Below are 72,089 nucleotides of genomic sequence, written 5' to 3'. Positions count from 1 at the left end.
CATGTGGTAACACAAAATGTGGGAAACATCTCTGTAATTAACTAATAATTAAAATGAAATAACTGTTTAACAGATGATGTCGAAATGATGATACTGTGGTCAAAAAGATTAAGAGCTCTGAGGTGGGAGAGGCCAAAAATCACAATGTTAAGTAAAGGGATTTAGATATTTGATGCGTTTAAAACTAGCGGTTTCTGCTAAGTCAATTTTATGCTCCATAACAGCTTATCTAAATCCATACTCCACTCATGGAAAGTGCCTGGTAACATCATCTCATTCATGCTTCTGGTAGCACTTCTCCCTAATGTATCTATGTCATCCCAGCCTCCTCCATCCTATCAGACAAACCTGGCATCCTGCTGGGATCCTTCATACATGCTCCAGATAAGTCAAAGAGCCTCAAGTACAGGGAAAGAAGAGAACAGAGTGGATGCAGAGAGGAAAAACAATAGAAGAACAGTGACCTCAGATTATGATTGCAAATTGGTGTTCAACATTCAGTACGAAATCTGTCTGCATTGAAACTATACACGATTTACTAACCCATAACGTTATTTATAGAGCAAATGTGTAAAAATGTCTTTAATTCTCTTTTTGAAGAGATCAAATACAACTCAGTCATCTTAATATGAACATACACAGACAAAAAACTCACACACCTCTAATATCAACACTGAAGCGCTCCAAACAGTTGAATTATTTACTCAGTTCATGACTAAATTCATGAATCCACTGCTTCTGTAGAGCTTTACTCCAAATGTTTTTGAATCCACACAGATCTCTGGACTTCCACTGGAATAGTGCCATTTAGAACTTTGACCTTTAAAACCGAACGCAAGTAAAGAATAAGGTATCTGTGTACGTTCTACTTAATATAACTCACTGCCTCCTCCAGCAACCAGTGTTTTCAACCTGATTTCCAGGGCATCTCTCCCCGCGTTTCTTTCAGAAAGCTTGCTTCCTCTCCCACACATATAGCCCCTGAGGTAATAACTCCATTTCATCCTAGTTCATTGTTCTGTAGCCTCAAATAATAGGCTTGCAGAGACAAGATGATACATTTTTAGCAGTTTTAGTGCTGTGCTGTACATGTCCAGTGAAGTAGGTTTAAACTGTTTTTGTTTTATATCTCCTCTCAGCCTTGACCCACAGCACTCAGAGCACTTAACTTCCCATGATTCTCAGGTCCAAAAACAACATGAACACAGTGCGCTTTTATACAGTTGAATAAAGACACATTTGATTGCATAATTCAGTGAATATAACGGGCGGCATAGAGGAATTATTTGTGAAAGGAACAGACAGAAGATCAGAAATGCCTTACGGACAAAGTTCTTTAAAGTGGCTTACTGGAAACAGCAGTGCAGGAAACCTAATAGGAAGCTGAAATATCTAGAATCAGCTTTCCATCTTTTAATTTTCCAACCACTGAAATATTAATTCTTAGCTGTCATGGTTTAGATTACAACACCTCCACCTAGTGGCACATCAGTTGTAATGGCAAAGAGAGTTTGCCATAATAATTACATAACATAGTGTAAAATGATCAAGACATTAGAGTTAAATTATTACACATGCATGTAATGGAGGATGCAAATATTTACATAATTTTATACTTAGCATATCTTGACTTTTCCTCCCATCGTATTACAGAAAAGACCACATGATGGCGCTGTCAGCATTTGTTCAAAGTTTGTATGGTCTAAACTCACAGAGCTCACACCTAAAACATACAATCCAATCAGAGAACAGTGCCAAGCGAAAGCTACAGTACATCTGGTGAACTGTTTATACAAAAATGCATTTCAGTTTCCAAACTGATGCAGAAATTAATTGTTCCACCTACAGTATAAATGTGGGTATGGAATAAAATGTTTTACACCTAAAAATTTTTATATTTTAAACAACAACTTTCATGTACATGCTGTACATATATAAATTATAAGTACAAATAATTCAATTCAATTAAAAATAAAATAATAAAACATATTATGAATATTAATCAAGCAATTTTAGGGGTAAACAAAAAGAAAAATTACTGAATGCACATTTAATACTATTATTTAATAGTACAAAGTTATCTGAAAGCATTGCTGTCAGGTAAAATTAAAGGTGCACACTTACATTTTTTTTTTATTTTATTACAGTGTTTTACACCTTAAATTTTTCATATTTTAAACAACAACTTTCATGTACATGCTGTACATATATAAATTATAAGTACAAATAATTAAATTAAATTAAATTAAATTAAATTAAATTAAATTAATTTTTTTAATTTCATTACAGTGTTTTATACCTTACATTTTTTAGATTTTAAACAGTAGCTTTTAAACACATGCTGTACAAATAATATAAATTATAAATACATGCTGTACAAATAATTAAAATAAAATAATTAAACTAAATGAACAAATAAAATTGAATATTAATCAAGCAGTTTTAGGGGTAAACAAAAAGAGAAATTACTGAATGCACAGTTAATGCTATTATTTCTAATATTTATATTTGATTATTTATTTTTTGATCCATTCTTTTCTTTCTCAGCTCAAAATTATCTGAAACTCCAAAAAAAAAAAAAAAAAAAAAAAAAAAAAAACTGATGAATTAATCATAACAATTTTTTTGGACAATTGGCATGGATAAATTAGAGGTGCACACTTATATTTTTTTAATTTTCATTAAAATGTTTTATACCTTAAATTTTTTATATATATTTTTTTACAGTAGCTTTTAAGTACACGCTGTACAAATAATATAAATTATAAGTAGATAAGTACAAATAATTAGAATAAAATAAAATATAAAATCCAAAAATAAAATAAAATAAAATAAAATACAAATATTAATCAAGCAATTTTAGGGGTAAACAAAAAGAAAAATGACTGAATGCACATTTAATACTATTATTTATATTTATATTTTATTATTTTATTTATTTTTTTGATCCGCTCTTTTCTTTTTCAGCTCAAAGTTATCTGAAACTCAAAAAACAACTGATGAATTAATCAAAACAAATTTATGGAAATTTAGCATGGCTCAATGCATTGCTGTCAGATAAAATTAAAGGTGAACACTTATATTTTTTTATTTTCATTCAAATGCTTTACACCTTAATTTTTTTTTTTTTAACAATAGCTTTTAAGTACATGTTGTACAAATAATATAAACTATTAGCAGATAAGCACAAATAATTAAAATAAAATATAATGAAAAATAAAATTCCAAAAATAACTGATATATTAATCAAAATAAATTTTATGGAAATTTGGCATGGCTCAATGCATTGCTGTCAGTTCTCGCAAACCATGACATCATCAGGCTGTTCTGTAATGCGGAGACAAATCAATGACTGATCGAGAGAGAAAGAGACAGAGAGGGACAGTGTATGAGGTCATTGTCCTTTCTATCTGATGCAAAGCAGTTTTCCTCTCTGGCTTTTATCAGTGAACTTTCCAAACACTATCACTCAAAACGCACACGGTACATTTAAATTCTGTGGTCACGGGTATGAAGTGTTTTAAAGTGATTTGTCCCATTGCGACAGAGGATGTGTTAGTGCTTAATGGTGGAACACAAATGATGAGAGACCAACATGATTCCAATAGGCTGATTAAAGAAGTCCTGTCATTCTTTGCGGGTAAGAGGGCGATGTTGCCAGCGTGAGTGTAGATCTTGGCACGGCCCAAACATGAACTGCATGACAGATGATGCTTGCCAGTCAGACATTAACTCATTTGATCGACCTGATTTACTGGAAGATCCGAACAAGTAAGCCCTTCCAACTTTTGATTTCTAGTGGAAATTTGGCTTAGGGATGGTAGAAGGTTTCTGGATGCTGTGCCTGTCTGTTGCTTGAGAAGAGCAGGAATCATTTCTGGCATTGCAATCCTTTTCATCATTAACAAATGTGGGGCAATGATGATGTTTGAAGAAACAGATGTTCAGGTTGCTCCGTCACGCTCAGAATCAAACAGTCCCCTAAGTGAGATAAGCTTCATCCTGAGTGACTTTGGAATAATTTGACGTATTTTATGATGCATAGTACGTATCTGAATTTGACCTTGCTTATGAAACTGTTTCACTTATGTTCATTGTTGTGGGGCGCACTGAGGAACTGTAAAATTTAGACCACCATGTGGTTGGTTGGTTGAACTTTATCTTTTTTGTTGAAAAGCTCTGAACCCAGGCGCAATGGTCAGTCTCATAGTCTCACAACATTTAAGCTCTCTGTGTTGAAATAACACAATACTGTGTAGGGAAGTAACTGGAAAATAAAGGGTGACTGAACAAAATGAGAATTGGTAGCACAATGTCTCTTGCTGCAATATGTAGTAGAAAACCCATGAAAGATTTACATTATTTAAAAAATTGACATCGTTTTATACATACTTTGGATTATTCGGGGTGCCATTATTTTCGATGACCTGAAATGGTTGCACTCGATGGGTTACTGGCGGTACCTGTTACTATTTTTACCACAACACAACTCAAAAATTAAATACTGATACGATGAACACAGCTACTGGAAGAGCATACAGGTGGTGATAGACATAAATGTACACTAATAAATATTTTTAAAATATTATATATTTTTTTATTTTTTCAACTTGTTGGGTCTTTTTATTGGTTTATTTTTAATATTTTTAACCCAGGTGCTGGGTAGTTTTTCTGTAACTCAGCTGCTGGGTAATTTAACGCTGGGTTATTTTTTTCTACCCAACCGCTGGGTTGAGCCTGTCTCTGACAAAATAACCCAGCCGCTGAGTTACAGTCAATCAGGTGCAGGCTTTTTGAGTCCTCTACAGGAGAGAGCAGTTCTCAGTGCCGACGATTTAGTGCACTTCTTCAATGAAATAAAGGTTTGTATACATTTTATTTCATTTATAAAGCCTTTACTGTGTTGTAAATTGTATTATTTTACGCAATGCAACATAAGGACGAGATGTCAGTCAGCTGCATCAGCAGCGGTTGTTTCGCTGGATAGAAACGCCTTTTGCCTTGCATAAAATAAATGGATTTTATTAGTTATTGTACTGAGTTTAATTTAGCTTGATATTAAAATATGTTCTCTAATCTCAGTACTGTTAGATTATGGGCAGGTTTAAAGAGTCTGTCACTGCATTTTTCAGCTACGAGTGAAACGCGAGGCCGCAGCCTGAAGTTTGCAGTTACCCCACCGAACAGCAGCCCTTTACCAGCTCAGATTTTGGCAACACACCAGCATGAGAATTAGTGCTATTTCAGTAAAAAGTGATTACAGAGAACGGTTGGATACACTAAAATAAAAAGGTACTTTTAAACGTTACATTTTTTATGTCTTAAATTATTGTTAAATGAGTTTAAATGTATATAATATTGTAAAGTATGCTGTATTCACCCAAATAAATTCAATTTGTCTTGTATCTTGTCCATGTGTTCTTGCTTAATAATAAATGTTCTTGTTTTGATTATTGCTGTTGCCTCTAGTAATTTTGTGTGTTTGTATAAGTTCCAGTCCATTTTAAGCCAGCAATACAATAATTTTTAAACAATAGTTGACTTAAGAATAAAATAACCCAGCATGTTTGGTAAAAACATTTAACCCAACCATCTGGGTCAAAATAACCCAGCATGTGTTCTGGCTAATATTTACCAAGTGCTGGGTTGCCAAATAACCAAAGTTGGGTTGTTTTTAACCCAGCATTTTAGGCTTAAAATGGCTTAAACAACAGTGCAGGCTTAAACCAAATGCCGCAATATCAATTTTTCCCCACAAGGAGTCTAAACTCACCTGGATATTGAGTGAAATCCACGCTAAGAAACTCCTTCAGTGGCATGTTTACGTTCTGCCAGGATGGCATCTAGCGTTTCTTGTCTCTGCCGTTTGTAAGCTCTTTCAGTAGCTGTGGTCTACTAAAATCCTCAAAGGCATCAGGACTAAAGTGGAGAGAACAAAGACACAAGTCTTTAGGAAGTTTTATTCATCAACAGGCATCTTCCCATTATTTTCTTTCCTCTTCTTATGGCTAGGAAAGCAGTGAAGACTTACATCGCTTCTCTTACTGCCCTTTGACTGAAAATGACAATCAAAAGCCAAACAATGTGGCATTGTATCAGTATTTTATTTTCTGAGTTGTGTTGTGGTAAAAATAGCAGCAGGTAGCGCCAGTAGCTCACTGAGTGCAACCACAGTCTAAAAACTGATAAGCTGACTTAAAAAAAATTTGAACCCGTTGCCTAAAACTTATTAAGTAAATAATAATTATAATACAATAAGTTAACTTGACAGTTCACTTAACTTATTTTTTTAATTATTATTTACATAATAACTTTAATTTTAACGGGTTTCCTCAATTTTTTTAAGTTAAGTCAACTAATCACTTTTTACAGTGCATTTGACAATTAAAATAATAGCGCCCCCCATTTTTTTTGTATGTTGTAGAAATTCTGCCTTATTTAACTTCTGTTGAAATGTTTAATAAAGTATCAAGACAAGCAGCAATTATGTGGCCAAGCACTGGAATGGCAGCATGCACATACCATTAAGCAAGACCCAAAGAATATACAGAGGACATAAGGCATATTTGCTATGTTTAAACCAACAACCTTCCTACCACCCCAGACTTTCAGCCACACAAAATTGAGTTAAAAAAGACTTTAAAAATGAGGATTTGATGACCGATAGGACCAATAGGTGGCGTTGTCACCAAACTCTATAGATACAGTCTCAGATGAGTTTGATTATGACACACACAAAGTTTAATTTCAATACGCCAAAGCATTGCTATGATACCGTAAGTTCTTATAGTCAAGTATATGTGTGCACAAGAGTTTTGAAAATCAAAAATCCATACGGTCAGTTACGTGCAGCGTAAATCCTGAAGTAGATGTTCGGTGCAAAAATGTGCTGAGAACTGAATCAACTCTGTAGGAGGAGCAGCAAAAAAACAGCTTTCATCACACTTCAAGATGGCAGACAGCAGACATTTCTGTGCATTATAATGATCAGATGAAGTGTTTAAGGTGGCACACGGCTCTCAGATGTGCGTGTGTGAGTGTGTAAGTGTGTGTGTGTGTGTGAGGGGTTAAGGAGGCGGCTGGGATCCGGAGGCTTGGAGCAGCTGCACTCGTGACTGAAATGAAAACAGGACTGAACGAGGCTGTCAGGCCTCTGATGTACGACTTGTAATGGGATGTTTCCAAACCTCCTTTCTCCATATGGCTGCCGACACAATCAGAAACACCCACCGCCTACAGAGCCGGGGACTCTCAGAGCACTACATCTGGTACACAGACACTCACACTTACACACATGCCAAACAAACACACTGATTCACTGTCTCCTATTGTGATGACCCGTATAAAATGTCCACCTTTAGTCAAAAGTCAGATGTTTGTGGAGGAGAATTGCAACACAAACATTATCTGAATTCAAGTTCAGGTGACTCCGTGAGTCTTCAGGCCTCACCCTCCTCACGCTAAACTCACCATCCTCCCATCTGTATCAAACATGTCAGTCCCGCGGCCATGTTCTGACATTTCATTCTTCCCACACTCACTGTTCACGGCTTAACTCAATCAAGTTCTCCTACATCTGTTTGTCTGTCAGCTCTCCAACCTTTTGTAAAATCTCAGCCTGTCTGTTTTTGTTTGCTACATCCTGTGCGGCGACTCGGAAGCGCTACTCTAAGTAAATGTCAGTTTGAATTTATCAGAAGCCGAACTGTTATAAACACTTCCTGACTTTCAGAGACCTCGACGCTCTCCTGAGTCGCGCTCACAGGAAACCACAGGAGGAGACATCGCTGCGTCTCACGAGCTTGTCCAGGCTGGCCCGTTAGCTCACATTGTTTTGGCTGTGGAAAAGGCTTTTTGCACTAACGGTAACCTCCATCCACACCTGAAAGATTCGCAGCAGGAAGTATCACCCATTCGCTCTCTGACTTCTTCTCAAGAGGTGGACACACTCGGCTGTCCATAACCACATCCTTTCAGGTGAACAGCCCACACATTGAGACCCAAGAGCCCTTGATAAATGGAAAATAAACTCTCCAGGCTGTTAGGTCAAGTGAGTGACATTCATAACTTGCTTTGAGTTACTGCGATAGGCTGAGATGAACTTATATGTGGAAAAGTAACAGAATGTAAAGCCAAATCTATTTTCCAAATCCACTGATTTAATTCAAGACTACATCTCTGCTATAACACAACTGTCCAAATATCATTATGTTTGAAAAAACTCATTAAAAGAATGAATTCTTAAAAGGAATATTTAAGTAGATTCATAATCTTTTATTTATTTATTTTGTAATACAAAGTAATATTTTAACAAAACAGGAAATTATGTCATGGAGAGGCTATCATGACTATTTTATGGTCAATAACTCTCTTAAAATAAAAGATACGTTCAACTTTTTTTATGTCACAACAGATTTAGTTCAGGTTGTAAAATGTCATGTGGTGCCACCAGTGTTAGGTGTAACTAGTTAGTTACTAATACTAAGTAATTAGTTTCTGTAATTTAATGACTTTTTCCTTGAAAAAGTAAAGTAAGGAAATACTCTTATTTATTTCTGTAATTTAATTACAGTTACTTCTTATGTAATTGAACTTAATACTGTGTATAGACTGAAGAACACTTATATACAATTCAATAGTGGATTTAACATCAAACTTTTAAGCCTAACCTTAAAATGCATGCTTTTCATGTACCCTTAATTACTTAGCTGAGTTAATGAGAATATTGGTAACACTTTAGTGTCTCACTATTAACTAGTTGGTTATTAGCATGAATATTACAGGGATATTGGCAGTTTATTATTACTTAAAAAGCACATATTAATGTCTTATTCTGCAAGACCTTATTCTAAACCCTTAATCTTACAAAATTCATAAACTTAACAATTACTTTACTAAGTATTAATAAGCAGTAATTAGGAGTATACTAAGGCAAAAGTCATAGTTATTAGTTAGTTAGAACTGGACCCTAATCTAAAGTGTGACCAGAATAATATATGTAGTTTTCTACTATTATTTGAAAGAATTAAAAGATTTGTCTATTCTTGTGTTGTTGACTTATTAAGGTTTAGGATTTAGATATGTAATTAGTAACTAGTAATTAATTACTTTTTTAGAGTAACTTACCAAACACTGGGTGCCACCTCACAAAAAAGCAAGTATATTTGTGAATTAATAATTCATGATATTTGTAAAAAAAAAAAAAAAAAACATTTTACTTTGAAAAACATATTCAGCAATGCTTTTTGAAAATAACAATTAGGATGTGAACACACACATGTATTCAAACTATAAGCAAGATATGTTATTACTTTTTACTTGGTTACACCCAAGGGGGGCTCTGTGGTTTCAGGGTTTCGAGGGGTGCACATGTGTATTTAAAGCCTACAAATCTTGCATAAACTGACAAACTGTAAAATATAACAAGCTGAGAGAGTCTGAATTAGTAAGAATGTGAAAAAGTTCTAAAAAATATAGTCTATATTGTTGAAAATGTACAAGTATAGACCACTGATTAGGCGCTGTTTTACTTTCTTTATTTTCAGTTTTGTTGTTTTATTTTCTACATTATTTCTGTTTCAATGGTTAAAATAAATTGTATTAATCTAAAAGCCTGTATAATTAATTGAAATCATGGAACTTATACAAGTTAATAGAATTTTGTCCTATGAAATACTCTTTACATTCTCCCAAATACTGGTTTAATTAAATTTTAATAATCAAAAAAAAAAAAAAAAAAAAAAAACAATAATAGGACCCTATGAAATATTAATTTAATTTAATTTAATTCAATTTAATTGAATCCAGAAATTTAATTTTTACTGGTAATCATTTAATTTATTTGGCAAACACAGTGCTGCACAACAAAGGTTTGTGGCTAAAATTAAAACTTGGTAGTAGTAGTAGTAGTAAGATGTACATTCCATGTTCAATAATATTAATAATAAAGTTAAACTTTTATTTTGATGAGTTGCTGTAAAGAGTTTTGTTTGTGTGGGACATGACGTTTTTTTTTTCTCTCACATGAAATGGTCAAATGCTCATCAAGTGACTCTCAGAGCAGTTCTGAGCAGTGGTGTACCTGAAAGCCATACTTAAAGGGGTCATCGGATGCCCATTTTCCACAAGTTGATATGATTCTTTAGGGTCTTAATGAAAGGTCTCTAATATACTTTGATTAAAATTCTCAATGGTTTTGTAAAACAACACCCTGTTTTACTTTGTCAAAATGAGCTCTGCAAAAATCATCTCATTCTAAGGGGTTGTTCCTTTAAATGCAAATGAGCTCTGCTCGCCCCGCCCCCTCTTCTCTTTGTGGAGTGACGATCTTGTTTACTTTAGCCGCATTTAGCCACGTTTAGCCGCTAAACTTCCTAACTACCACGTTATAAGAAAAGGCGATCACAAAGATTTATAAAAAATGCTTATACTCAATTCTGCTGTAAGTGAAGCTGGATTATGAATGAATCGCGCGAACATAGACGGATATATGTGGATCGGGAGGCGCATTCCATTCACAAACAAATGTAATCTACTGCATCTTCAGCGGCTCAGATGTCGGGAGTAAATGACGACCACTATGTTCATTATTAAATCCAGCAACACAACACCTCAATCGCTTAATCGCAGATATTCTTGTCTAACTTACATCCCTGCTTCAGCATCGAAACAAGGAAAGTTACTGGACTGTGACAGCTGGTCTGAGGTAAGAGCTCATATCAATCAACTATTGTGGGAGCGGCCTCTGTCCGTGTGACGGCACACCAACAGGCATCTGAGAACAGCTCGATTTGAAAAAGGGGATATTATTTTTACAGATTAATTAAAAACCACTGCATGGATTTTTATCATTATAGGGTAGATTTGTACATACACTGTCAACACACATTAATGTTCAAACAACATGAAAAAGTGAACTTAGCATCCGATGACCCCTTTAAGTGTACTGACATACTTTTGATTTATTCGTTCAAAATTTGGCTAATTCAATGACATTAAGCCTTATTTTAAACAGTAAATTCCATTTTTTAAAGACTATACTATTTTTGTCTTTTTCTTTTATTCCCATAAATGAAAACTATTTCAAAAGTTTTAGTTAACAACAACACTGAACCTCAGCAAAAGCATATCCAACGCCCTGGTGGGTGGTCAACACTCTAACACTGCGACAGCGAGTTCTGCTCGGGAGAGATTTTCTTAAAAATGTGAAACCCTAATGGTTAAGGTAGCATTTTTTCTGCATGTAGCGCTGTCAAAGTGCACTTCATCATCTTCAAACAGGCTCAGAGGCCATTTCAAGTTTTAGCGAGTTAAATTACACCCTCTGATCAAAACTGTGCTGCCGTGAATAGAGCAGACGGCTGTAGCCAGATAGGGCGGCTCTGAAAATCAGAACCAGTTTCCTCACAATTATGGAGCAGTTCAGTATCCCAGTCAGACTGCGGACTGCCAGGCAGGTGGGTTTTTATTGGCTTTTGTCTGAAAAGGCTTCAAATGACTTCACTGGTGGGTCAGGGCCAGCCTCCATCAGTGCTAATGCAGAATAGGTAATTACTGAGGGAAATACCATGAACTGCCTTCAAAACCACCCAGTCAGGGCCAAGTGTTACATCATTAGAGCACCAACACACACACACACATGCATTCCTCCTCTCTCATGCTCATGTGAAGGTAAAACCAGAGCATAGCAGAGCAGATGACCGTCACCTAAGTTTATGGTCCAGGCCTGGTGGTATTTTAGAGAAAAAAACCTCCCCAGCCTGCCTATAGCGACACCACAGTCATATATCACACAGGTCTGGCTTTAACACACTGCCGTTTCCATACACTCTTTAACTTACGCTCCTTCATAACCAGTGCAATTAAATGCTGTCCCACTCCGGCACTCTGAGTCCTTGGTCTTAGCCACAGTTAATCGACTGGCACGACTTCAAAACAGAATCCTTGAGAGTCGAGCCTTGGCCATTCACATCAAGAGACCTACCATTATATTGTTAACATATTATTTCAGTCTAAATAATGGGTTCCCACTGCTGTCGGCTAAAAATCATTACTGCCGCGGAGGAGGAGGTGCATTCGAGACAAGCCTCTGACGTACCTAACAGGCAAAGTACTCATTAGGTTCTAAGACTGAAGGAGAACTTAAATGATGTTGCCTAAGCCCAACTATAGAAACACCATATGGACCGTCCGTGTAACATGTACTGACTTACACTGAATGTGTAACAGACTCTATACACTGAAAGTCAGTCTCATACTAATAAAAGTATTACCTCATAGAAGCTCATGGATAATGTCCTAAATGCCAAAGCCATCTGGACAGTATTCATGACCTACAGTATGTTTTTATCCTATGTTTTACCATTGGTGGACAGTAATGAAGAGTGTTTTCATTTTGGGAATCTACACTACATTTTCAATTAATAACATCTTTCTTTTTGTTTCGCTACACTGCATAAAAGTTTAGCATGTTTTCAGTTAAGAACTCAAAACCAGTGATGTCTGATTTGTGATTAATCATTTTTCAATAAACCTGTTACGCTAAAATAAGTTAAACTTAACTAAAATAAATTGCACTTTTCAATCTTTTCAATGAATCAGTTAAACTCATTCATAAATTGCATGGAACTATTAATCTGAGTGATTCATTATGATAAAGTGATGTCTGATTTGTGATTCATTTTTGAGGTGATTCTTTTCAATTAATCAGTTAAACTCATTCATAAATTGCATGGGTTTATTAATTTGAGTGATTCATTATGATAAAGTGATGTCCAATTCATGATGAATAATGTTTTGGACCGAATCTTTTCAATGAATCAGTTAAACTCAATCATAAATTGCGTGGAATTATTAATTTGAGTGATTCATTGTGATAAAGTGATGTCTGATTTGTGATGAATCATTTTTGAGCTGATTATTTTCAATGAATCTATTAAACTCATTCATACATTGCATGGAATTATGAATTCAAGTGATTCATTATGATAAAGTAATGTCCAATTCATGATGAATAATGTTTTGGACTGAATCTTTTCAATGAATCAGTTAAACTCATTCATAAAGTGCATTTAATTATTAATTTGAGTGATTCATTATGATAAAGTGATGTCCAATTCATGATGAATAATGTTTTGGACTAAATCTTTCCAATGAATCAGTTAAACACATTCATAAATTGCATGGAATTATTAATTTGAATGATTCATTACGATAAAGTGATGTCTGATTCATGATGAATCATTTTTAGCTGATTTTTTTCAATGAATATGTTAAACTTATTATAAATTGCATAGAATGATTAATTTGAGTGTTTCATATTGATAAAGTGATGTCCAATTTGCAATGAATCTTTTTTGAGATGATTCTTTTCAATGAATCAGTTAAACTCATCCATGAATTACATGGATTAATTTGAGTGATTCATTACGATAAATGATTAATCATTTCTGAGCTGATTCTTTTCAATGAATCTGTTAAAATTATTCATAAATTGCATAGAATAAATAATTTGAGTGATTCATATTGATAAAGTGATATATGATTTGTGATTAATAATTTTTGAGCTGATTCCATTTAGTGAATTTGTTAAAGTCATTCATAAATTGCATGGATTAATTTGGGTGATTCATTATGATAAAGTGATGTCCAATTCATCATGAATAGTTTTGGACTAAATCTTTTCAATGCATCTGTGAACATCATATTGAATTATTATTATTATTATTTATTAATTAATTTATTTATTTATTTATTAATTAATTTATTTATTTTGTCTGTTCAATAAACCTTTTAAATTTGTTGATAAATCACAATGATTTATTCACATAAATTACACATTCTGATAAAGTGATATTGGATTTGTAATTAATCATTTTTTGGGGGCTGATTCTTACCTGTTAAACCTTTTTTTAATATATATATATATAAATCTCCCTGAGTTATTTATTTAAATGATTTACTCTAAACAAATGTTGTCTGATTTGCTATATTCTGCAGTCTATATTTTAAGCTGAAACTAATTTCAAGAAGAAATGCCTGAAATTTTAGCCTTAAATCTGTTAGCAACTTTTATCTCCCCTAGATGGTTCTTGAGATTGCCTATTAAAAACACTGGCATCGCTGTCACACAAACGCCTCAGGATGGGAGTCCCCAGTGGGATTTACCACCTCGGTCATTGCAAGCAACAGATGGGCCATAACAATAAAAGACGCATCACAGACTCACGTGTGAATCACATCAGCACGCTCTCTCTCGTTAGCGCCAGACATGTCTAATTGATTCCAGATGCAGGATGGCAGGAGAGGAAGTCGAATAATGAGGGGTCGCCTGCGATCCGCCGCCTGGCCCGCCTCTGCCACACATCCTCAGTGACGGACTGCAATTTTATGGTCAATTGGACCCTTCAGCTGGAGGGAAACTTCACATGCAGAGGGAAACATGGGAAACTTTTATAGACTTGCAGAGAGACAGCATATGTACGTGCAAAATAAGGTTCACTACACACACAATGATATTTACCCCAAATTAAACATCTCCGTCCCTGAGGAGGACTGTCTTGTCATTCTTTAGTTTTGCCACAAAGCAGAAATAAGTCACACCAGACAGGCTCTTTCTTTCGAAAGTGAGCACAGACTCAAGAGAACCAATTACTGTCTGGAAACAGCGCTCTTATTTTCATACCTCTAAAGACTGTCTGCGCTTCAGCGTTCAATAGGCACTGTGCTATTTGCAGTCTGAAGGACATCTCAAATTATGGAAACAGTAATCTATAGCTGATAGCTCTTGCAAGCATTCCTCTCCTGCTTTATCATTCTCTCTGTTCTGCTGTTCCGCCGAATGCCTTGTTTAGAAAGGCTTGAATAATAACTTCAAAAGGAATAATGAATGCTACCAAGTGATAGAACATATATTCTTTTGTGTGTAAATGCACAGTGGTGATTTCATGTTTAAAATGGATGACTAGTTTGCAGTTTCTGTGTATTAAAGGGATAGTTAAAAATTAAAATTCTGTCATTAATTACTCACCCTCATGTCGTTCTAAAACCTTCATTCATTTTCAGAACACAAATTAAGATATTTTTGATGAAACCTGAGAGATTTCTGACCCTGCATATACAGCAACGCAACTACCGCGTTAAAGGCCCACAAAGGTAGTAAGAACATCATTAAAATTTTTAGTCCATGTGACATCAGTGGTTCAACCTTAATTTTATGAAGCTACGAGAACACTTTTTGTGCTCAAAGAAAACAAAAATAATGACTTTATTCAACAATTTCTTCTCTTCAAATATCTTAATTTGTGTTCTGAAGATGAGTGAAGGTCTGGGTTTGGAACGACTTAAGGGTGAGTAATTGACAGTAATGACAGAATTTTTATTTTTCAGTGAATTATCCCAATAGTTTATCTGTTTGCCAATGCATCAAGAACTAAGACCAATGTTAGACAAATGTTAGATCTTTGTTGTCATTTCCAGGATGCTTAAACGTTTGTTCTGGAATCTCTTATTTTGAACACATACAAGAGGTGTTTATGAATAAGCTTTTATGAATTTTGAATACATGATGAACAATAGAGCCAAGATGATATGAAATTAAAATCCATTTATTTTACATACTCCACTGTTCAGATGTTTGGGGTCATTAAGGTTTGAAATAAATAATTTTAAACACTTTTTTCAGCAAGAATGCATTAAATTAATAATTCAGTCTTTTCCAATAAATGCTATTTATGTTCTACTCCTCGAAGAATCAATTAACATGGATAATAATAAGAAATGTTTCTTGAGCAGCAAATTAGCATATTAGAATGGTTTCTAAAGGATCATGTGACCAGTGTTGGGGAAAGTTACTTTTAAAAGTAATGCATTACAATTTTGCGTTACTCCCTGAAAAAGTAACTAATTACGTTACTTAGTTACTTTTTATGGAAAGTAATGTGTTACGTTACTTTTGCGTTACTTTTTAAATCTGGCCAGGGCTTGCTGCTTTGTTTTTAATATAAAACAATTCTAGTGTAAAAGCCCGTTTACACCAAAAGTGAAATGAATTCACCCCAGACTGAAAGAAAAGTACATTTATGCAGGAGATCACTCTTCAGCTATAAAATAACTAAGCACAAATGTTAGTTTATCTAAAGTAATTTTTGCTCATTAGTATGGTTGAATTGCATCATCAAAGGTCAGCAGCAAAGACACTGGTTAATAAAATGGGATTAAATACATAAAGGCTATTTGTATTGTTTAACATATTTAATTATTGCAGGGTTGCGTCATATTCTGAGTTTGCATTTCACTGTTTTTATTCATTTTGAGGAATACTGAATCTGTTTTTTGTGAGTGAGATGAATTAATGCATGTTCACATTTAGTCTACAATACAGTAACATCATGTTTACTCCCAATTTCCCGACAGGAGACTTAATCAATAAATGGGGAAAAAAGTAACTCAGATATTTTCTTAGAAATTCAAAAGTCATGCGTTACTTTACTAGTTACTTGAAAAAAGTAATATTATTACGTAACTCGCGTTACTTGTAATGTGTTACCCCCAACACTACATGTGACACTGAAGACTGGAGTAATGATGCTTTTTCATGACAAGAATAAATGACATTTAAAAAAATATCTTTTTATTTATATTTTATATTGAATATATTTTATATTTATTTATATTATATTTTTTATCAAATAAACAAAACCTTGCTGAGAATGTGAGAGTTCTTTCAAAAACACCTTACAGAAACAAATCTTACAGACCGCAAAACTCTGAATGGTAGTGTAAAAGTTTTGAATCTTCACTCAGTCTTCGCCGCACATTGAAGACGGTCACGGAAGAGAATAAATTATTGAATGAAGTCATTATTTTGTTTTCTTTAAGCACAAAAAGTTTTCTTATAGCTTCATAAAATTACGGTAGAACTACTGATGTCACATGGGCTATTTTAACAATGTCCTTACAACCTTTCTGTGCCTTAAAAGTGGTAGTTGCATTGCTGTCTATGCAGGGTTAGAAAGCTCTCAGGTTTTATCAAAAATATCTTATTTTGTGTTCTGAAGCTGAACTAAGTCTTGGAACTACATGAGGGTGAGTAATGTTTTTTGTTTTGTTTTTTGGGTGAACTGTGCCTTTAAATGGTATTTTCATTTAGTGTACTTCAGTTTAAGCCATTGCTATACCCAATTCAATCCAAAAATACATACAGAAACACATAATTTTATCATTGCAACAGATACATAATGCATATAATAGCTGTTGCTGCACGCCTCTACTACAGCCTGCCGATCGTAGAGCCAGTAAGCTACACATTTTACCATAAAGGCCTATATTCAGGACTGGGCAATACTAAATGCAGTCTCCGTTTCACTTCAAATCCATTTTCATTAGTGACAAATGTCTGTGTTGGGATAAGGAAATACATACCTGTTGGCCATGTTTGTGACCAATAAAACAATCCCTCGTTAAGTTTAGTCAAAATAAATATGACAGCTGAAATGTGCTCAAATGTCATTCAACGCCAAATACGAGTCTTTTTCATTTGAAGAGGATTAGACTGGAAAATCACTTCAGCTCTTTTGAAAAGACTGCCTCTTTTTCAATTACTTTAATGCTGTGACAGCGGAGAACTGCTGCTATGATGTCACGTAAATAATATAGGCGCAATTACTTTACATGTGTATCTTTTCATAGCATGCTGCCACAAAACTTCAGGAATGAATAATTTATGTCCAAGACCACCAAAAAGCCATAAACCCCTCTAAGCATATGCAATCGTCATGCATCCTAAACCTAGATCCATTCTGACTGGAAAGCTCTGGTGATTGATGAATTTCTAAATCAGACAGGAAATAGGCAATGCTACCGCACAAATACTTTCCACAGACCACCGACTTAAACTCCCAAGAGGCTCTGAGAGAATCCTTGGAGAGAGAAAAAAGATGCAAGAGAAAGGAAGCAATGCTAGCAATATCAACAACATGGTAAAATACAAAAGAAGTAGCTTTTCTTGGAAACCACACAAAGACGACGTAAACTTAAAGGACAAAACATCAATCTAACACAAAAGCCATGGGGCCATATTTTAAAAATAGCCACAGAGGGCTCCAAAACGACCCGTAATTAGGAATTTCAAACCTAAACCCAAAGAGATGCATTTAGATTTAGTTCCAAAATCCTTAATGTAAGTGGTCATTTCTCTTTTTAAATCTTGCATAAAATGAAATGAACATAATAGCGAGAAAAAAATGTGACTTCTTTAGACTCAAGAGATCAGTTAAACCATAGAACCTACTCTTATTGATAACATTACAACTAAACAGCTCTGCCTCCAAATCAACGGGAAGTCGTAAATTAAACATAACAAACCCGCCTGGCTCCAGCAGTTATGATTATTTTGATGAAAAATATCCAGCGAGATAAACCCTGAGGTTGTAAATTTTAACTCATTCCCTGGGCCCTGAAGTAAACGGCAAAAGCAGACACTAAGAACACACACACACACCCACTTTAAGTGAAAGAGTACACTTATGCAACCCCCAGTAACAATAAAGGCTTATTGTCTGGGTTTGAAGAGCAGACACAGGTCTGACTGTATCCCCGTGGTCATTAAGACTCCTTCAGAGCTCATAATAGGGATCTCAGCTCCTCTCTACGAAACTTAAGTCCTGTCTTGCTGAGGGCAGAATGTCTGCTGGACTTCAGGCGCTTTATAACGACTTGGATGGGATTTTTAACCCAAAGCAATAATTCTTTTCTAAATATATTGCTTGACAATACAAATCATCTGGGGGGCCTCGATATTTTATATTTGGGCGCAAAAAGATCATTCTTTTGTGTCTGAGAGGTGTAACCATTCACACTGACAAAGCAGACTCCTAGAAATGGCTGTAATGAAATAAATAATTAAATAATAAATTTAAGGGTCTTTACCAGAACAATGCAAGCTAACATATGTGAAAATATGTGTTCTTATAGAGTTATGGTTACTGATAATACAACAAAGAAACAAAAAGCAAAGGCAAGAAAAAGATATACATACAGTACATATATGGGTCATTCCATGAACTCTGTGCCTTTTCCACTTGGAAAAATTAAAAAATAAAATAAGTTTATTTAATATGTTTTAACCTTAATATGTTTAACTTAGCATTCCTGTCAAGTTTAATTCAATGCAAAATGTCCTGTGGGTGGAATGTTGGAACATATCCACGAAATGAAGAATCCTTAAAATGACAAAAATATTTTATGACTATTTTTCTATCTTCTGTTTTGGATTTTTTGTCAACCCTGTTACCGACACAAGCGTTACTAGATACTATAGCTTAATTAGAACTCATATGCCACTGAATGATATAGGCATTAGCTCAATAATATTCTGAGGGTGACCATTAAAATGTTTGAATTTTACATCTGTAATCTTTAAAAACAGGGTTAAACCTAATCAACGTCAACCCTGTTACCCATGTCAAAACCTGTTACTCTAAAAAGTAACAGGTTGACAGTAACAGGTTGACCATTTCAAACAAATTTGCTAATTGCTAGCTAATAGTCAAATTCACAAAAGCACAAATTGTACATTTTAAAAGGATTTTACTTGTAGATATTGATTGTATTAAATGTATTAAATAATTGTTTAAATTTACATCTTTAAAATGGTAACAGGATTGACACTGCATCAGTCAAGCCTCATAAATCATCAAAAACAGAACATTATAGAGGAGTGAAAGAAACATGCTTATGTTTGAAGTGTTGGAATCCTGTTTGAGAGATGATGTAACCTCCTAGAAGTGATGTCACTTGAACGTACATTATTTTACAAGGGTTTTTGATAAGGATAACAGGGCTGACATTAAATCATGGGACACCAATAAAATGATTTATATTCAATAGAAAAAATACATACTTATGCCAAAAACATTGCTTAACAATAAGACTATATTTAGAACAATATGCAAATGTGATTTTATATTGTTTTGCCTTTAATTAAAAGTCCTTCTGAAAACTAAAAATCTTAGTGAGGGACAGGCCAAAAACCTTACTCTTAGCAGCATAAATGCTATTTAAAATATTTAAAATAATATTTAATTTATTTTATGTAATATTGATGAAAGCATACATAGTATTGTTATGTTTTTAAATTGTACATTTGTTTGTTGCTATATCAAATTTATGTTTGATTATTTTTTATGGACGCAAAAGGATTTTGTGGAATGACCCATATGTAGTAGAGTGATAAAACAACAATAATGGTAAAATCATATACATCACATAGAACAACAAAATCTCTTGAGTGACTATTTACAATATTTCTATCTGAGTGTCTATTTACGTATAAATAGAGTTTTTTTTTATATTAACTCCAACCACAGACATGCCACAGACATGCAAGCTCCAGTGGTGTAAGTGGTAAAGTGCATGGTAGTAGCACTTTTTGACATGATTGACCCGAGTTCAAATCTACCTTTTGCTGAACTCCATTTTCACATCACATATCAGATCAGAAAAGGCATTTATTTTTAATAAAATGAAGGAAATAATCAAAAAGTGGAAAATAAAGTGCCTCACGGGTGTTTATCAGGTAGGGTCAGAGGTAAGGTGTAGGGAGGGCTTTATTGTCCCAAAGCAGCATCCATTTATTAATTTTAATAAAAATGAAAATGTATACTTAATTTGTTATTATTGCATACGGTTTTATAATGTACTACAATACTGAGGTGCAAATATTATAAATAGTATAAACGGCATCTAACTAATATTATTGCAAATAAATTACTGCTATTTTTACATAGTGTAAATAGCATCTAATTAATATTTGCACATAGTGTAAATAGCATCTATCCCTATTTGCACTTGCAAATAGCTGCTGCCAATAATAGTTGCATCCCAAATACTACTGTGCATTTGCATTATGCACTGTATTTGAGTCCATGAATTAGAGTAATATTGTCTCAAATCACACGTGTAATATCCGTTTGCTAAACAGAAGCATTTTCCAAACTACATCATCCAGGTACTCATAATGCACTGCGCTTTTTTTTAATGTGAACATACTACTCACACTACTTTTACTACAGTGGCACAGAATAATGAAAAAGTATGTGAAACAGGACTCACCTCCCGACTTTTTTTCGATTACCAAGCACATCCCCCATCTGGCATTGGTCAACCAACTTGTAGTCCCGCTCCAAACTATAAAAAAGAAAAACATTCACCTACAAAACAAACAAAAGGTCTTAATAGGATGTAGATATTTTACATTCACACTGGCAGCCAAAGGTTTGATATATTTTAGATTTTTTTTTAAGGTTTTTAAAAGAAGTCGTTGCATTTATTATAAAGTGGTATATTACTGTATATATACCATAAAACATGACAAAGACACTGATTAAGAATAAGATCTTTTTGTGTGTACTTTTACAAAACATTCTGATGCCCTGGTTGACACAGTAGAACAGTGATTGCTAGTCACAAATGAGTATAATATTGCACTATGTACCTGCTATTTCACATCAAATAAGAATTCAGGGTAACGCTTTAGATTACAACCCGCAAAGAACTACGTAAGTAAACTGAATTTACGGTGTATGTTTCTGTAATTATAGTGTACCTATAAAGAACGTACATGTATGTATAAGGGAACAATATGTTATATTTGGGTAATAAGGGGATAACAAACCAGATATTCAACCTGCAAAGAACTACATAAGTATACTTAATTTACAGTGTACGTTTCTGTAATTATAGTGTACCTATTAGTACGTATGTGTAGGTATAAGAGAACAATAGGCTATGTTACGTTTTGGTAATTCGGGGGTAACAACCAGATATGCAACCTGCAAAGAACTGCGTAAGTAAACTGAAGTTACAGTGTATGTTTCGTAATTACATTGTACCTACGTGTAAGTATAAGGGAGTAATATGTTACGTTTGGGTAATAACGGGGTAGCAAACAGATATACAAATAATTTATAATGGAATTACTTAAAAACTTAACAGGTACCTGTCCTGTTAAATCCTAAGTTTGGTGTATCTATACCTAAGATTTTTTAAATTACTGGGAAATTATACTCTTGTTCCATGTAGTTACAGGGTAAATGTGACATCTGCGGGCTGTAAATTAAAGTGGCGATTGTTCCCCCCTTGTTCAACGAAGTTACAGGGTAGGTTCAATACATAAACACACAATCTGAAAATATATCTAAAAATATTTTTTATAGTCGATAATCCCACTTCTACCTCTAAACCTAACGTTAACTATGACTGAACAGTAATAAAAATATAAAAAACAGGAAAGTGCAATCACAATCATGTATTTATTGCAAAAATGTCAACAGCCATACAAAAAGTAATCCAAATAACGATGCGTTTGCAGCCGCAGTCCTCTCTGGGGGAATACAGTAGGTTTGAGGTGCAGTAGGATGAGAGCAGAATTTAAACTGTTAATCGCTGAAAATATTATCCAGACTATTGTCTTGATCCACTCCTCGAAGGCGCCCGCGCGTCATTCCAACACATCTCACCAGAAACACGGCATGTCGTAATCTGTGACGAATTCAGGCGAGAGCCAATGAACGTCCGATTTTCCTGTAGCAAAATGCACTTTAGCACGGGTTTATGGCTGTTGCTGCTGGACTCGCTGCTAGAGATGGAGATGAAGATCGCCGGACAAAGCCTTGAATTTGGTTCTGGTCCTCGCGAATCGTATGGATTCTGAAGATCTGGGTTACAGCACACAAATAAAATGGTTTAATTTGTAATTATGATGCGTGTTCGGTGTATTTTATGGTTCTATTGTTAGTCACATCATGTTGGAGAAAACGCCTTTGTGTTCCACCACGGCAAACGAAGTTAATATTACATGAATGATTAAACGATTGCAGAAATATTATTTATTTTAAGGGTTTAACGTGTAGTCATGATAACATTATGTAGACCTATTCTTGGAAACGAGCTGGCAACAGAAATCACAGAACAGAATGAAATGTTATAATTTCATATGAAGTAAACGTTAAATGTTTAGATGATGTAAATATGTCAGTATTGTACATTTAGTGTCTGTAAAAATGTAAATAAATGTACATTTTGTAGAACCATGTTTTACGTCGCGTTGTTATATGTACCAACCCTGTAACTTCGTTGAACAAGAGGGGAACAATCGCCACTTCAATTTACAGCCCGCAGATGTCACACTTACCCTGTAACTACATGCAACAAGAGTATCATTTCCCAGTAATTTTAAAAAGCTTACGTATAGATACACCAAACGTACGATTTAATAGAACAGGTACCTGTTAAGTTTTTTTAAATTAATCCATTATAAATTATTTTTATATCTGTTTGCTACCCCCTTATTACCCAAACGTAACCTATTGTTCCCTTATACTTACACGTAGGTACAATATAAATACGAAACATTCACCGTAACTTTAGTTTACTTACGCAGTTCTGTGCAGGTTGTATATCTGGTTGTTACTCTCTATTACCAAAACGTAACATATTGTTCCCTTATACCTACATGTACGTTCTTTAATAGGAACACTATAATTACAGAAACGTACACCGTAAATTCAGTATACTTATGTAGTTCTTTTTAGGTTGAATATCTGGTTTGTTATCCCCTTATTACCCAAATATAACATATTGTTCCCTTATACCTACATGTACGTTCTTTATAGGTACACTATAATTACAGAAACATACACCGTAAATTCAGTTTACTTACGTAGTTCTTTGCAGGTTGTAATCTAAAGCGTTACCGAATTCAGTATTAATTTTGATTTCTTTATCATCAGTCAACTTGCTTTGCGCAATCTAGTGTTATTCCATTTCATTAGCAGTGCTGAGCAGTAGCATATGCACATTTGCAGTCTAGTGAAGGTGAAGCTGTGCTTGTATAAAGTGGCTGGTTTTATAGACTGTTTCTTATTTGGACTGAGTTTTATGGCCTTTTAGAATAATGGGATTATTGTAGAGCGAGCGTTACGCCTACAGCTGGGCCACAGACAGTCCACTGCACGAGGTTAACTTCCTTTCTCATCACAGGCTGTGAAAGATGCATTACCTTGGCATCTCATTATGTTCTTGGGACTAATTACATGCCTGTTAGGTTCAGCGGTCTGCAGACCTAATGGCGGACCACCCATCCTCTTAAGCCTAGGAGCTGTGGCCCACTGACCTACACCGGCCACCACGAAGCAGGTCTACAATTTCATCCACTACTCAGTAATCTGATTTAAAAAGCAAGCAATGTGCCCATGGACGGCTGCTTCTGGTGATCCAAAAAGGCTTAAAACTCTGCAATATAAAATATATTGCGTATATGTCACGGGTATAACAATAATTTAAGTTGTGAAACAGAATATTTTACCATCTCTGCCAGCCCCAAGACATAAGCCAAATGACTTGCTTTCAAAAAACAGAAAGGAAAAACAAGACTATCAGAACATTTCATGAAAAGGATCAATGTTGTGTGAGATAAACAACCCTCCGTTGTGTTTACATCTGTTGGCAGGCACAAAAAGTGCCAGAGGCCAAAACCCCAGGCGCTGTTATTATATTCCCTCATTGATCTATTGCGCTTTTTTAGTAGTTGGGGCATCATGGAAGGTTTCAATCCATCATGCGGGCCTCAGAAATTAGTATTTTCAAACAGTTCCCCAAGTTAGCCAGCACTTATAAATAACACGGCCTCTGAGCTGCAAACATCAATGGCAGACAGCTGAGCCTATTGTTGATGCTCTACTGCGTTCCCCCGCCTCTCTGCGAGGGGATGTGGTGGAAGATTGATGGGAGATGTCACTGGAGGGAAGTAGGAGTGGCCAGGCTTCAGTGTACCGCATGTCCCAGCTCTCCAGCGCAGCAGGCAGCTGCATAGTCTGGCGGCCAGCGTTCCTGCGTGCAGTCACGGAGGGATCTTGGGGAACGCGGCAGAAACCGTCCCACCGAATGCGGTGTGCTGAGGCCTGCAGATCTATATTGCCCAGTTGGGGATGCTGGGCAAAGGCCACATCAAACAATGCGGACGTCAAAAGAAGTGAGGTTTATCGCTAATTATACTGTACAGAAGTGTCTCGAATCAACACTGCAGGTCCAAGAAAGGGGAAATGGTGGAGTACTGAAGCATGTAAAGAAAGTAGTCCCTGAGTAGCCACCAGTGGTGTGAAATGAGCCATTGATTTGCAATCTGCTGAGTAACTGGACGCCCTGTCAGTCAGGTTATCAATGGGGTGTAAAGGCTTTTGGTATTTGGCACATAAGCCTCCTCACACTGGGTGCCAACTTAAACAGCAGTTTAAGACCCACGACGCAGGACAAACCATTCTCTGTCATCGCAATACTTCACGCTGTCTCCACTACTGCACTGCCAGAACTTCAGAATGAGCATTTTTTGGAGAAGTCTGAATGGTAAAAAATCGTGTTTTGGATCACAGTGTTGCTGAGGGAGATTTACTTTATTAATACGTATAACAGCTCATTGAAAATGTTCACAATATAGAGATTTGAAAACAAGCAAAGGCCAGTGTTGGATATGAGGGAGCTATTCATGTTTATGGGAGAGCAACGCAAAGCACGATTAGAAGATCGCCATTGTGTCTCCAAGCAACGTACATTAGCGGTGTTTCATCCCTGAATTAATTGAACGAATCGGTTGCGTAAACGATTCACTGACTCACTTATAAAGATTCATTTTCGCTCCTGAACTAATCAGTATTTTTGAACGAATGAATGATTCAATAATTCTTACAAACTGATTTCGCCTACTACTATACTTACGTGACGATGTCAGTGTTGTTGTTAACTAAAACTATAAGAAAATAATTGAATAATAAATAATGAAATGATAATAAAAATAATAATAATAATTAAATAATAAATAAAAATAATTGAAAAAAGCTAGAACAGCCTACATGTAATGATTAGATGAAAAACTTAAAACAACAGCAAACTTAGCTTAACTAAGACTTCTAAAACTACTTGCTACAAAATAGATTGAATGAATGATTCAATAATTCATGACAAACTGATGTCTCCTTCTAATGCAAATAATAATAAATAAAATAACTACAGCTAAAACAGCCTAAAATTACATGTAATTATTTGATGCTGCCTCAACTAAAATTTCTAAAACGACTTGCTAAAAGATAGACTAAAGACAGGGGAAAATACTACAATAAAATAATAAATGCAACAAACATTAGCAGTGTTTTATTTCTGAACGAATTAGTAGTTTTGAAGGAACTGGTTGAGTAAATGATTTACTGACTCACAAAGATTAATTTTTGCTCCTGAATGAATCAGTATTTTTGAACGAACTAAAGATTCAATACTTCATGACAAACTGATGTCTCTTTCTACTGTAACTATGTCAGTGTTGTTATTAAAAGAAGACTAATTTATTTTGAATTTAAATAAAGCTAAAATAGCCTAAAATTATAGTCAATGTCACACATGGAAGGGCATTGTTGTTCAGGCCAAAAGCAGGACTGCGATATTGTCTTTAACATAATAATCAAGAAGTTAATATTGAGAGTAACTTACATTTTAGAGAAAATATGGTTGGTTTCCTTTACTACTTTGCTCCACAAACAAAAATAGATCCAAACAGAGTCACTGCAGATCACCGTTGCATCTCAAAGCAATGCACATTAGCAGTGTTTCATTCTTGAATCATTTACTGTTTTTGAACGAATAAATAATTCAATAATTCATGACAAACTGATGTCTCTTTCCATGTAACAAGTAAAACTGTGAACTGAGTAAAAATAATAATAATAAATAAATAAAGAATCGAAATAAAGCCAAAATAGAATAAAAGTACATGTAATTATTAGTTGAAAAACGTAAAAAAGAGAAAAAAAAGAAAGAGTTAGAAGTGCTGCCTTAAATACATTTTCTAAATCTACTTGCTAAAAATAGATTCAAGAAAGGGGAAAATACTAAATTAAAATAATAACTGCAACAAACATTAGTGGTGATTTATTCCTGAATGAATCAGTATTTTTGAACGAATTGGTTGAGTAAATGACTCACTTATAAATATTTATATTGCTCTAATTAACTAATAACTAATTAATGATTCAATAATTAGTGACAAACTGATGTCTCCTTCTAATGTACTTATGTAATGATGTCAGTGTTATTATTGTTAACTAAAACTATGTGAAATAATTGAATAAAAATACAAATAATTAAATAATAATAAAATAATAATTAAATAATAAATAAAAATAATTTAAATAAAACTAAAATAGCCTAAAATTATGTGCAATAAGTAGATGAAAAACCTAAAACAACAACAGCAACAACTTAAAATTAGAAATGTTGCCTTAACTAAAATTTCTGATACTACATTGTAAAAAATATAAAACACAATTTGTTGAGTCAGCTTAAAATAATTTGTTACCCTGCTGCCTTAAAAAATTAAGTTCAGACAACTCAAATCAGTTTAGTCAACTTGAAATGTTAAGTTGTACTAAGTGACAACTTAGATATTTGTGTTTGTTAAACTTAAAAGCTGGGTAAGTAACCCAACTGCCTTAAAATGTTAAGTTAAATCAACTCAAATATCTAAGTCACTTATTATAACTTAACATTTCAAGTTGAATATACTTTTTTTTGAGTTGACTAAACTTAAACTTTTAAGGCAGTGGGTAACAAATTATTTTAAGTTGACTCAACAAATTGTTTTTTACAGTGTACTTGCTAAAAAAAAATAGATTATAGACAGTGGAAAATATTACATTAAAATAATAAATGCAGCTAACTGTATAATTTTGCATATTATTCTACTAATCTATTAGGCAAGTGTTTCCTTTTATTTTTTGTTATTTATGTCAAAGACTGTGAATCACACTTCTGTTGAAAATATGCAGTTCATGGTCATATAATAAATGTCAGTGTTTGATTGTAAGGATGATTTCTTTTGTACGATACGACATTTTTGGTTGTGCCGGGTTGCCACTAATGTCTAATGTTAAATGTGGGTCCTGAAGCAAAGCCAGTAAAGACCCACCGTTCCACAGTGATGAGATTTTGATAAGTGATCTGGAGGAGCGTTAGACTGAGGCAGTACATGAGGAACGACTAGCGCACCTTGCCAAAGCCAAAGCCAGAGCCTGCAATGTGTTATCAATCTGAGAGCCAGCAATACATTACAAGCAGAGCAGTTTTATGTCTTTAAATAAAGTTTTATTTCTCCAAAAACTGTAGAATCCATAAAGGCATATCTAAATAATTAAACTACCATCTTAATCTACTTGAAGTGCATTCAAAATCTACATTCTAAATGTTTAACTGGATGAGATGAAAGGAATGTGATTACAGTCATACATCTTTTACGTGGAGTGATGCTGATCCAGCAAGTCATTTTACACCAGAAGTGTGATTTCAAAAACAAATTGAACTGCAAAACTAATGACTGTTTTCAAACAGGTTTTCAGAATGTGTTCCTGTCAGTCAAACAGTTTGTCCCACTCCAAACTCATACATTAAGTTGGAATAGGGATTTAACATCATGTGTTCTACCACACGTATGTACTGTAGACGTCAGCTGACCTCATGATCCTTTGCTGTGAACAGGGTCTGGGTCACTGTTGATGTTATTTTGCGGCCCCTCGAGCTTAACTGTAGAGCAGTCTCTCCACATCCTGAGCGCTCGGCTACTTTTGTCCTCCGTCCAACCTGCACAGCTAGGGACTTCCAGTCAGAGTCCAGATTTATGAGGCTCTTCTCTACTGGGGACTCACCCCAATGCAGCCGCAACAGGCTTGTTCTTCAAACGATAACATCCAACTGCGCGGGAAGGCTAGTGCACTTTTCCTTTCTTTTCCTCTTTCTTTTTTAGCTTCACTATTTAGCATTTTTTTAAGTAAGTGAGATGTTTGCCATCTAATTTTTAATCAATTTAAGTAAAAACCTTGAAAAAGATATTATCTCTTACATTCTGATGACAGGATTATTGTAAACTTATCCACAAATAATAGATTTCCAATGAACTCGAATGGTTTTCCAATTTCTTTTTCTGTTTTGCACAGGGTTTCTAAAAGTAACTAAAACTAAAATCATAAAAAAAAAAGCCAAAGCAACATTACTCATTTCCTTTTTCATTTAGTTTAACTTGATGTACTAAAATAACTAAAACGTAAGTTCAAACCAGTATAGACATGTTAAATATATATAATAAAACAACAAAATTACTAAAATATATAATGAAATTACTAAAATTATAATGAAAACAGAAAATACAAAGTTGATTCAAAAAAAGTTATAGTAATACCTTTGGCTGATTATTACTAGCAATACCAAGGTCATAGGCAATGTTGCCAAGTCTGCATTTTTCTGCAGAATTGGGCTACTTGTCTCTACATTGTCTCTGGTTTAAAGTGACCCAAAAATGTGATATTTAGCCCCTGGAATGAAAATTTTACCAGGGGAACACAGAGGGGGGAAAAAAGTGTATTTTTACTCTACTCAACCCACCCCCCCAACCCCCCAGTAGCAGTTGGGTGGGTTATGTTGCAGAACTTGGCACTAGCAATGGCATAGTCATAGGCAGTGTTGCCAAGTCCGCTATTTTCCTGCGGAATTGCGCTACTTTAAAGGGGTCATTGGATGCAAACTTCACTTTTACATGTTGTTTGAACATTCATGTGTGTTGGCAGTGTATGTACAAATCTACCCTATAATGATAAAAATCCATGCAGTGGTTTTAAAATTAATCTGTAAACTAATATCCCCTTTTTCAAATCGAGCCATTCTCAGATGCCTGTCGGTGTGGTGTCACACCCACAGAGGCCGCTCCCACGATAGTTGATTGACATGAGCATCTTACCTCAGATCAGCTGTCACAGTCAGACCTCCATTGTTTCGATGGCGGAGCAGGGATGTAAGTTAGACAAGAATATCTCCGATTGAGCGATTGAGGTGTTTTGTTGCTGGATGTAATAATGAACATTATGGTTGTCGTTTACTCCCGACATCTGAGCTGCTGAAGATGCAGTGGATTACGTTTGTTTGTGAAGGGAATGCACCTCCCGATCTACGTATATCCGTCTATGTTCACGCAAATCATTCGTGATCCAGCTTCACTTACAGCAAAAGTGAGTATAAGGTTTTTTTTTTATGAATCTCTGCAATCACCTTTCCTAATAACGTGCTAGTGAGCAAGTTTGGCGGCTAAACGCGCTAAATGTGGCTAAAGTAAACAGGCTCGTCACTCCACAGAGAGAAGAGAGGGGCGGGGGAAGCAGAGCTCATTTGCATTTAAAGGAACAATCCCTTAGAATGGGATGATATTTGCAGAGCTCATTTCGACAAGGTAAAAAGGGTGTTGTTTTACACAACCATTGAGAATTTTTAACTAAAGTATTTTATAGACTTTTCATTAAGACCCTAAAGAATCATATCAACTTGTGGAAAACGGGCATCAGATGACCCCTTTAACACTCTTGCCACAGGTTGTTTTTCATGTCTCTGGGTTAAAGTGACCTAAAAAATGTGATATGGAATGGACATTTTACCAAGGGAATCCAGAGAAAAAAACAAAATGTGTATTTTACCCCCCGGAACACAATTTTTACTGGGGACCCCCCAGTGAACTGTGATTGGGTTAATTTTGAGTAGCTGGGCAGGTTTTGTTGTGAGACAGCAGAACTTGGCACTAGCAATGCCATACTCATAGGCAGTGTTGCCAATTCCTTGGAATTGATCTACTTTAACACTGTTGCTGCAGATTGTTCTTTTTTTTATGTCTGTGCGTTGAAGTGACTGCAAAAATGTGATATTTAGCCCCTGGATTTCAAATCTGACCAAAAATGCATTTTACCCTCCATAACGCAATTTTTACTGGGGGACCCCTTCAAAATGTGATTGGGCTAGTTTTGAGTAGCAGTTGGGCGGGTTTTGTTGTGAAGATCTGGTCATAGACTCAAATCCCTAGGAATACATGTATAAATGTAATGTTGCAATGGCTAATATGTCTTTAATTTATACTGGCACCTAGTGATGTGGATGTAGCATCATACAAGCGTCATTAGTTACTGATGCTATGGTTAATTTATTCTGTGTGCAAATGTGTCCAGTTTGACTGAGACAAAGTATTCAGCTGGTCAGGTGATTTTAACATGTTGGTTTTAACATAAGGTGACCTACTCTATGTAAAATAAAACAGCCTGGGGTACTGATTGTCATAGAATCACCTGGCTCCACCCTCAATCAGCCCATGCAGCCATCTATTCGCTCTCTGTCACCTGATTATTAATCACAGTCACCTGTTCAACGCCACCACCACCATACTTAAAGAACATACTCACCTTCACTCGTTGTCTGGTCTCGTCTGCAATCACACGTGGATATTCCCTGCTGGACTCTCTGCAAAGACAGTATACTACTTACCTTTGTCGTCTTTGTCCTGGTGTCCCATCACCATCCATTGTCCTCTATCCTCTCCTTCTTTGATCATCTGCAACCCTAAGGAAAGTGGATTCAGTGACTCTGTGTTTTTTGTGTGTGTGTGTGTGTGTGTGCAACGCTACAGCATCTTATCAGTTTTCGCTGCCATTACCTACCAGTCAAATAAACTCACCTGTTTGATTTTACTCCATCGTCTTCTGGTTTGTGTACAGCCTGACACTAATATGCCTGAAGTCTTTATCTTTTACTAGTTATCAAAAGTACTATTTATTTCTTTACTTCTACAACTTTTTAATAAAAGAAAAATTGCTATTTAAGACAGACAGTTACAGTGCATGTAATAAAAAAGACAAATGGAACTTTAAAAATCCATCATACATCTATCATACAGTATGTCATATAATAGAGAATGATGTGACTTTAGTGAGATAACATTTGCTCTTTTCCAGTAAGTGTTGGGGAAGCTACTTTAAATCTGTAGCTTGCCAAACTTCAATCACCCTGTGCAATCACCCCATGACCCTATAAAGGATAAGTGTGTGTGTGTGTGTGTAAAATGGATTAAAAAAAATGAAAAAGTTGGCTAAAGAAGTGATTAAAAAAAAAAGCTAAATATGATGAGGTGCAAGGAGAATTAAATTTGAACAAACATATTTACACTGAATAAATAAGTAAATTAATTGATTAATAAATATTACTGACTACTACTCTTTGCTAAATGAATTGCTGTGGACTGTTCTGTAGTAATGGGCTCAAGTTCAGTAATATGAAATATAAAAAATTATGAGTTACATAATCAGATTACTTTTTTCGAGTAACTAGTAAAGTAACGCATTACTATTTAATTTACAAAAAAATATCGGAGTTACTTTTTAAAATTAGTAACACCAGTTACTTTGCTTTCCCATTTGTTGACTAACAGCTCTCCTGTCACCATGTTGAGAGAAATCGTGAATAAGGTGTTTTACATTAAAAAAGGGCTTTTACATTAGCCAAAAATAGACCTTTTTATATTAAAAACAAACAAGCAAGCCCTGTCTAGATTTAAAAAGTAACGCAAAAGTAACATAACACATTACTTTCCATAAAAAGTAACTAAGTAACGTAATTATTTACTTTTTTAGGGAGTAACGCAATATTGTAATGCATTACTTTCAAAAGTAACTTTTCCCAACACTTCTTGTGTAAATTTTGTTAGTTTTCTATTTTTAATATTTCTATTTATTTCATTTATTTTATTTCAGTTTGTAATAATTTTACTAAAATACTTAAACTTAAACTTATTTATTTCAGTTAATTTCCAAAGCAGCATTTGTAATTTTATTTACATTTTTGTTCAAATATTAATTTTTATATGTCAATAGATAGATAGATAGATAGATAGATAGATAGATAGACAGATAGATAGATGATAGATTTTATTTATTTACAATTGCTAAAAACATTGCCACAGTAATTTTTTTTTTTATTATTATTATTTTTCGTCTGGGGGCTTTTCTTAAGGATTCACATGCAATTAATAATTATTAGTCAGTTTTTAGAATTTTACTACAGTACTTCCACTTCAGCTTATTTCAGTAATTTCCAAAGCAGCATTTCTAATTTTATTTACATTTTTGTTTGTTTTTCGTTAAATATGAATATATTTATTTCTTTATTGTGAATGAATTAATGTCAGTAAATTATCTAAATTTGGAGGTTTTCTCAAGGATTCATATGCAATTAATAATTGTTAGCCACATTGTGTAATTACTTTGATTATTTTAATAAAATGTATTTTAATACGAAGGTTTAAATAGCAGCATAGCAATCATGTACAATCTAGTAATGTTGGGAGCCTTGCCACTTTCAGTTACTTCCCAAAACTGTTTCCAATCAGTTTCAAGTTATGGATGAGGCAAGTAATGCTGGTTTCCTTATTTCTCACTCAGACTTTCCTCCCACTCTTCCTGGCCCGTTCTTAGTCTCCTTCTCCCACTTTCTCTGTCTTTCGTTCCGGACAGTTTAACACATGCCAGACCTCAGCAGAAACGTGTGGGGGAAGCGATGGTGATGAAAGACCAGTCAAAACGCGTGTGAGGAACTGCCATTAGCACATGTGGCTTTCGCATGAATCTAATAACGCCAGCGGACGCCTTTGCGGGCAATAAAGGTGGATGAGCTGTATTCATTGGTGTGATAATTTACAATGAAAAGGATCAACACTAAAAGAGGCCCAGGTGTGAGGGCCCGCGCTCTCACATGGTTTGGGTGAACTGAAAGCATTGGATGACGGCATGATTTGTTTCCACAAACCTCAGGTCATGGGGTTAAGGGTCACTTGTCCTTTCACACAGGAAGACATGTTACAGGATTATTACAAGAGTGAATGAGAGCACTGTATGAGACACTGCCTGACCTTACACTTATGGGGCCAAAACTCTTGTGCTTGCTTTGCCGCCACTTTTGCAAGGACGAAGTGTCAAGTGTTCTCAGCGGAGGCGAAAAGTTAATCACCTTTGTGTGAACTCTGTAAGGGCAGAGGCTAGCATGGGTTAGCCTATTTCTACAGGTCATTTGTGTCTCAACACAGTTTAATAACACCATCCGTTGAACAAAATGCATTAAACTGATATATAGTCAAAGCGCTTGTTTTTTATTTAAACACACCCTGGATTGGAGGCCTGAAGTGTCTTCACCTTAAAGGCTCTTCTCACAATGGATGACAAATGGTGAGGTCTAGCAATCGCTCTTTGTCTCTGGTGGGCAGTTAGGAGCTGCAGGTGAAACAGCATGATGAAAGAGGTGGTCACTCATGTTATGTCTCCCATGGACTTTTTTTTATAGCTACACTTTACTATCTGGTTCTGGTGGGGGTTTTGTAGGAAAGAAATTAATTCCTTTATTCTGCAAGGATGCATTAAATTGATCAAAGGTGACAAAAAAAGACATTTATAATGTCTAGATTTCAATTCCAAATTCAACATTTTTAACTTTCAGTTTATCAAAGAATCTATCATGGTTTCCTCAAAAATATTAAGCAGCAAATGTTTTTCAACATTGATAATAATAAGAAAATTTTCTTGAGCAGCAAATCAGCATATTAGAATGATTTCTGAAGGATCATGTGACACTGAAGACTGGAGTAAAGATGCTTAAAATTCAGTTTTGCATCACAGGAATTAATTTTCTACATTAAACATTACATTTACATCTACATTAAAACAGAAAACAGTTATTTTAAATTTTAATACTGTTTCACCGTGTTGCTGTTTTTATTGTAGTTTTGGTTAGAATGGGTGAGCATTATAGGATTCTTCCTTCAAAAACATTAAAAAAATCTTACTGAACCCAATCTTTTGAACAATATGTATTTTTCTTAGGCTACCAGCTTGTAGGTCCAACACCAAAATCTTAATTTAAAGCCTGATCATCATGCTAAAATTGATGGAATACGTTATATGTTTAATATACAATAAATGTAAAGTGTAAAATCAACTAAAAATATAATCATGCATAATAAATGTTAGGGCTAAAAAAAAATCAATTCTCATTTATGAAACAATATTGATCAATGTTGCCAAGTCCACTGTTTTTCCATGGAATTGGCCTTTACATGTGTTGAGGTCAGGACTTTTATCGAACAAGTGAAGTTTGGGGCAGATTGGACACGGCATGCATGAGTTACAACAAATTCCTCGTTAATGGCATTAATAGCATGCATTAGCACTTAGTAAGTGCTGCTAGCATGTTTCTAGCATGTTTAGCACAAATGGCATATTTTGCTGTGCTTTTAATAGCCCATCACAGTGTTAAACCTGTCACTTCCGGTTGCCAGCGGGTGGCGCTATGACTATAACCAAATATGGGCATGTAGATATCTTCAGGCCAGGACTCTTATCAAACATGTGAAGATTGGGGCAGATTGGACATTGTTTGCATGAATTACAACAACTTCCTGTTTCATGGCTTTAACAACATGCTTTAGCACTTAGTAAGTGCATGTTTGAGCATGTTTTTAGCAAGTTTAGTGCTCAATGGCTTATTTTAGTGTGTTGCTAATAGGGTCACAAACATGTCACTTCCCGTTGACAGTAGGTGGCGCTATGACTATAACTGAATTTTGGCACATAAATGTGTTCAGGCCAGGACTCTTATCAAACATGTTAAGTTTGGGGCAGATTGTACATTGCATGTCTGAGTTACAGTAACTTCCTCATGCTTTAGCACTTAGCTAAGTGTTGCTAATTTTAGCATGTTTCTAGCATGTTGCTACCCTATTTACACTCGATACTTTTTAATATGGTGCTAGGCATCCATAACAGTATTAAATATGTCACTTCCTGTTGCCAGCAGGTGGCGCTATGACTATAACTGAATATGGGCATGTGTTCAGGCCAGGACTCTTATCAAACATGTTAAGTTTGGGCAGACTGGACATTGCATGCCTGAGTTACAGTAATTTTCTGTTTCATTGTTTTATTAGCATGCTTTAGCAAATTAGCTAAGTGTTGCTAGCATGCTTTACCATGTTTGTAGCATGTTGCATGGTAAGTTTGGGGCAGATTGGACATTGTATGCATGAGTTACAGCAGTTTCCTTTTTCTTTGCAAGCATGCTTTAACTCTTGTGTTGCTAGCATGTTTTAGCATGTTTATAGCATGTTGCTAGCCTATTTAAAACACTATGACTAACTGAATATGGGCACTGACAGGTGTTCAGGACATGACTCTTATCAAACTTGTGAAGTTTAAGGCAGATCAAATATTGTTTGCCTGAGTTACAGCAACTTCCTTTTTCATGGCGAAATCAAATTTTGTCAGGCCACCAGGGACACAGCCTTCAACTCAAGATCTTCACAATTTAGCATCGCAAAGGCCTTATGATAACACTCAGCAAATTTGAAGATGATCGGATTAAAACTGCAGGAGGAGTTTGTTAAAGTACGAGGCCTGAAAATGGCAAAAACTGCACAAAAATCGTACAGGAAATTCAATATAATGGACTTCCTGTTGGGTTTCGGATGTTGTGCCAGGAGATTTTTTTGTAGGTATTGGTGTGTTACATGTGTATACTGAGTTTCGTACAGGTAAATTCGTTTTACTGACATAGGGCCTGACAACATCTCATCTGACTGCAGTTCACTGTTGTTCTACTGAAGATCCTCATCACTGGTACGGCTTTCCACGCTCGTTTGTCTCGTGTCTGGTGCTGAGGTAAACTTGGAGCGCACGTCTGAAAAGTCTCCCATTTGATGTACTTGTGAATAGTACATGACATCAAAGATCATTGTTGGCATCAAAGATCATTCATTCATAGACAGGTTGCGTGACATGAAAACCCATCAACAAAAGTACATTATGAAAAAAAAAAACACACCTCAGACTGCATTAAATATGGGTTCATTTACAGTCAGGATAAACATGGTTTGTGCTGACCACAGCGTGTTTTGTGGGGTGAATTACTGGCTGCTGAGAGCATGAAACCATTGAAATTAAATTTTGTACAGTAAACAATTTTGATAATGTAAAATGTGGATCCAGAACCACTGCTCTAATCCACTGTTTGTTGTATTTGTGCATTTGTAACCACACCTGCGGTCAGGCTTAAAAATTTCCCCGTTCCAGCTTTCTAGTCCTTTTCCTTCACTCCACTTTAGTTTAAATGTCTGTTTCCAGGTTGTTGAGCATGCAGTAAATTCTTCAACTCAACCTCCTGAAAAGTCTCATTACCGTAAGATATCTGTTTCTTGAAGTAGTATTTTCACCTGAGCACTCTTGGAATATTTGTGTGTCCTTGCTTTTGGTTTAGTCTGTTGAGGAAATAATGTAAGTGAAGGATTGCGGCGACTCACCTAATTTCCAAAATTTTTAAATAAAGTCTATTATTAAAAGGAAACCAGAGAACGAGGAGCACCCATTACCTTTTCCTATTTGCTGGTAGAAAGAGGCCCTCGTGACCTTTACTGACGTACAGTCAGAGTCCAAAGCTTGGAAAAAGCCAGATGGCCAAGGACACATTGTCAGTCAGCATGGAGGAAATGAACAGGGCATAATGTATTGATGAATGAAAAGCTGGGCTGGAAAGAGAAACAAAGGCTGTCAAAGAAAGAGAAAGAACCTGGCGGATCCATGAATTTGATTTAAATATGTTTTCATGATTTTTCACGTCAGAATTTGGTACAAATCATTTTACCTCAAAGACTTTTTTTCAAAAGAATGAAAGACATTTTACATTAAACACAAGAGAGACTGAGGTCAGAGACTACTTGTCAAACATTTTTTCTGAAGCTTTTCAAAAAGAGAAATGGAGACAATTAATTTCACAGCAGTCCCCCATCAATATTCAACAGGCACTTCCATAAGTAATTGTCAAGTAGCCGTGTAATAAGAGGGATAATGTACAAAAGATGCGATTACGTTAGTAAAATTTCAGAACATTTCTCAGAAAAAAAGATCAATTGTTAATAGTGATGCATGAACCAGATTTCTGTTTTTGTGACCGACTTAAACAGGAGTGAAATCTGTGTGGGGAATTTTTTTGACAGAAAGGTACACTGTGTATTGTCAATAGTGTAACAATGCATGAAGCAACTTGAACCCTTTGCAAATTTTGTGGTTGTACATGAAATTCTCATCATGCATCAAAGATGAGATTTCACCCACAAAATTTCGACAAGGAATGGTAAAGTGACTGCGCCTTAAAAGCTAAAAGTTTAAAAGCCTTCAGGCTGACAGTTGCAGTAACAATCACTCTGTCTTGGTTTATTTAGGAATAATTATGGCTGATTGTACACTGTACATGTTTGTATGCAATATACTGTACTATTGTATAGCACTGGTTCACTCTCAAAGCAAAAGGAGTTAATGCATTTATCACTAGCCCTCTCACAAAACATGATGCACAGCTCTGTTGGTGTTCAAATGATATCACTCTACAAAATAAATTGAAGTGTAATTGAATCTAAGAAGGAGTAATGGTCCTCTTATCAAATTGACAATAAGACCTGTCTTAGGTAGACTGTATAAACATGAAGAAACATAACTTGGAGTTCACTTCAGTTCTTTGAGTGTTATTGTAACTTATCTTCATCCATGCTGTAAGAGGTATGTCTTTGGATTTCTTTCTTCGAGAGAGAAAAAATGGGGCTTTGCAGCCAAATTGGCCTCTACTGTACGTCTAAAACTGTAGCCCCCGAGAAACTAATAGAAGTCAACAGTGTTTCTATTGGCATGGAGTTTTATAAAATACTAAAGCTACATTAAGAAAGTTTTCAAAACTGGTAGCGTACTGTGCAGACGCTTCTCAGGTATTTCTGTGCTGTCTCTGAACAACACTTAAAGAGATAATTCATTATTTACTCACCAGCATATTTTTTTTGGTTCCAACCCGGTCCTTATTTACTCTGTGGAACATTAAAAAAGAATATTATGGCTGCTCTTTCCAATACGATAAACAGAACGAGGACCAAATTACAAAAAAGCACCAAGACAGTATAATAAAAGTGCTCTGCCATACAATTCTAAAGCCATATGACAATTTTGTGTGAGGAACAGGCCAATACTGAAGTAGTTGTTCAAAAGATCTCAATTGCACTTGGATGGTTATTAAATTTTTAATGTACCCTAGCTGTCCTTGGCATGAGAGTAGTAGTGATTAAAGCAGTCACTAATGATTATTTTGTTCATCGAATAATCTGTCGATTATTTTGACAATTAATTGAGTACTTTTTTTGTAGTAATGAAATAGACCTAAGTAAACAATAGGATTTAAAATGACTTATAATTTATAATGACTTAAAATGACTTAAAATACATATATAATAGCAATGAGGCAATAATAGTTGACAGCAAGTAAAATTTCAAAGCAAGTAATCATATGGTTTTACTGAACAAAACAGTTATGTAATAATGTAATAAAATATTATAATGTGATAAAACATTATGTATTACACCAAATACCAACTACCTAACCATTGTTTTTACACCTTACTGCATGATCTAATCCTTGTTTAATATTGACTAAACAACATTTAATTCAAATGTCCACTTGATCTTTAATATTTGGCCACTTCTTATGATAGACATGCTACAGCCACTGTAATTTTATGAATAAGAACATGTGATCATCAAAACATGAAAACTCAGAGCAAGGGTTTAAACTTTTATTTTGAAGGCGTGCATGTACAACTTTGCGTGCAGCCTTAGAAAATGGTTTGCTTTTCATGGATTGTGCCACTTCCGGTATTTTGCCGGTTAATCGTCACGGACAAAATGCAACTGATCAATAGATTTTTTGGTTTTAGAATTGGGTAATCAAATTTAATCAAGGAATCGTGACAGCTCTATTACAGATTTTTACAGTGAATCATTTGATCCAATTTATTAAACAGATCTGAATGATTCATTCTCATGTTCAACTCATTTACTCAATAATTCAATTAGGAAGGTTAACTTTGGAAGCTTGTTTCCACCACTAAATAAAAAATTAAAAAATGTAATTGCAACTTTTTATCTCACAGTTCTGCCTTTTTTTCACAGAATTACGAGTTTATATATCACAATTGTGACTTGTTTTCTTTCAGTTCTGAGTTTATATCATGCAAGTCTAAGAAATAAAGTCAGAATTGAGATTATACCTCCCAATTCTGACTTTATAACATGCATTTGCGAGTTAAGTTAGAATCATAAGATATAAACTCACAATTCTGAGAACGTACAGTATTAGTATTTTTTCCCCCTCAAAATTAAACTTTATAATTTGCAGTTGCGAGTTTATATCTCACAATTCTGAGAAAAAAAGTCAGAATTGCAAGAAAATAAGTCAGAATTGTGAGATACAAACTTGCATTTGCAAAATTTTTTATCTTGCAATTGAGTTTTATATCATGCAATTTTGAGGAAAAAAGTCAGAATTGCAAAATAAAAAGTCGCAATTTCCTTTCTTATTTTTTATTCAGTGGTGGAAATCAGTGTTGCCAAATCTGCAGTTTTCCAGCAGAATTGGGATACTCTAACAGTGTTGCCGCTGATTGTTTGCGGGTTGAAATGACCCCAATCACCAGAAAGTGATATTTACAGGGAGACACCCCTTTAAAAAACGATTGGACTAGTTTCGGGCTAGTTTTGAGTAGCAATCGGGTGGGTTTTGTTGTGAAAATCTGGCACCCCTGGCGGAAATTAACAGCTCACTGGAGATGACAATTTTAGTATGATTTCAATGATACTGACAGTATCTTAAACTAAAATTTTACATACAAAGCAATTTTTACAAATGTTTTTTTTTTTTTTTTTTTTTTTTTAATCCTGATAGCAGTGTTGCCAAGTCAGCCGTTTTCCTGTTAATTTGGGTTACTTTAACACTGTTGCTGCAGGTTGATTTTCATATCTGTGGGTTGAAGCAATCCCCATAATGTTATATTTATCTCCTGGAATGCAAATTTTACCAGAGAAACCCAGTCAAAAAACACATATTTTACCCCAGGGAAATGTAATTTTTATTGGGGGACCCCCACCAAAACGCTGCTAGTTTTGGGCTAGTTTTAAATCGGAATTGGGCGGGTTTTGTTGTGAAAACCTGGAAACCCTGCCTGGTAGGTAATTAATTTATGAAAATAATGAAATAAAGTTAATTTTCTTGCATTTAATTAATGATATGAATTAAATATGTTACATAGTTTGTGTCCATCACTTTACCCAAACCTGAACTGTAAATTGAAATGAAAGAAAATTCCATCATTTTTAAATCATTAATCATTCACCTTTTTATTTGTTTGCAGTGAAACCTTTATGTGTGTGTGTGTTTAGTGTAGATGAATGGAAAAGATCATCCAGTACATTCTTCAAAATGTTTTCTTTTTTTGTTCCACAGATGAAAGAAACGCAAAACAATGAGGGTGAGTAAATGATGACAGAATTTCCATATTTAGCTGAACTAATCCTGTAAAAGTTTATTCATCCACTAAAACATCTTTGTTTTCCCCAGATACAGATGCTGCAGTGTCGTGAACTTCATTAGAGGACACTAGCTGTCTAAAAAGTCTAAAAAAGGAGACTCATGGCTGTCATATTAGGTCATTAATATATTGTCTTAAATTCCACTGTAACACAGTGGAGATGATGTATCACACACAAAAACTGCAGTCTGGTACATGTGCCTTATCCTCAAAGCTGAGCATATCTGACCCGCGCTCTACAATAGATCAAAGAGGATATATATCTCTCTCTTGCTGTTGGAGCCAGATGCTTGTAACGATGGATGGAAATGGATCTTACACGAAAGCCTTATTAAGCAGCACATCACAGATCTGCTTGCTCTTGGAGTCTCCGAGGTTTCTTCCAGTTCTCCACTGCAGGTGTTCCAGTCGGCGTTGAGCCCAGAACCCGAGCGTTTACCTACGGATCCTTCCGGACAAAGACCTATAAGCTGTGATGTTCCTTGACTCAGGTCCATTGAAATATCTGGGCACTCCTTTATCCCTTGGACCAAGAAGAAGTGTCATTGCCCAGTTGATTTCCAATTTGGAAAATTTGCAACCATGGGTCTTATTACCGCATCGTTGCAGCCAGCATGTGGATGTTTTTGTCTTTTGGGAGAGGGGGGAGTGTTTTGGACTGATGACTGTCCACGCACAACTTAAACCAGATCTTCCCTATCCACACAAATTTCCTCGCCTGTGGAGCGATGGGAGCTGAGCCTGTTGTTTTTTCTCATTGCATGGTAACTTATCTTTGCTGTAGTGTTCACAGTAGCCACAGCTGTTTGACTTGGAGCCGTACGGCAGGTTAAATGAACAGGGTTCAGAATAAGTGAAGATGTATCAGGTTCCCCTGCGCCCGTCTGATGCGAGGAAACGCAGGGTGGACCGACCTTTCATCGCTGTGCGTGGGATCTCTGCCACATGATGACTGATTCAGCACTCTGATCCAAACTCTGAATATTGACCTTAAATAACCTTTGACTCTGTTGTAAATCATAGTAATTAACTAAGAAATGCCAACTGTTTGATGCTTATAAGATACGAATGGTGAAACAACGCTGAACATAAAATGTTAGCATTTTTAATAATTGTAGTATAAAATGACTGATTTTGTTTTTCCACACCTATGAATGATAATCCACACCTACATGATGTAGGTTACTATTTATACTTTCAGTGCAACTTATAATGGAAAACATGCTGAAAGAATTAGCTTGTTAAAAGGGAAGTGTGTCATTTCTGCACCACACAAAATGGTACAAAAGTATTTCAAATGACCTGTCATGTTTTGAACATGTTTTGACAGTGTGTCACAGTGTTTTCCATCAATTCATTAATGCCAATTTATTTACAGCTGTCTATAAATAATTTGGTAATAATTTACAATAATGTTCCCTTTGTTAACTTCAGTTGATTAAATAACAGTGAAAAATACTTCTAAATTCTTAGTAATCCTAATGTTAAATTCATGGTTTACTAATAATTTCTAAAAATCAATAATCGTATCTGTTGATGTTGTTTACTGGACTAACATGAACTGACATTGAACATCTGTATTTTTATTAAGTTAGTTAATGCATTAACTATTGGTAACTAATGGGATTTTATTGTAAAGTGTTACCAATAATTTATTTTTAGCTGAACAGATATTTACATAAATGTATAATATTTTATAATATTTGTAAAGACATAAATAAATTAATCAAATATGCATTTTTTTTAGTTTAAACTATATATATATATAGTTTTATATACAACTATTTAGTTTTTTGCTTAAATAGTTAACTAAATTTATTAAATTTTTCTAGGAGATTGCAATATTACTTGTAATACTAATATATTAAGTAAAAAGTAAAACATTTTTACTATTTTTAATTATATATTATATTGCAAAAAATTATTAAAAATATATTTTTTGTTACTGCAAAAAGTCTGTAAAATAATACAAACAATATATGCATTATGCATCTCTTCATTATACATGTTTATATGTTTTAACATTTTAATATTCATATTTTCATATTTTAAATAATTGTAAATTTTGTTTTTTATTTTAAGCAAGTTTGTTAGTTTTGTTATAAATTATGTACAATAAAATTAGGCTAGCATATTAACATCATATTAGTCATATTATTTAGTTATAGTTATATTACTATAATATATAGTTATATTAGTTTATTAATTGTAAAATGCAGTCACCAAAAAATCAGCAAGTTCCTTTTTTGTTTCTGTTTCTGTTTATGGTTTTATTTATTTATTTATTTTTAAGTATTGTTTATGATTATTTAATGTATTTGTGAGAGCACTGTTGAGTCTTTCTCTTCTTAAGAAAGCACCTTAATTTAATACAGATGCCAGTTTTACAATATTGAGGATGTTTAATTTACCCAATTTTTAGTTTTTGCAGAATTGTTTTAACCTTTAACATTAGCTTATATATCAAAACACTGGCTATCACACATTTTTACAGTAAGCTCCTGCCAACCACTCCTGCCAGATTTTTTAAAGCATAAATGTATTACGTATTTATTTTTTTCAGTGTGTCTGTTTTCTGAGGGAGAGAATGTCCTAAATGAGCTGCAGAGGTTGACTGTAGCGTGTGCAGGAGTGCAGGTGGTCCTCCAGTGGAGGCAGGGAGTGTTTGGGAGCGCCCTGGAATGACTGGAATCTCATGGAGTGTGTATACAGGTGGGCTGGGATACAAGGCGAGATTGGATCAGACAGTTAATTGGGAAACCAAGTCCCCGACAGTAAACCAGCAGCTGCACTTTGCATTCTGCTCTGCGGCTCAATCAGTGAGAACAGGCAGTAGAAGGTTCTGGAAATAATCTGCCTGGGTCTGTGTATCGCCATCATTTGGACAAACTTGATAACAATCATTTCCCTCTCAGTGTTGTACTGCAAACCCGCTGCCAAGGAACATTCTGGAGGTTGCTTTCTCCACTTCTAAAGATTAATGAGCACACTTTGCCACAAATACATGATGTAGTCCTCTCAAGATAAATCAATAAAATTATGATAAGCTGTCCTCTTGAATCCCAAACATTAAACACTCAGTTGGTGCCAAACAGTTAAACGAATGCGCTATCACTTCTCACTTGCAAGTCTTGGATTGTGGTCCCGAATGGAAAAATCACATTCGTGGTGCACATGTTTGTGTTTTCAGTCAAAAGGAACTCGCTGCCAACTTTGTGCATGATGTGAGAACTGTTTTTAAAGTGTGAAAAATATTATATGAAATCAAATTATATCAACATTCGCCTCTCAGTTTTGGTTAAATGCCTTTCTAATTAAATTCCAGAATATAGCTTCTTAATGCTAGTTTTCTCTTTTTTTTTTTTTTAAGCAGAAAAGTGCTGTATTGCATGATAGTGCCTATACCAAACCCATTTTATTTGTAAGCACATGATGCATTTACAGTGACAGTTAAACAATTTATATTCGACAGATTATTCAGAATAAAGTAGTAGAAAGATGGGTTAAAAATAACCCTCACATGAAAAAATACCATAGAAAATTTAGCCAAATTTCTCTAGTAAATGCTATAGTGTTTTTGAACCATACTATAGTAAAGGTACTATAAAATGTGGGGAAAAATACTGTTTACTAGAGGAATTTACTGTAAATTACTATAGCATTTTTTCCACAATTTACTATAATACCTTTACTATGGTATGGTTCAAAAACCATTTTTAGTATTTACTAGAGGAATTTACTATACATTTACTATAATAAATTAACTATAAATTACTATAGTGTTTGAACCATACTATGGTAAAGGTACTACAGTAAATGGTGAGAAAAATATACTATAGTAATTTATAGTAAATTTCTCTAGTAAATACTATAATGTTTTTGAACCATGCTATAGTAAATGTACTACAGTAATCTGTTGGAAAAATACTATAGTAATTTATAGTAAATTTCTCTAGTAAATACTAGAGTGTTTTGAACCATATTACAGTAAAGGTACTACAGTAATTTGTGAAGAAATAAATACTATAGTAATTTATAGTAAATGTAAAATTTTGTTTTTAAACCATACTATACTAAATGTACTACAGTAAACTGGGGAAAAATACTATAGTAATTTATAGTAAATTTTTCTAGTAAATACTATAGTGATTTTGGACCATACTACAGTAAATACTATACTACAGTGTACTACAATTTACTACAGTTTACTATAGTAAATTCTAAAGTTTACTATAGTATTTACTACAGTTTATGAGCTTACTATAATCAATACTATAGTATGCTGTAGTATAAGTTAACAAAGTGTAGTAACCGCAGATTTGGCAACAGTCCACCGATGTTAATCTACTCTCCCATCTGATTTGTTTGTCAGACAAAAAATGGTGGATTCTGCGTTATGATTGGTCAGATCACCTGTCAATCAAACTTTCTGCAAAGGATCAATTGGGTTAAATGTTCAACCCAACAAGCTGATACCAGAATACCAGAACCTAACTACTGTTAAAAATAACTATACTGCCGTGTTAAAATTGTAAATGAAAATTACTTCAACACACACAAAATTACTCTATTTTTGTTTTGGGAAATTTGTTAAATATATGGTATTTGTTATAAAGAATCAACAGGGTGACAAAATGGATATGAATGCAGTGGAAGCAGATGCAGAATATCAAAATTATAATATGTTATAACTGTGGCAAATTCTTAAGTAAGCTATATCCATATTTTTAGCATTTAATTTTAAATGAATCATTTACGTAAACTTTTGTCCTACATTCTATTCTACACTCTTATATATATATATATATATATATATATATATATATATTTTGCAATTGATTGTTCCACGAAGAACCTTTAGCATCAATGATTATTAAATCCAGATTATTTTTTTGTGATTGTTTATTTTTAGTAAAGAACAGCCAGCATACCTGGTTTACAAAACTATGTACAGACTAGGGTTTGCCTTAAAAAAAAAAAAAAAAAAAAAAAAAAAAAAAAAAAAAAATTCTAATAAATAAATAAATAAATAAAAATACAAATAGAGAAAGGAAAACTATGGGGTGACTACCACATCTATAAGCACCAGTACCAACCATTTATCTTTAACAATCTTTAGTCTATCGCGTTATTATATCTGAAAGCTTCTCAATAAATTCTGACCATGCCTTAATTGTTCTTGGCTTAGCTCTGTTGATCCTTGCTTTTGAGTGTTCTAACAGCACAACATTTTTTTAGTTCTATGAGCCACATTTTGTCAGCCGGGAATGTGGGTTCATGCCAAATTTTAAAGATTACCTTTTTTGCTGCAGTTAGTGCAGTGTGAAATACTCTACGCTGATAAGCATTCAAATTAAGATTCGTCATTCAGCAAACAAATATTGAGTTGTTTAAGGATAACCCTATCACATATTTCTGTAACAATTAAAAAAACCTTATCCCAAAATTTAAAAATAAGTGGACAGTCAAAGAACATGTGCATATAAGTCCCCACAGCATTTTATGTATGTCAGTTAATATTTTGTTTTTCTGTTATTTGTGTCTGTCTCTCACATTTTAAATATTTGTAATATTTTAGCAACAGTGAAAAAAAAAATCAATACAAATATTAAGATTAATCATAATTAAAATATATCAGTTCCACTACAGATATTATTAAGATGAAAAATAGTAAAAATGTTTAGTTATGAGGTTCAATTAATTAATTTATTTATTTGGTAACACTTCACAGTAAGGCTCACTAGTTAACAACAGTTAACAATACTAAAAATAAACAATACTTGTGCAGCACAATACTTGTGCAGCATCTTATTAAATGTTAATTTAAGCATTTACTAATGCATTATTAAAATCACAGGTTGTTTGTTAACATTAGTTAATGCACTAATTAATGCACTACAACTAATGAACTAACAAGAACAAACAATGAACAACTGTATTTTTAATAACTTAAAACTACAAGTCATTTCAAGTTGAAACTGGTGAAAACTTTTTACAGTGTAATGTTAACAAATGACACCTTTTGAAAAGTGTTACCATTTATTTATTTATTTATTTGAATCTACCTCATGTAACTGCATTTTTTGTAAGTTTGGATTGTGTTATTGGATTACTACATAAATTGCATCTAATGTCTCTCAGTTCATGTCCTGTGAATTAGTGCATTATATGCATATACAAATATGCACAAAAACAGTGATACAGCACATTTAATGTTTTACACACAAGCATATCGCTTGTATTGTAGCAATCATTTTGTTCTTTTTGTTTTAATACATTTTTTATACTTTTAATGTAGTTATATCTGCCTTTATAAATTTTCGCCATGGCTTCCTAATTGATTAAAAATGAATTCAGGTCATGTTGTTGAATTCATTTAATCTTTTACCCCACATTGGCATCGTAATTGCCGCTTACGCATTTTGATCTAAATGTCAGTGTGTATTTTGCACAGCAGTTATGAAAAATGAGGAAAATATGACTTTTCTGTTATAAAATATTTTCAAACTTGTATTCATAATTCCACAATAATTGGAGTTCTTCTCCAGTCTGTTCGGAGGATTATATTCGTGACTTGTGGTTTTAATGCTCCAGGTGTGAAGTCACATTTTACGCTGTTAGTTTCAGTTCCTGGCCCAGATCTTCTGTAGTAAAAGTGACTGTTGTGCCAATAAATAAGATTCTAAATGGCTAAAACAGCCGTCAGTCATGGTCCCCTGCCAGTTTATTGGAGGGTTTGTGGTTTCCTGCATTTCGTCATCCCGTATCATCCGGCCATATTCCTAAGATTCAGAAGAGTTTCCTGAGCCCTAGCCGAATACTGAGTATGTGATATTATGATTAAACCACATCATTGGATTGGTCTGAACTGCTATTATTAAATCTGTCTCACTGCATAATCCTCATAATTCAAGCAGGTTCAAACACATACAGCGGAATAAAAGAACGTGAAAGAACACAGAATGCATTTTAATCGTTTTTAAAGGTGCGCAATTTGAAGATGTTCCCAACATAGCAAACACAGGAGATTGGGAGCTTTTTATGCGATTTTAATTCAAAAGTTGTGTCTAATTACTTAAATAAACATGTAACAGTTGCGGATTTTTCACAGATGGCCTTTTTAACGCATCCCAGATGCATCATGACCTGGCCTTGACCCAAACGGTTTGCAGAAACTGACAAATTCGGAGCAGGCGTATCCGTAGTCGCTTTACTCTCTAGACATGTCTTTCACTGACGCAGAGAGCTGCAGTCTCTATAAAAATGCCAGCGTTTCATTACCTGCATAACCGTTGCTTTTGTTCCTCGATGAGAGACGAAGAAAAGATTGGGCTCGTTCAGCCATCAGAAGGAAAATAACAACAGTCACGTGGTACACGGCGTATCGTACCTCAGTGAACATCATCCATCAACACCTACAGTTGCACTGAAAATTACCCTAAATCACTTTTTGGAAGGAGCCTGAGCAGACACTCAGACCCTGTGTGGAAAACTCTTCAGTTGGCTGTGTTGTTCTTGGCATGGCATGGAGAAATGACAACATTACCCTTCCTGCTAAAGGAAAGTCGTTCCCTGTGGGGTCAAGGTAGAAGGTTCATTCAGGATCAAAAAGTAACATGGGCCAGAGGTACTCCAAAACAACTGCGTTTTTATTTTTTGGAGGAAAAAAAAAGAAACCTTCCTCTTGCAATGCACGCACTGGCTGTGAAATTTTTAGATGCTCAGGAGAACAATATGAAGCTACATAATTACTTGAACGCAGGAAAGAAATGGGATTACCTTCCACTCTGTGCAAATAAAACTGTGCCCGAAGGGTACGGCTTCAAAACAATCGCTCTAGGCAACATTAGTCTGTAACAACAACAGTTTATTTAAATAGGCTTCCACATTAGTCTGTAACAACAACTAATCTTTCTGAATTAAAATGACAGTTTATACAATATTCTTCCAAAAGGAAAGACATAGATGTTTAGAACAACATGATGCAAATACTTTTGGGCGAACTGTTCTTTAAAGGGATAGTCCACCTAAAAATGAAAATTCTGTCATCATTTATGTTCATGTCATTCCAAACACAGAAAAGAAAGAAAGAAGGAAAGAAGGAAAGAAAGAAAGAAAGAAAGAAAGAAAGAAAGAAAGAAAGAAAGGATTGAAGAATGTTAGAATCCAATTGACTTCCATTATATTTTTGACCATACAAATGAAAGTCAATGGGAACTGAAACACAAAAGGTATTTAAAAAAATATCTGAGTTTTATATTTTTTAATGTTGTTGTTTTGGACTCCTTTCACTTTAATTATATGAAAAAAAGTTGACACATTGTTTAAAATAAGTTTTGTGTTCAACATAAAATCAGGTTTGGAATAACAAGAATGCCTCAAAGTTGTTTTTGTTTTGGACTCCTTCCACTTTTATTATATGAAAGAAAAACAGTTGAGAGTTGACATATTCTTCAAAATAAATTTTATGTTTCACATAAGAAAAAAAAAAAAACATTCAGGTTTGGAACAACAACAGCATGAGTAATTTTATATATATGTATTAGGGCTGTCAAACGATTAAAATTTTTATTCTAATTAATTACATGATGTTTTGATTAATTAATCTTATTAATGGCAAATTAATCAGACATCAAATGACTCCCAAAAGATTTAAAATCATTGTTGTGTGAAGCATCAAACAGACATTACAAAAAGTAGCTTCAGCAAGAAATAATTTGTTTAATAAAACGTATTTTATTTTATTCAAAATAGAATTTATTACAAATAAACATTTAGGCTGCAGGCAGGTAGCGGTAAATGTCTTCGATTCGTTCAAACGACTTATTCATTCAGTAATAAAGTAAACGGCTCTCTTTATGAACGGGCTTTTGAGTCATTGGTTCACACGGTTCGTTCAAAACGCGGATTCATTCAGAAACTAAAAACGGCTGTGTTGCTTGGAGACCTGGCTGCAACAATTCTGCTATGGCTTCAAAGGTAATATTGTGCTTAAAATATAACACAATAACAACTTCTTATTTACTTAACTGTTGTGTAAAATCACATTTAAGCTTGTGATAGATCCTGACAAAATCAGGCTGCCTGTGTAATATCCTGTAATATGTGATATATATGAAGAGTTCAGATGCAAAAGACGTTTTTCTGACGTTTTTCTTTAAAATGAGCATTTCTTTCTGGCTACTTTGTATAGGTTTCTATGTAAGTACTGGTACTTCTGATTGGGCGGAGGCTGAAATTTAGCGAGTTTGAAGTAAAAGTGTTTGATGGACGTATAATATGTGTCAGGAGCATTCACTCAGTATCATTATCTCATTTGTGACTGAGATGACTTTTAACTGGTTTTGCATCTGAACTGTTCATATATATAATATATATAAATATGATACAAACACATATAGGGGCATTTGTTTGCACCAATATCTTGAATTTTAGGGCATAAATGCATTTGTGGAGTTTTTGCCTTGCATCATATTTGTCAACAGTCAACTACATGAAATGTGTAATAATAAGATGACGTACAGGTCTGGGGTCGGGGCCAGTGCGTTAACTGCCAGTGCGTTAAAATATTTTAATCACGTTATTTTTCATAATATATATATATAGATCATCCAAAAATGAAAACACTGTTATTATTTACTCACCCTCATGTCTTTTCAGAACATTAAAATAATTTTGTTTTATTTTAATTTACGTTTAACAGAAGAAAGTCTTACAGCTTTGGAAGGACAGGAGGATGAATAAATCTTTTTGGGTGAACTGTCCCATTAAGGCATAATTCTGTCATCAGTTACCTAACCGTAATGTTGTTCCAAAACACAAAAGAAGATATTCTGGAGAATGTTGCCAACCAAATAGTTTTGGTTCCCATTGACTTCTGTTATATTTTTGGAAGACAATGAGCACTGAAACTGTTTGCCTATCAGCATTCTTCAAAATATCTTCTTTTTCCCCCACAGAGGAAAGAAATCATACAGATTTGGAACAACATAAGGGTGAGTAAATATTTTGGGGTGGACCGTTCCTTTTAAGATCCTATTCCTTTCCACAGTGGTTGGAGAGACAGAAACATCATACCAACAGCAAATCAACAATCGCGTACAAAAGTTTCATATTGTTTGGACAGACAAACATAAAAAAGTCTTGCTTGTTTACCTGCGTGTGTGTCTGTGCTCTGCTTTGTTTGTGATCTGTGGTGTATTTTTCATACCTAAGTCATGTTTGTCTTGATTTGTGTTTATTTGCTCGTGTTTTTATTGATTTGTCTGTTTGGGGCCGCTTCTGACGGGCCATATTCATCATGCGTTGTTTAGACACGGCTGTGATCAGTGCAGCTGGGTGCTTGGCAGGGTTTGAGGGGTCATAAATATATTTCCCATTCATTTCGTAAAGCCACGAATTGTTTCCCCAAGGGGATCGTTCCGCGTCTCACTTTGATCACAGTATATCATACACAAACATCTAAATCGGACGGCTAATCAAAAACGTCTTCCACAGAGGGAAAATGCATGGCTGGCTTTGACCACAACTGAAAACAAATCCACTTAGCCTGGGTTTTGCCTATGTGTCGAGGGAACGGCAAAGCCACAAATCAAACCGGTCCAAACTTCTGCAGCTATCGAATCACCAGCTGCTCTCGTATATGAGCAAAGACGTTCGAGAACTTGGCCGACGCCATGAAGTGCCAGTCCAGAAATTAAAATGCTCGCTCACGTGGTCTTCACGCAAACGCCAAACCACAATATTAGTTCTTCAACATGGCTTTCCATAACATTTACATCACATAATCCTCTTCAACTTTTGGTAAGAGTTCCATTAAAAAAGTTTTGTTTCAAATTAGTTGTTTTTTGGCGAAATTTATTGAGCAAGTTTGTCATGTTTATTTACAATGTAAATAAAAGATATAAACTATATTGTAAACTTGAATAGGAAAAGAAAACGTCATAGTGTTGCATTTATAAATATGAACACCAATACAAAAATTTGGGGTCAGTAAGATTTGTTTTTTTTAAATAAATGCATACTTTTATTTAGTAATAATTCATTAAACTGATTGCAAAAGTGACAGTAAAGACTGTAACAAAGATAGTAAAAAAAAAGTTATGCTGTCACAGGAATAAATTACATTTTAAAATATAATAAAATAGAAAACAGTTATTTTAAACTGCAAAAATATTTCTAAATGTCTGCTATATTTTTGAAAGAAATGCAGCTTTGGTGAGCATACACTACCAGTCAAAAGTTTTTGAACGGTAAGATTTTTTATGTTTTTTTTTTTTTTTAAAGTCTCTTCTGCTCACCAACCCTGCATTTATTTGATCCAAAGTACTGCAAAACAGTAAAATGTAAAATATTTTTACTATATTTAAAATAACTGTTTTCTATTTTAATATATTAAATAATAAAAATGTAATTAAAATGTAATTTATTCTTGTGATGGTAAAGCTGAATTTTTAGCATCATTACTTCAGTCACATGATCCTTCAAAAATCATTATAATATTCTGATTTGCTGCTCAAAAAACATTTATTATTATTATTATGTTGAAAACAGCTGAGTAGAATTTTGTTCAGGTTTCTTTGATAAATAGAAAGTTCAGAAGAACAGCATTTATCTGAAATAGAAATCGTTTGTAACATTATAAATGACTTTATCATCACTTTTGATCAATTTAAAGCATCCTTGCTAAATAAAAAAAAGTATTGATTTGTGCAGTTTCTTTCAGAAAAAAGTATTGATTCCTGTATTTAGATGTTTTAAATATTGCTAATAATAATAATAAAAATGTTTCTTGAACAGCAAATCAGCATATTCGAACGCTTTCTGAAGGATCATGTGACTCTGAAGTCTGGAGTAATGATGCTGAAAATTCAGCTTTGAAATCACAGGAATAAATTACATTTTAAAATATATTCAAATAGAAAAATGTTATTTTAAATAATATGAATATTTTAGAATTTTCAGGTTTAGTGAGCAGAAGAGACTTTAAAAACGTTTAAAATCTTACTGTTCAAAAACTTTGGACTGGTAGTGTACAAAGATATCTTTCAAAAACATCTACAAAAATCTTACCAAACCCAATTTTTTGAAGTGTAGTGTAATGTTTTTCAATGATTCCTTCAGTGATCATGAAACATTAGTATTTGCAGTCCTGAAGTACACAAGCCTTAGGCAAGGCAAGTGAAAAAATATCTATAATAGTTCCATTTTTATTGTTATCCTTCTAAATTAAGAGTTTATCGATAAGCCATTTTCTATCCGTTTCAATCCAAAATACCCATATTGTGAAAAACAAACAACAACAACAACAAAACCCTATTGCTTCATTCTAATTCAATGAATCTAAAAATAGGCTGCAATTAATGGCATCCTTTGTTTCTTTACAAACTAATAATACTTATTCTGTGCTGTCACAGATTGTGTTTTTTAATTAATGATATTTGTATCAAAATTTGTATGTAAATACAGTAGCAAACAGTTAGGGCAAAAATCAAAACAGTGCAAAAATCCTCTTAAAGGCACTCGTGTGGAATGTTTACAACAACCAAACTTACATTTATTTACAATAATGGATGAAATGCATAGTCTCTTCAAAACTGTGGCCACCTTTGACTATTATTTAGACTATTCTCTGTGCCACCGGGTGCCATCGAACTCTGGTTTTCAACCCTGTGAGCATCTGTTTCACAGACCAAGAATAAACCCTAACCACTCAGAATGAAATAACGCAACACGGCCCGGTGCTAGTTGTTAACAGCCTTCGGAGTACCAACATAGGCGATTCCTGAGGAAACTGGCAGGTTCTAATTGGCATCATAAATGCGCGTGCTCAGAGCTCTGGTCGCTGTCGTGACTGTCGTCCTCATTGCTGGGCGAACCGATGGGATGGTGCAGTCCGACCATTGGGGAGAACTCGGAAGGCAAGAGAGTTCCTTTCTTTACGTTCACCAGTTCTTTCTCCCGCGCAGCGGCTCCCTGCTGACCTCCCTTCACCCGCTTCCACTTCATCCGTCTGTTCTGGAACCACACCTTCACCTGTGTGCATGAGAAATACTGTTGAAGTAGTCATAGAAAGTATATTGAAAGCAAACAGGATGCATAATGTTATGTCAAATTTTAATTCAAGTAGGTAGAATTGTTTTAACTGTACATTTTATTTCGATATGAATTGCCCATAAACATTATCACATATAGTGTTATTCTGGTATCTTTTACATATTATTATAGATTGGTATTTTTTATATACTATTAGAGATTTTGTTAAGATTTTAAATTAGATTTTAGTCTTTTTTTTAATTTTAGTTAAACTTTTAGCAATTTTGTGTTTTTGTCGTTTCTATTACTATTATTTTATTTCTTTATTGTTTTTAATACATTTTAGTTTTAAGTTTACAAATTTTGTTAATATTCTGAATTAGATTTTATTTATATATTTTCTATCTTCATTTTAATTTCAGTTAAGCTTTTAGCAATTTTGTTGTGTTTTTGTCATTTTTATTAGCTTTTTGTTTTAAATATTTCTTTTTAGTTTTTATTACCTTTTAGTTTTTAGTTTAGGTTTACAGATTTTGTTAATATTTTGAATGAATGATATATATGGGTATATATATATATATATATATATATATATATATATATATTCTGTCCTCATTTTAATTTTAGATATACTTTTAGCAATTTTGTTGTGTTTTTGTCATTTTTTTATAAATATATTTTTCTATATAGTTTTTATTACATTTTAGTTTGTAGTTTAGGTTAACTGATTTTGTTAATATTTTGAATTAGATTTTATTTGTATATTTTCTGTCTTCATTGTAATTTTAGTTAAACTTTTAGCATTTTCTTTGTGTTTTTGTCATTTTTTTTTTTTTTTTTTAATATTTCTTTATAGTTTTTATTACATCTTAGTTTATAGTTTAGGTTTACAAATTTTGTTAATATTTTGAATTAGATTTTATTTTTATATTTTCTATCTTCATTGTAATTTTAGTTAAACTTTTAGCGATTTTATTGTGTTTTTACCCTTTTTTATGTGTTCTATATTTCTTTATAGTTTTTATTACATTTTAGTTTATAGTTCAGGGTTACAGATTCTTTTTGGTAAGATTTTGAATTTTTTTATTTATATTTAACTTTTTATTTAACTTTTTATCTTGTTTTAATATTTTTCATATTTCTTTATAGTTTTTATCACATTGTAGTTTATAGTTTAGGTTTACAAATTTTGTTAATATTTTGAATTAGATTTTATTTTTATATTTTCTATCTTCATTGTAATTTTAGTTAAACTTTTAGCGATTTTATTGTGTTTTTACCCTTTTTTATGTGTTCTATATTTCTTTATAGTTTTTATTACATTTTAGTTTATAGTTCAGGGTTACAGATTCTTTTTGGTAAGATTTTGAATTTTTTTATTTATATTTAACTTTTTATTTAACTTTTTATCTTGTTTTAATATTTTTCATATTTCTTTATAGTTTTTATCACATTGTAGTTTATAGTTCAGGGTTACAGATTTTGTTAATATTTTGAATGAGATTTTATTTTTTATTTTATCTTCATTGTTTTTTGTTCTTCATTTTACCCTTTTTTAGTTTTTCTTTTAGTTTTTAGCAATTTTAGTTGTGTTTTTGTGAGATTTTATTTTTATATATTTTTTTGTCTTCATTTTAATTTTAGTTTTACTTTTAGCAATTTTATTGTGTTTTTGTCCTTTTTTATAGTTTTATTACATTTTATTTTTTAGTTTAGGTTTACAGATTTTGATAATATTTTGAATTAGATTTTATTTTTATATTTTCTTCATCTCTTGTCTTCATTTTAATTTTAGTCAAACTTTTAGCCATTTTGTTGTGTTTTTGTCTTTTTTAATTTATTTTTTTTATATTTCTTTATAGTTTTATTACGTTTTAGTTTTTGGTTTAGGTTTACAGATTTTGTTAATGTTTGAATTCAAAATTTTGAGTTCGATTTTTTAAATATATTTTCTGTCTTCATTTTCATTTTAGTTAAACTTTTCGAAATTTTGTCGTGTTTTTATATTTTATTATAGTTTTTATTACATTTTAGTTTTTCCAGAAACATTTGATTTCAAATTTGAAATGCTACTGATATAAATTTGTATAGCATTTATAAATATTTTCATACAGTTTATAAATGAACCATTTCATTGGCTCTAGGTAAGAACTTAACACATTCAATTTATTATTTAATTAAACTTAATCATCATAATATTAAATACAATTTTATATATTTTATTTTTTGTCAATATATATTTGCATTTCTTATATTAAGCATACTTGTAAGAATAAATATGAACAAATAAATGTTGTATACCATTCATTCAAGTAAAAATGAATAAATAAGTGTTGTTTGCTCATTAGCAGATACCTTATTTGGCAAAGCTATTATACAGTAGTCAATTACGCACAATGTTTATGAGACTTTATTGGTCTCATAGCAACACAGGCGTCCAAGATCTGCATCAGGGAAACTCAACGCCACTTTGTGGGAACGTGTGTTAGGGCGTGTGTTATGGCACTTTCCAGAAAGAGTTGTTTTGGCACGCAGACCCCCACTCTAAAACCACCATCATGCCCTCTGTATCAGAACCCCCTTCATACTGCGCGCGTGTGTGTATCAGATTGGATGAGCGACAGATTTAAAGCTTTTCCTGCCAACACAGCACTCAGATCCCACACGTATAGACCACATACATAAACCAAGTAAAACACCTCATTTCGTGCGCTTTGTGGGTCCTTCATATCTGCTTTTAATCTTTAAACTTCCTTAAAGTAACTGGTGGACTCTCGTGTGTTTTTCTTCTGGAGCGGATTTCTGGGAAGTTTGGCGGCTCAGCGATATGATTGGCTCTGTGGGGGACTAGCATTGGCTCTCTAGGCTATTTCCACCTGGTCAGTTATGTGCTGATGCAAAACTCCTGGTCGCCCGTTGGCCCACGCTCCAGGACCTGACTTGACACTTTGCTCTGTATTTGTGTCTCCTCTGGGATGATCAAGCTGCTGCCTAAAACGGGTCGATCGGATCTGGACCGAGTGGCGGCGCCTCACCCCCCACCTCTGCCTTGACAGGGCGACTATTTCAGGCTGAGGGGGTTATTTTAGGAAGCGCAGCGCAGGTATTTTAGAGAGCTCTTAAATGAGTCGGCAGATTTCCTTACATGATAAAAACATTTAGATGAAGTGTGGGAACTTTTTTGCGATTCTTTGGACTAACTACTACAGGTTTTATGGAACTGTGCTGACATATTTCACATTTCATTTATATATGTGTAATAAATATAAACATAAATATAAATATACACTACCAGTCAAAAGTTTTTGAACAGTAAGATTTTTAATGGTTTTTAAAAAAATCAAGCCTGCATTTATTTGATTCAAAATACAGCAAAAACAGTACAATTTTGAAATATTTTTACTATTTAAAATAACTGTTTTCTATTTGAATATATTTTAAAATGTCATTTATTCCTGTGATTTCAAAGCTACATTTACATCATCATTACTCCAGTCTTCAGTGTCACATGATCCTTCAGAAATCATTCTAATATGCTGATTTGCTGTTCAAGATGATGATTACTATTATCAATATTTAAAACAGTTGAGTACATTTTTTCAGGATTCTTTGATGAATAGAAAGATCCAAAGATCAGCTTTTATCTGAAATAAAAAGCTTTTGTAACATTATACACTATACCATTCAAAATGTTGGAATCAGCATTTATTTATTTTATTTTATTATTTTATTTTATTTTATTTTTATATTATTTTTAATTTAATTTAATTTAATTTAATTTTTGAGAAAGAAATTATAGAAATTGATACTTTTATTTAAATTGATCAAAAATGATGATAAAGACATTTATAATGTTACAAAAAAATTCTATTTCAAATAAATGCTGTTCTTCTGAACTTTCTATTCATCAAAGAAACCTGACAAATTCTACTCAGCTGTTTTCAACATAATAATAATAATACATGTTTTTTGAGCAGCAAATCAGAATATTAGAATGATTTTAGAATGAGTAATGATGCTAAAAATTCAAAAATCACAGGAATAAATTACATTTTAAAATATATTCAAATAGAAAACAGTTATTTTAAATAGTAAAAATATTTCACAGTTTTACAGTTTTTCTGTATTTTGGATCAAATAAATGCAGGCTTGGTGAGCAGAGGAGACTTCTTTAAAAACATTAAAAATCTTACTGTTCAAGAACTTTTGACTGGTAGTATACATATAAAAAAATATAAAATAAATTTAAATATAAATGCAATACAGCGAAGGTGCACAGAAAGGGTTGATTTTCAGACTGTTGTTCAAGGTCTGAGATCAACCCACGTCCACAGATTTATTGGATCTGCTTGGACTTATTGGATAGGAAGCAACTGTGTGGAGGAGTAGCAAGGGAAAAGGGGAATAAAACAAAAATGCAAATCCTAAGTGAATAGTTGCATATACAGTAAAACTTCTTTTTAGGTCAGGACTCAGCTGGAATGATCCTAAACTCTGGAATGGCTGTGTGGGATGTGTGAGCCATTTCGAAGAAATCACGAAACATCAGTATCTACCATAGATCTAAAGTGAATTTCACTATTGTCTAATTTTAAATACATTTAAAGTGTAGTATGCAAGACTGGGGGCTAGTTCTACTACAGTGAGTAAACTTAAAAGGTCTTAAAAAGGTATAAATAGGTGCGTGTATATAGGTATATATACCAATTTAACCCAAACACTGGGTGAAATTATTCAACGCAACTATTGCTTAGAAATGACTATATTTCTTGCTTAAAATGAACTCAAAATGTTTAATGAATGAACCTTTATTAACAAGTTGAATAAATAATAATTAAATATATATACATTTTTAAATAGCTTATTAATAAATCTTCACTCTTTGATCATTGCTGATGCCTCCGGTATGTGTCTGATTTTTTATTTTTCATTTACCAGCTATTTTGGCCTCACTATAAGCCAGCCATATATTTTTTAAACAATAGATCAGTTAAATAAAATTAAACATTTAACCCAACCACTGGGTCAAAACAACCCAGTTGCTGGGTTTGTCCAAATTTCACACCGCGCTGGGTTGTATTTAACCCAGCATTTTTTAGAGTGTAAGCCAATTAAAACAATATGTTTTTACAGTCTTTTGGGGTAAGTTGTCACAGTCTGCAATTAAACAGTTACTACTGACTTTGCAGCAAAGTATAAATAATAAAATGCCAAATTCTGATATAAATACACAACATTGCAATTAAAAAAATAATAATTTCTAGGTAACACTTTACAATAAGGTTCATTAGTTAACATTAGTTAACTACATTAGTTAACATGAACTAAGAATTAACAATACTTCTACATCATTTATTAATCTTAGTTAATTTCAGCATTTACTAATGCATTATTAAAATCACAGGTTGTGTTTGTTAACATTTGTTAATGCACTGTGAACTAACATGAATAAACAATAAATGACTGTATTTTTATTAACTAACATTAACCAAGATTAATAAATAGTTAATAAATAAATGTACTGTTCATTGTTCGTTCATGTTAGTTAATGCATTAACTAATGTTAACAAATGACACCTTATTGTAAAGTTTTAGCAATTTCTTTAAAACTTTGGTTAACACTTTATTTGCATTTACTAGCATATTAGTATTTAGTCAGCACATATTAATGCCATATTCTGCATGATCATATTTTGGATCCTTATATCCTACCCCATACCTAAACGTAACAAGTACCTTACTAGCTATTATTAAGCAGCAAATTAAGAGTTTATAGAGACAAGAGTCAAAGATATAGTAAACCAAAATAGATTTAAAAAATAGTAACACTTTACAATAAGGTGTCATTTGTTAAACAGTAACTAACATTAACAAACAATTAACTTTTGACAATGAACATTTATTACAGTATTTACTAATCCGTTAGTAATGTTAGTTAATAAAAATACAGTCGTTCATTGTTAGTTCATGTTAATTTACAGTGCATTACCTAATGCTAACAAGCACAACTTGTAATTTTAATAATGCATTAGTAAATGCTGAAGTTAATATTAACTATGAATAAAAAATGCTGTAATCGTTCATTCTTAACATTTCTAGTTCATGTTCAGGTACTAATGTACCTTAAAACAATGAACTTTCATTCTAAATTTTATAGTTACTGAGTAACTGTGCACCTTTGTGACAACTAGACTCTGTCTCGTCCATATGCTTTTTATTGCCACTATTTTGAAAGGTTTTCATTGCCGTTAATTAGCAGATGGGAAAACTGGACACCTCTGAATTAATGTAATATGCAATAAAAATGTGCTCATGTCATGGGGAGCCAGACTGGATCATGTCCCGCTCCTGTTGTTCCTCTCTTGCCCTGTCACTTTCCCTTTGTCTTATCTAATAAAAGTCATTCAAAAAATGTTCTTGAAAAAAGAAAAAACTGGGGGGAAAAAGCAGGAATTCCTCCCTCAATCCTAACAAATAGACCCCTCCACACAGAGCCCTGTATAAACCACGTCACTCATTTCTAATGTAAAACACACGTCTAGAGAGCTCATCCTGAAATATTTTAAGATTTATATCAGTAAATGAGGTCATTTAATTTGCTGAAAATTACTAACATTAAGCATTGCATTTATCGCTTTATATGACTAATTCACATTAAGTGAAGTCAGCCTTTTTTTTATACCCGTCAAGCGAAGAAATATTTTCAAAGCCAGTGGAAGTGCCAGTGTTATGTCTGTTGGAAACATGTGAAAACAGGCTCACGTACTTGTCTCTCCGTGAGGTCAAGGTTGACAGCGATTTCGTAACGTCTAAGCCGTGTCAGATAGTTGTGGTGAGCGAATTCTGATTCCAGTTCTCGAATCTGTTCCTTGGTGAACGCTGTGCGCTCCTTCCTAGGTTTACTGCTCACGTCTGACTTATAGCTCCCATCCTGGGAATCTGAAATGAAAAACAGATCACTTTCCAGCCGCTGTAAATGCACAGAAAAAGAAAAAGAAATAAGGCTAGGGGAAAGCAAAAGGGTGAAAAAATAAGATGGTGTGATAAACTGCAGGGCTCTGAAATAAAATAAACGAACAAAAATAAAAATGAAAGCGGAACAATTTGGTCTGCCAATCACCCTTTATTATGGCGATATGGCTCTGGTGTTTTTAGCAGGCGGAGAACGGAGCACATGCTCTCAAATCTGGCCTGAATCAACAGGGCTTCGTTCACACTCTTCAACAATCAGATCAATTTACTCTCCTTATTTTCCACATACGTCTCCTTCAACAGAATACATCAAGCTTTCCCAAGGAACATTTCTGATTGGTCCAAAAATGATCAGAATCAACCCTAGCTGTATGTATGTTGACCGAGGCTTGTTATACAATATATAATAGAGTAATATAAAGTTGTAATGAATCTATCTATATTATTAAGGTAAAACTAATCTGCAAAAAAATAGAATATAGTTTATTAGCTTATTTAAATACTACAGTTAAAAAGAAACATTTACTTCAGTGCTACCTGAATAGCTTCTCTGCTCATTATGTGAGCAAAGTATGTAAATTATAGAGTTTTTATTTTATTAAGAATTATTTTTGCTATAGCAATTGTCTACATAAATAGTTTAAAAAAACCTCATTAACTGATTTTATTAAAATCAAAAATTTTATTTTTGCGGCACCAAATCAACCTAAATACATTAGGTTTTTCCAACAAAACTCAATTTAAGGTATTGATCAGGTAGAAATAGCTTTTTACAACAAATCAGTGTAAACATACGTGAATAGCAACCAGTAACTCATAATTTTATGTACATTTTCTTTTCATTTTTATAATTTCAACTACTGTTAGTTTGAATTTCACACACAGCCTTTTTGTTTTGTGCCTTGCGAATTTTAAAATCTCAAAATGTTTACTTTTCTTAAATAATGAAAACACAATCGGTTAACAGACAGAGTTGTTTAAAAAAAAGAGAGAGAAAAAAATCTTTAAAGGAAAATATGTTTCCAATGAATATCTTTAGGCTTGCCATTCATGGACGGGTGTGATTTAGATGTCGAATTTTTGGCTCCTCTGAAACGGGTATAAAAATACAACTGCTGTAGAAATCCAAGGTTTTTACAGAACACAAGATTATGAGCTTTGAAACTCATATTTCATATCCAACATCACTTTTTATAATAATCTATAATCTGTTCAGCCTATCGCTGCAACATCTCGATATGTGACACGGCTCTAAATGGAAACCACACTGGCTTTGATAACTGCCAACAGACTGGAGGAAATTGGATTTGGTATAAAGGCACAGCAAGTGCCAACAGGAGCCTTCTGGAAATTTCTACCACCATTGGGCCTATCCATCAGTATGCCATAAATTACAGGCACCTGAATGAAAAGCTACAGCATTTAGACCCCCTTCATGGCATAACTAAGTAGAAAAAAATCTTAGATGTACAGTATGAGCTGAAATAATTCAATTACTGAGATTTAATTTTAAACTTAACATGGACTTTTCTCTTGAAGACATTTGCTCCGTTCACAATTTTATTTTATTCGGCAAGATCTGTGTGTTTGTGTTCCGTTTTCTGCGCCACTGTTTTTTAAAGACTCTATGTCGATGTCAAAACACTTAGATCACCAGGTGTGACATTTCCTATTGTTCCTGTAATTTAAGGGTCACTTTTATATAAAAATTCTCCAGCTGCAGCTCCGTTTTCCCCAGCCGTAAATGGTGCGTATGTGTTTGGGGGTTTCAAAAGCGCAGCTGCGGGCAGCGTGAGCGTTTAACGGCGGCTTTCACCTGTGGTCTATTAAAGACCTGAGGGTAAATGCCAGAGTGACTTACACCTCTGAGACTGATGAGAGAAAGAAACAGGGCAGCCCCACAGCACCAGGCCACGCTATTAAAACACGACTGTGCCGTGTCCCGTTTTTGGTTTAATTAACTTTAAATTTATTCTCATATCAGGATGCATTCTCTCTAAACTGCTTTTGACCATATTTATAACTGCTCAGATTGATTTGTTTGTAAAGTCTGCACGCTCCTCAACACAGTTCGTGGATGGATTAGAATGGTTTGTGTGTGTGTGGATCTGATCTGAATGAAAAATGTGTAAAAATTAATCACACTTTTCTGCTTATGCCTTTTCTAACACAGGACAGTTGTATTAAATTTTTCTAAGTTGTTTGTAGATAAATACAAACTGAAAAAGAGGTGTAGGATTTATTACGAAACAGTTTACATTTAGAAACTGCAAGAATTGACAAGTAACGCGTTGAATTACATGCAAAACTTTGAAGGAGAAAAACCAAAACAGTGTTTTCTTGCAAACTTCAAAAAAATTATTTTTTACAGTGCAGCAGAAATACAATAAATTCCATTTAGATCATATAGAAGCATTTTTGTCTTGATACGGAGCAAACTGTATAAATAAAAAATCTTAAATTAAAAAATAAAGTTATTTAATTCCAAAAATCGTTCTTTTTCTATTTTAAATCATTTTATTTATGTCAAAATGTAAAGGTACATTAATCTTGGAGTTTTTACTGAATATTGCAAAAAGAAAACTAAACTATTTTCTAAACATATATTAAACATAATTTGGTATATGGATGCATTTAATATTTTTTAAATACATTATCAAAATTGACTTGCAAATCTCAGTTCTGAGTCCAGATTACAGAAAATAGACAGTGCAACAAATATTATAAAAAACAATTATTTTTGATTAATAAAAGTCTTTTACTTGTGGTATTCTAAATAAATCTGATGAGCACTAAAAAACACCAAATTCACTTCTTGACTCTTTGAAAACACTTGAATTATTCATACTGTAATAATCATAAATGATCAACTATTAAAAAAATTAATTCAATTAAGCTAAAGAAATAAAATTTCACAATGCCTTTTCTACTGAATGCATATGTACATAGAAATCGTTTTGAGTTGCGTACCTGAACTGTCACTCTTTCCTTTGCTATTCCGTCGCTCCGGCTCAACAGGTGACATGGTCTGTCTCCCGTATTCTCCAGACACACACGACACCCCAGAAGGGTCACTTCCAGAGAGTGTTGGGTTACCTGCGCACAGGCCCTGCGAACCCGCTCCTGCGCCGCACAGTTCTGGAGCCGCGGCGTCGGGGTGCGGCAGGCAAAGGCCGTGGCGCTCGCCGTCGATCGACGACATCTGCGGCACATGCCAGGAGGGCTGATGCTGCGAGTGGTGTGGATGCTGTGGAGCGGGGTGAACTCTGTGATGAGGTCCTCCGAAGCCACCCTCCTCCCCCACGTAGCTGCAGGGTGGTGAGGGTCCCGGGAGGTCGGGGTAGGAGACGTGGTCGGAGCGGCCGTGCAGGGCCAGGGAGGACTGGGTGAACGCCGGGTGCAGGGCTTGGGACGGGGCGTGCGGGCTCCGAAGGCATCCGAACAGAGAGTGATCCATGTCTCTTTAGTATCTACAAATCCACTTAACTCCGAGAGCAGGAAACCAGGGAAGCCCCGAAATCACACAGCCTCGCACCCGTTGCCACCGTAGTCCAGGCGAGAGGAAGAGGGAGCGGGCGGCGATGAAAGGCAAGGCCTCCGGTAATCCTGAGCATGCAGCCCCGTTGCCAGGCCGAAAAAGAGGGTAAACACACACAGCCTGCAAGAGGAAGCTCGGGTGACAGACTAGAGAGAGAGAGAGAGAAAGAGAGGGAGAGGGAAAGACAGAGCCGTCTGGGCCCGACTGGATACAGCGCTTCTGGAGAAGTGGAGCTGGAGCGAGGGAACGAGGGAGGGGGGGTTGAACGGAGGTGCTGGAGGAATGGATGTTATATATAGGGCGTAACATGAGAGGGAGGTTGGGTCGCAGGCTCCTCGCTACTGACCACATGCATACGATCTTCCTCCAGAACGGCAAGGTACAATAAATCTGAGGCCAGCCAACTAAGTTCCGGGCTCGTGAAAACTGGGGTACGATATTTTGGACCCGGGCTATACGATCCCACAGACGCTTTTTCTAAGAAATGAGTTGCATAAGCAGCCAGAAAGTGAGTGTGGAATGGATCGAAAGGGTTATGGGGGTCTTAGGGGTGGGACCGGGGGAATGGGGTGAGGGGTTTTTGGGTGCTATCTGGTGTCTGTCTGTCTGCACGTTTACCCAAAATCATCTACGCTACTGGTCAAAAGTTTTTGAACAGTAAGATTTTTAATGCTTTTTAAAGAAGTGTCCTCTGCTCACTAATCCTGCATTTTTTGATCCAAAGTACGGCTAAAACTGTAAAAGTTTGAAATGTTTTTACTATTTAAAATAACTTTTCTATTTAAATATATTTTAAAATTATTTTAAAATATAATATAACTGTTATCAAATATAACTGTTATCAAAGCTACATTTTCAGCATCATTACTCCAGTCTTCAGTGTCACATGATCTTTCAGAAAGCATTCTGATATGGTGATTTGCTGTTCAAGAAACATTTTTTTATTATCATTATTATCAATAATAATTTTTTTTAAATATTTAAAACAGTTGAGGACTCTTTCAGGATTCTTTGTTGAATAGAAAGATCCAAAGTTCAATATTTATCTGAAATAAAAAGCTTTTGTAACATTATACACTATACCATTCAAAAGCTTGGAGTCAGTGTAATATTTTGGGGAAATAAATTATAGAAATTAATACTTTTATTTAGCAAGGATGCTTTAAATTGATAAAACGTTATGATTAAGACATTTATATTGTTACAAAAGATTTCTATTTCAGATAAATGCTGTTCTTCAGAACTTCAGAAATTCTACTCAGCTGTTTTCAACATGATAATAATAATAAATGGTTTTTTTTGTTTGTTTGTTTGTTTGTTTGTTTGTTTTTTGAGCAGCAAATCAGAATGTTAGAATGATTTCTGAAGGATCATGTGACTGGAGTCATGATGCCAAAAATTCAGCTTTAAAATCACTGGAATAAATTGCATTTTTAAAAATATTCAAATATAAAACAGTTGTTTTAAATAGTAAAAATATTTCAGAATTCTACTGTTTTTGCTGTATTTTGGATCAAATAAATGCAGGCTTGGTGAGCAGAAGAGAAATCATCATATAAAATAATCATAAAGTAATGTACAAAAACACTGCTTATTTTTCACAGTGTAAATTAAATATGTATTTCTTCTTATTAAATTTAATTGCTGCCCGGATCTAATATACTGTTACACTTGTGTTTTCCTTCTCAGCTGTTTGCTTTCACTTAAGACCTAAATTACTGTGTTTACACAGAAACTTGCACACACAGGCATTTTGACACATACAAATGTGTGCATTTAACCGTTCAAGGCCTATAAATTGCCAAAAATAACTCGTTCAATACTTCTAGCGGTTAAACGTGTCTACCAGTATATCGCCCACCTCTTATTTTGGATAAAATCTGTTTAAAGGTCAATCATATTAAAGTGCTGTTGTATACTGAATTAAATAATTAAAAGATCTAATCAAATTTGATACTGTCAGTCTGCCCTGCAATATTTCAGAAATATATAACAAATCCAAATGGCCTTGCTGTTGCAGACATAAAACGATAAGCAGATTTCTTTAACAAATACACTGGTCACTTGCATAAAAATATCCTTGAGAACACAGATGCTGTTCATTCTCATGTGTATTTCATAGATGGAAAACCATAATTCTCTCCCAGAATGCTCAATGAAACCAAAGACTTGAAAGAGCGTTTTTGCCTGTCACCAACGAGTTTGGTTTTGAGCGAGGCATGAAAACTCATTTAATGATCTAAGCTGACAGTACAGGAAAAGTCCATATTTTAATGAATATGTTACTGACAACAAAAACAATTTTATGGACTTTTATTCCATTTTCATTCTGCAAAAAAATCGAACAATCAAATGCATTGCTTGTTTTTTGTTGGAGGAACAATTTCACCGTTTTAATTTCATTTTATAGATTTCAACCACAATGAAATAACAACTCACAGCAATGCAGAGATCATAAAGGATCTCATTTTTTATGTGGTGGAAACTTGCTGAAGAAAGTGTTGCTCATGAATGCACTGTAATTACAAAAATGCTGGCAAAGTTGTTTAATCTGCTTTCAATGTCTAATAAAACGATTAAAATACAGTCTTGTGGCAAGTTCACTGTTTATCATTTTTCGCAACTCGTGATTACTTAGCTGTACGTTTAATTAAAAATAAAGGCAATGGAATATTTCAGTGGATAAAAATCATTCTTTTATCCCAGTTTTATTGAATCCATAACTCGCTTGGACTCGTAATTTAACACTTTTATGATTGGTGTAGCTCGGCTGGTGTAAAAATATAATAATAATAAATCAACTAAAAAGTAGTTGTAGACTTTTCCAGCTGCATTAGTCTGAAAACAGGACGTTCTGCAGTTCAGAAATATCGTCCGCTGTCGATCTTGTCCGCGCGTCCTTTACATTCAGCGCTATCTCTACATTTAGATGACTGTGGCGAACCGAGCACACACACGAGCCTGAACCCAGAGAGGAAATTAGGTTCATTTTGAGGGGAAATGACTTTAGCAGACCACCACAATCCGATGTGGGTGTTGCTGCTCGGCTCAGAGTGACTGCTATGTCCAGTGGTCCTGTATTAAGCTTCAAAAGAAAATATAGTGTTTATTTAACAAATTAGGCCAATTAGTCGTTATGTAAAGTAATCTCCGAGAATGGCCCCCGGGTGCGTATTAATGTTCATATGGTTTCGGTTTTGCCTCAGACCCTGCGCCATGTCATTGCCCCCAGGCCTCTGAGCGGTTATGTGAGTCTCCTGTCTTTCGCTCCTCGTTCTCCGCGGGTCCAAGGCCTAAGCCTCCATAATAGCTACCTGCTAATTTGACAGGTCCCAGGGGAGAAGGGATTTTCTGCAGGTGAGTCCTCTCACCTGGTGGCCAATTGTCGAATGTGTGTGTGACACGAGGTAGAGCTTGTCTGACAGGCTAATGCTTATTAGATTTTGTCGGATTTTGAAGGCCTGTCGGAGTCAATCAGACATGTAGGAGAGTAAAACCAGACAGATGATTGTTAAAATTGAGCTGCGATGCTTTCCGGGATTTTATTTTTGTTGTTTTGGAAGCTAATTGGGAGTTTGAGTGATACTATATGAAACTTTTAGTGATTCATTGTCATGTATTTTATAAAGTTATTTGTAGTCTTTAAGATTGCATCAGTTTGTCATTCTATACATTGTAATTTTGGTGTCACTCTGTTGGGTTCGTTTTAAAACGCTTTCTATTTTTAAAAAGCCCCGTGACGTTCATTAGCTGAGTGGAAAAGGAGCTCAGAGACGAAACCACTAACTCTGGTATCTGTTAATGCCAGACCTCAGACAGACATTTCCAATAGGATACTCTAAGCGGCTTTAGTTTAGTGTAATGTGCGCTGCTTTGTAATGAGAGGATGAAAGGAGTTGAAGGAGGAGGAAGTGATGCGTTTCATATTAACACACAAAGACTGAGTCTTCAGAAATCCCTGCTACGCTTGAGTCACTTTATAAGAGACTGTGTGGGAACTATACGCTATTAAAAATAAAAAATGCTGTCATGTGATCCAACAAACTCCATTTTTCAATACTTTAATATTCTTTCTGGTTATTGTTGTACTTAATCAATTTAATCGAGATTAAATACTGTTTTACAGTAACGCTAAACCTTGACAGATCACAAACATAAACTTGATAAATTGGCAAAAGAATTAGCAAATGTTTCGAAAAAAAAAAAAAATCTTGACATCAAATACATATGTAACTAAAAATTATTTTTAGACGTTCATTTGATTTAATATAAAACAGGCTAAAAACATAATATAATGATTAAAACAAATTAATTAAATATTTTAAATAAACAATATAATTCAGTTGAGTTTTATGTATATTTACATGACAGAAAATGTGAGTTTATTTTACAACAAAACCATCGGAAAAAGGAATCAGCTTTCTGTATATACACTTAAATACCTTAAAAAATATATATTATTATTATTATTTTATTATTATTTTTTTTTAATTATAGTCAAGATCAAGATTCACTACTTTTCAGCAAGGTTTTATTTCCTGACATTTATGTTTACCTTTAATATTTTAATTTTAATATTTTAATTTCCTATTTATTATTTTATTTTTATGAACTTTATACACTAATATAAATAAATAAATAAATTCCAGCTACTTTAAGAATAATCAGTTTAGCAGTAAGTTATTTCAACTTAAATTATATTAGATTAGTTGAAAAAAAATCTGTTAAAATTACTTTTTAAAAAAAATTTTGAACATTGTATCTAGTGTAACAGTAACACTTTACAATAAGGTTCTATTAGTTAATGTATTACCTAACGTGAACGAACAATAAACAATACATTTATTACACTATTTATTAACTCTTCTAAATGTTAGTTAATGAAAATACACTTGTTCATTGTTAGTTCATGTTAATTTACAGTGAATTAACTAATGTTAACAAGCACAATATTTGATTATAATAAAGCATTAGTAAATGTTAAAATTAACATTAACTAAGATTAGCAAATGCTGTAGAATATTGTTCATTCTTAGTTCATGTTAACTAATGTAGTTAACTAATGCTAATTAATGAACCTTGTTGTAAAGTATTACCAGTGTAACTTAAAAAATTAAGTTGATGTTGACTAAATCAATTTGATAATTTAATGAGAAAACAAATCTTATTACTTATTGGTAATATTATTTTTAGTGTACCATCTTAATATTCCACCAACTCTTTTATTAAATCTTTAGTTTTGATTTACAACTTAGTTACTGATGCATTTGTGATGGCCACTGTGATCTGAAATGAAAGCCCTGAACATGAAAAAAAAAAAAAAAAAAAAAAAAAAAAAAACATATTCACACAGCAAGTATCCAATCAGAGTTGATCTGAAACTCTCAGTATTTTAAAGCGCCTGAAATGCACATGAACTGAAGGCATGTGTTTCCTCAGCCAGACTATCTGATTGAGCCTGTAGAGTCAATCGGTCTGCGCTCATGACACGAGCTGAGACTAATGCATTCCATGCAGAGCCTACACTTCAGCAATGCTTTTTAAAACTGAATTTGTTTCTGGTGGCCGCAGAGAAGGAATACTGGCGTATGTTAGCGACTTAACAATGAAAAAATGAACTCTGACTATTCCAGCTTTGCAGTGCGACACATTGTTCTAATATTAGAAATAATTCTGAAAAGTGAAGCTGACATCTTATGATTTAATGGCTTCCCCTCTCCTATTAAATTCTTCATGCACTGGCCTAGATCCTAAACTAGATTTTACATTGCCTGTGGGTTTTGTATCGCTATAACATTTTTTTGTCTTTTTCATCTTCAAACTTTTTTTTTTTTTGTCAAAGAACTGACGCTAATGATTTTCATATATATGATTTTAACAGGCGCAATCTCCGAATTTTCCTTGCTGGGATTCTGCTGCCACGGCATCAATCTCAGTTCAGTGTTATGTACCTTGATCATTCTTGTTCATTACTGAAATACAGCCACCAGGAATCACATAGCAAACCATGAAGGACACATTACCTCACTGCTCCTCTATGGGGAGTTTTCCTTAGAGATTTACTGATTTAGGATTTGCTTGTTAAAAATACAGCTAACTGTGAAGGACAAACACTGTCAAACTGCTGATTATTAGGCCTGAGGTTGTTATGAATATTTTTGTCATAATTTGACATTTACTGTAAAAATGAAAAAAATACTTAGGTCCCTCTGCCAGTCTGTGGAATCTCTAGGCAGCTTTTAAAGGTGCCTCAAATATGCTGTTATGTAAAGAACTTTAATATATACACTACCAAAGTAAAATTCTTTTATGTTTTTTAAAGAAGTCTAAAAAAAGCTGCATTTATTTAATCAATACTACAGTAAAAACAGAAAATATTACTATTCAACTATTTTCTGTTATCTATTTGAATATATTTTATTATGTAATTTATTCCTGATTGTAAAGCTGAATATTCGGCATCATTACTCCAGTCCTCAGTATGAAAGCCCGTTTTTGCCACTGAATGAAAAATAAACAAGGTAATTGTGATTTTTTATCTCAAAATTCAGTGTTTTTTCTCGCAACTGCAAGTTTACATCTCACAATTCTATTTAAAGTTGCATGATATAAACTGGCAATTGAAAGAAAAGAAAATCAGAATTAATTTTTCTTTTTTCTCATAATTGCAAGATATAAATTCAAAATTCGGACTTTTTTATAATTTAAACTCACAATTGCGAGTTTGTAAACTTACAATTCTTGTTTTTTTTTTTCACAACTGCAAATTCGTATCACGCAATTTTTGCAATTGCCAATTTATATCACGCAATTCTGACTTTATAAACTTGCAATTCAGATTTTTTTTTTTTTTTTTATCACAATTTCAAGTTTCAAGTCAGAATTGTTTGATATAAACTGGCAACCACAGGGGGGAAAAAATCAGAATTGTGAGATATAAATGCGCAACTGCAAGAAAAAAAGCCAGAACTGTGAGATATAAATTTGCAATTGCGAAAGAATTGTGATTTTAATGTCATGCAATTTTGACTTTATAAACCTAAAATTCTGGATTTTTTTCTGGATTCTGGAAGTTTATATTCTGACCTTATAAGCTTAAAATTGTCTTTTTTTCGTTTTTTTTTTTTTTTTTTTTTTTTTTTTTTGCAACTGCAAGTTTATATCATGCAATTGCAAGTTTATATCATGCAGTTCTGACTTTAT

General features: G+C 33.9%; 1 protein-coding gene across 1 annotated transcript; it reads right to left on the bottom strand.

The window, feature by feature from the left end:
* Window positions 1–49,845: 49,845 nt before the first annotated feature.
* meox2b (mesenchyme homeobox 2b) lies at window positions 49,846–65,296 on the bottom strand. The gene is made up of 3 exons (XM_051136811.1): window positions 64,319–65,296; window positions 61,143–61,315; window positions 49,846–54,376 (listed from the first exon to the last, which is right to left on the bottom strand). The coding sequence occupies exons 1-3, from the start codon at window positions 64,803–64,805 to the stop codon at window positions 54,155–54,157; spliced, it is 882 nt and encodes a 293-aa protein (XP_050992768.1). The 5' UTR covers window positions 64,806–65,296; the 3' UTR covers window positions 49,846–54,154.
* Window positions 65,297–72,089: the final 6,793 nt, after the last annotated feature.

The sequence above is a fragment of the Labeo rohita genome, chromosome 19, assembly GCF_022985175.1.
Source record: "Labeo rohita strain BAU-BD-2019 chromosome 19, IGBB_LRoh.1.0, whole genome shotgun sequence".
In the NCBI taxonomy this organism is placed as follows: Eukaryota; Metazoa; Chordata; class Actinopteri; order Cypriniformes; family Cyprinidae; genus Labeo; species Labeo rohita.
This window is presented reverse-complemented; position numbering and strand designations above follow the sequence as displayed.

What these genes read in the sequence shown, in the direction of transcription:
- meox2b (XM_051136811.1), bottom strand. Translation starts at nt 64,805, where the DNA reads ATGGATCACTCTCTGTTCGGATGCCTTCGGAGCCCGCACGCCCCGTCC. An exon ending in AGGAAAGAGTGACAGTTCAG is followed by an intron (nt 61,316 to 64,318) that starts GTACGCAACTCA and finishes TTTTCATTTCAG; the next exon opens with ATTCCCAGGATGGGAGCTAT. An exon ending in TTGACCTCACGGAGAGACAA is followed by an intron (nt 54,377 to 61,142) that starts GTACGTGAGCCT and finishes TCATGCACACAG; the next exon opens with GTGAAGGTGTGGTTCCAGAA.